Source organism: Alosa alosa, chromosome 2 (genome assembly GCF_017589495.1).
Source record: "Alosa alosa isolate M-15738 ecotype Scorff River chromosome 2, AALO_Geno_1.1, whole genome shotgun sequence".
In the NCBI taxonomy this organism is placed as follows: domain Eukaryota; kingdom Metazoa; phylum Chordata; class Actinopteri; order Clupeiformes; family Clupeidae; genus Alosa; species Alosa alosa.
Genome location: NC_063190.1, coordinates 11,645,046 through 11,717,134, shown reverse-complemented (window position 1 = coordinate 11,717,134; position 72,089 = coordinate 11,645,046). Strand labels below are relative to the sequence as shown.

The 72,089-nt window shown below is 42.6% G+C and overlaps 3 protein-coding genes across 5 annotated transcripts in view; 1 reads left to right on the top strand and 2 right to left on the bottom strand.

The window, feature by feature from the left end:
• The window catches only part of esama (endothelial cell adhesion molecule a), a 47,020-nt gene extending 21,957 nt beyond the window's left edge, over nucleotides 1-25,063 (bottom strand). The window contains exon 1 of the mRNA XM_048238023.1: nucleotides 24,533-25,063. Within this exon, the coding sequence (XP_048093980.1) occupies nucleotides 24,533-24,593 (61 nt within the window). The 5' untranslated portion in view covers nucleotides 24,594-25,063. The remainder of the gene's footprint in view (nucleotides 1-24,532) is intronic.
• Nucleotides 25,064-29,936: 4,873 nt separating this feature from the next.
• Nucleotides 29,937-38,564, bottom strand: LOC125291433 (myb/SANT-like DNA-binding domain-containing protein 2). 3 transcript variants are annotated; one of them, XM_048238189.1, is made up of 6 exons: nucleotides 38,486-38,564; nucleotides 37,829-37,916; nucleotides 37,275-37,409; nucleotides 33,161-33,416; nucleotides 31,703-31,766; nucleotides 29,937-30,910 (listed from the first exon to the last, which is right to left on the bottom strand). In XM_048238189.1, exons 1-6 carry the CDS (start codon nucleotides 38,524-38,526, stop codon nucleotides 30,022-30,024), a joined length of 1,473 nt encoding a protein of 490 aa, XP_048094146.1. In that variant the 5' UTR covers nucleotides 38,527-38,564; the 3' UTR covers nucleotides 29,937-30,021. The 3 variants fall into 3 exon arrangements, with proteins under 3 accessions (XP_048094146.1, XP_048094144.1, XP_048094145.1); XM_048238187.1 differs by lacking the exon at nucleotides 38,486-38,564 and adding an exon at nucleotides 38,007-38,469; XM_048238188.1 differs by lacking the exons at nucleotides 37,275-37,409; nucleotides 37,829-37,916; nucleotides 38,486-38,564 and adding an exon at nucleotides 34,204-34,687.
• A 345-nt stretch (nucleotides 38,565-38,909) lies between these two features.
• ltn1 (listerin E3 ubiquitin protein ligase 1) lies at nucleotides 38,910-58,212 on the top strand. The gene is made up of 30 exons (XM_048237230.1): nucleotides 38,910-39,072; nucleotides 39,558-39,764; nucleotides 39,873-39,971; nucleotides 40,602-40,832; nucleotides 40,927-40,979; nucleotides 41,150-41,330; nucleotides 41,682-41,855; nucleotides 42,423-42,613; nucleotides 42,957-43,104; nucleotides 43,476-44,324; nucleotides 44,491-44,532; nucleotides 44,736-44,940; nucleotides 45,147-45,386; nucleotides 46,199-46,352; nucleotides 46,632-46,782; nucleotides 46,999-47,218; nucleotides 47,710-47,860; nucleotides 48,747-48,851; nucleotides 49,071-49,201; nucleotides 49,821-49,956; nucleotides 50,315-50,459; nucleotides 50,964-51,177; nucleotides 51,660-51,897; nucleotides 52,675-52,755; nucleotides 53,421-53,607; nucleotides 54,669-54,840; nucleotides 55,056-55,276; nucleotides 55,939-56,133; nucleotides 56,814-56,981; nucleotides 57,329-58,212. Exons 1-30 carry the CDS (start codon nucleotides 39,031-39,033, stop codon nucleotides 57,389-57,391), a joined length of 5,394 nt encoding a protein of 1,797 aa, XP_048093187.1. The 5' UTR covers nucleotides 38,910-39,030; the 3' UTR covers nucleotides 57,392-58,212.
• Nucleotides 58,213-72,089: the final 13,877 nt, after the last annotated feature.

Genomic DNA, 72,089 nt, shown 5'->3' with positions numbered 1-72,089 from the left:
AGGGTTTTGTGATTGACGTGAATATATATTTAATATAAATTTAATATAAATGGAGTGAAGGCCATTTAAGAGTGTGGTATATTTATAAAAATGTACTAGATACTGACATACAGTAGCTATTGTTTTTATGTCAGCATGTTAAAAATACAATTTACAATCACTGGCAACAAAATAATGTCTCAATGAATAACAACAATAAGCTTAAGGTTATTCTACCCTTAGAATTTATATTTAAATTGAATATTATTAAACTATATTAAAACACACTTAAAATACACTTTATTTATGCCCCCCAAGTTGGTTGACAATCAAATTCACAATCAAATGTATCAGCATTCAACTAGACTTACTACAAGCAGTAATTAGGAATTTCTCAAAGACTGCCAAACAAGTGAGTAAATTCAGGACAGTGTGTATAAGAAACACATCTATGTAGTTGTGTTTCATTATCACACAAGCTACAAGCTTGTCAGTTTGTTGAAAGTATTGGTCTGAGGAAAGACACTCTTAGAAACACAAATATTTTAAGCACATACCACCATCCATATCAGTATTTACTCACCAAGCAATGAGTCGGCATGGACAAACTAAGGGCTTGCCATACAAAACATTACAGAAAATGAATGACACACTGACATTAAGTAACCGTCAACCATAAATGGTATGATACATCATTTAAATGATGGTCAAAGTGCAAAGTCTAACTAAAGCTTTATAAGTTATTAAATAATTTAATAACTAGGCAAAACCTATTTGCTAATTTAACACAATACATTTTAATACCAAGATCCTAAGAGCAAAGACCAAGTGAGTGCTCCCACAGGCTGCATGATGGCTTAATTTAGCTGATAGTTCACTTAAATCAGCACAGCAACTCATAAGGGGAAACACAAACTGCACAAAGCATCCTTGATCAAAAGACACTATGGGATAAGACAGATATCTGAATAATTAGGAATTTGAGTGATATGCAGTATTAATGGCAGCCCTCTGTTTGACCCATGCCAAACTGTTATGAAGTCATCCTCATTCAGCTGCTGACTTTGCAGGCATCTCTCATTCTGTGTGTGTGTGTGTGTGTGTGTGTGTGTGTGTGTGTGTGTGTGTGTGTGTGTGTGTGTGTGCAGCCTGAAAGTAGGCCATAAGCAAACAAAACGACTCAGGCACACTGACAGAAACTATGTCAAAGAGCAGTCCGGACAACAACAGGTCATCCATCGGTCCTGTTATGAGGGAGGTTACGGGAGTCTCTTTATCACTGAGGTCTGGGTGGACTTCCCTGGACTTAACTACGGGAAGGAAGCCGAACGAGCACTTCCTAGAGACTCATCACAGGGGGCGATTACAGACTTTGGGAAACACTGCGTCAAACTCTCCACAAAAGTATGACTCACGCAGAACTGCAAAAGAGCTGACTTTTTGACAAGCTACCCAAAATCCCCTCCTAAACTCTGCATGCCGCACTCCTTCCGAGCTGTCAGACGAGGGATGACCCAGAGTGAGACAGGGACAGGGCAGCTGTTCAGGCAGAGCTGGGGCTCCGATCCCCGCCCTTCTGATATCTGATGGCGTACTTGAGTTGGGCTCTGAGGCCCTCGTCAGCTCTGAGTCCGTAAATGAGGCCATTGTGCGCACACCTGATACAGGGAGGCCATTATCGCCGCTGAAAGCCTCCGTTCAGGCAGCAGTATTAACTGACAAGCATGGCCAGCGTCCATATCACTTCGCTTTCTCCCAGAATCCCATGGGACAATAAACAATGACATACACCTCTCCCCCACCTGCCTGTTACCACACTCACAGAGAGAGAGAGAAAAAGAGAGAGAGAGAGAGAGAGAGAGAGAGAAGCAGCCATCTTTTTTCTTCAACTCGCCCTGGTGATCAAATTGCAGGAAGGATGGGTGTGGGACTAAACGCTAGGTCAGATTTCCTTTTAAGTTCTTACAAGATTCTTTAAGTATTTACAAATACAACATTCCTTTCCTGTGCCGTGAAAACGAAATGCATGTAGCTTTTTTCCAATAATTTATATCACATTAATGTAACTGAGGTACAGTCTGCATACAGACAACAAATCCACAGAATCACTCAATTTGTTTCCCATATTTCAGCACATTCAGCAGCACACATAGAGAAGATGACTTCGTTTTGGGGTTTTCAGTTTTCCAGTTTTCCACACACTGGAGTGGAACGGCTTCACAGAGGGAAAGAGAGAGAGAGATAGACAGAGAGAGAGAGAGAGAGAGGACGTGGTCGGCTGCTGTTGTGGTGGATGAGCGTAGAGTGCAATTGCTTTGCAGTGACGGTGGTGGTGGTGGTGGTGGTGGTGGCAGTGGTAGCGGAATGCAGCGCTTATCTGCAAGTGCCAGGCAGCCAGGAGGGAAGTGGAGTGTCACACAGAGGAAAGGGCTGGATACAGACCCTTCCTGAAGATAGACAGCCCCAGAGATCTGCTGCAGGATTTAACCATTTCAGTCCCCATCTAGCCTCTCCCACCCCCACGCCAAAAGCAGGGGTTTAGCGGGAAACAAAGACATTGTGAAGACTGCCTAGCCTTCAAGGCAGCAGACGTAATCGTTTGTGTTCACTTGTGTTTCACTGATATAGAAGTATTGGGGAATTTCATAGGAAACGTGTGGCTCTTTAGAATGGAACAGAACAGGCCAAGAAATTGAATTAGAGGAGTGAAAGTGCAACAATTTTAACCCAACAGACAGAGGGAAGTGTGAAGTCAAACAAAGGTGATCACAGCCACTGGATGTGAAATCATATATTTGGAAAACCCTTTGTTTTGACAAGTGACAAAAAGGCACACATTACACTGACTGCCAGACATCTGTGTTTTTTTTTAAACCGAGTTAATGGACGTGTGGAGTTATCCTCAAAAACTGTATAAACCCCAAAACTCAAAAAGTGTGGCAAAATGTTGAAAGTTAATGCTTGTAACATTAACATTTTAACTGGGCTAGAGTAGGTCGGACTCAGAGACTGGTAAAAGGTCTTAATGTACAAGGCTAAATCCCTGATTAATTTGAGAGTGCCCTGATAAAGCATCAGTGACTGGGCCACCTCAGATGTTTCATCATAAGCCAGGGCTGGGCCAGAACCGAGCTGTTCTCAAGGGTGTGGCTGTAGAGCCAGCAGCCGCTCTCGCTCTCTCTGGTGACCAGGAAATCCTGGTGTGTTGAGAAAACGGAGAGCCCAGAAACCGTGTGCTTTAGAAGTAGCAGTGGCGTCTGGCTAAGGAAAGAACATTTGTCAGCACGTGCCTGCGTGACGTACTGGGTTTATTTGCTGCTGTGCCCAGCGGCGTCTTGTCTGGCTGGTTTCTTGTGTGCTGTTCCGCTAGTTTTATCTCAAGGGCTTATCGGCAGCAGTTTTTCCAATTGATTTGAAGATTGATCTGCACACTAAGGAGACTTCTTGCCCGAGAATTAATCAGCTGGAGGGGAAACATTAAAATGAATCTATGTGATTCTAAAGCTAATTTGATGCTAATGGACTCTATTACCGATATGAGTAACAGTAGAAACTAGAATCTGAAGCTGAATCTTCAAAAAATGTGTTTGTGCAGTCTAATGAATATTTTATCGTATTTGCTACCGGCTCATCATGCCTTAATGGCATCCCCAATGAAGCCTATGTGGAAACACAGTGAACTGAAAACATTAATTCTGCTGACTTAGAACATACTGTTCAATGGACTTCCAAAATTACAATCCACTGATTGCATCTGAGAATTGAATTGAAATCGGATTGCTTGTGTGTCACCGCATGGCAAGAGAAGTGGGACATGTCACACACACCTGGTGAAGTCATTTCACAAAGACAAATGACCATAGTTAGTCAAGTATTTGAAGTTATCTTGGATTTGCATTAAGAATGGCAGACAATGATGCAATGATGCAAAAAAGAGGTGAATCACCAGACTTACTTAACCCAACAGTAAAGCCAAGTTGCACTATGGTGCAATAGTATGGATAATATTTGGCTGCCCTCCTCGAATACAACTCTGAGCAACATATAGAGTTTTAACAGAGTAAGCATTAGTGCTGTTTGAGTGTATCCCTCTCTGGGTCAAGTCTACAGTTTTTCCATATAAATACCTCAAGCTAGATAATACTGTTTGCCACATTACAAATCGTTCTCTGCCCAAGAGTAAATCTATAAGCATGACAATGACTTATATTAATCCTTGTGTCATGCAAGGTTCCCAGATCTCAATCCGACACAGCACTGTTTGAATGGTTAAAAACAATCGGTTGATGTAGAATTAAAATGACCTGGAATCTGAGGTGACTGTTTGGATCACCTGTGATTCTATGGCAAAACAATCTGTATTACATAAAAAATCCAAGTTGATGTAGTCTATTGTTTCAAGGGCATCACTCAGTTTTCCATACAGCTTTTCGGTAATGGAAATCGATTATTTTTACCCTGTTGACTGATTCTCTTTACCTGACATAAGAGGCATTTTGTCTAATTGCTGGAGTCATTTGTAAAAGTAGCCTCGGGCAATGATAGTGGATGCAATCACATGAAAAAGGAAAGTGAAAAAGCAAGTAAGTGAACTAGCAAACACACACAGACACAGACACAGACACACAGAGAGAGAGAGAGAGAGAGAGAGAGAGACATCATGTAAGCCCTTACAAACAAAAAAAAAGCCACACACACACACACACACACACACAAACAAACAGTCTGCTCAAGCACTCTGCCATCCCCTCAGCTGCATAATCCTGACACTCTGCTTTGGTAGCGGGAGATGTGTGTGTCTCGTGTGTGAGCCAGCATGCAACCCGGCAACCGAGGGCTGTCACTTTGCTTGTGAAATAATGCATGTACCCCTCCACCCAGTTCCTAATTTCCCTAAGTGGACAAACATTTGGGGCCACTTCACCACTACCACAAGCCCACAGGGCTAGCATCTGTGTGTGTGTGTGTGTGTGTGCATATGTACAGTATGTGTGTGTGTGTGTGTGTGTGTGTGTGTGTGTTTGTATATGTGTGTGTGTGTATGTGTGTGTGTGTGTGTGTGCATGAGTGTGTGTTTGTGTGTGTGTGTGTGTGTGTGTGTGTGTGTGTGTGTGTGTGTGTGTGTGTGTGTGTGTGTGTGTGTGTGTGTGAGTGTGTGTGTGTGTGTGTGTGTGAATAAATGGGCATCACCGGCGGTAGGCGTATTCCCCATTTCAGTGTTGTCAGACTGAAGCGTTTCTGCACTCTTGAAACAGAACCGTTCGACTAAAAGCCACGGCTCTGAAATATGTAGCCGGGTTTTAGGTTAGATGCACTGCTGTGCTAAACTGGAGACGAGAGGTAGTGCATTTTTTAATAGCCCACTACAGCACTGTTGCAGCCTGTTTATGTGATGGTGGTTTTGATTATCTGAATATGGTACCACCCTGGGTCCAGCGCCGGATTATTTTTCTGTTATCTTTACGATGTGTTGTTTTTTGAGATATCAGTCATTTCAAGTACCACTATGAACACATTATCAGCTGATAGGGTAACTACATAATGTCCATTTCACAGTAGGTGGTTTGGCCTCCACACAATGCAAGCTCTTCATAGCCTTTGGGGGTGTACATACACAAATGCTCCAAGCCATTGGCAAAACAGTAAGACTGCCATAAGGCCATACATCACATCACAGTACACAATATATTATCATTAAACTCGCATCCTTGTAATTTGTCTATCTCATTCTGCTTCTCTCAGCTATTGCTTTTACAGTAAGAAAATTAACCATTATTGAATATATAGGCTAACACTTCTTATTATGAATGACACCAAAAAAGAGCACAACCATCAAGCCTCCCAAATCAACCCTGTTCTTATTTATTTCTGTTACCACTTTGGCATCACAGTAAAACAAGTCACCAAAGCATCCAAGAATAACAGCTACTGCAAAGAAATATTTGCTGTGGTGAGAAAACATCCTGAGTCAATGGAAAGTCTTCCACCAATCTGGCCTCTTCACAACAGCAGTTCTTCCTTGATTATCACTCTGTATGAAATTATAGTGGATGCAGAAGGGGTACTCTTGAGTAATAACATGCTGCTGGTGGTTGGTAGATTAGGCTGGGGTGTGATTATTTTGTGTTCAAATTATAGCAACTGTAAAAATGTGCAAAATACGCCTTATTGTGCTGACTACGCCACACAGTTCAGACAAACCAACCTACAGCCCCAACACCCCCCAGTGCAGTCGGAAAATGCAGTTCGGTGGATGAAAAAGGCATTTATGTCAAGTCTCCTGTTTGAATGGTGAGATCAAGCCAATGTAATGTTGTAAGATTGAAGACTATTTGAGAGTCTATACAACTTACAATCTTGATCACAACAGTGATGACCCTTAGGAATAAACAAAGCAGATAAACTCTCTACCCTTCCTCTCGTACACGTATAAGCCATGCAGCATTTTGCCTTTGTCTCTCATATCCAATTTCTCTTGAGTCACCCGTGATGTAAGCTCCCAACTTGTAGCAGCGACGTGAGGGGCTTTGATCAGTCGATGAGTAATTATGATTAGTGGTATCCTCCTTTTCTTCTCCTCCGCCGTGTCCCACTGTGCAACCCCTCGAGCTCCCTGTGGGAGTGCTGCTCACGTCTTAATCTCAAACACATCCATAAACAAACCACACAGCACGCTCCACGCTTGGCCCCCGAAACAACCTTTCAAAACCCCACGACGACTCTCAACACCAAATCCTCTAATTTCTCCAAAGCCAGCGTGCATTATGACAAACATTTAGATCAGGATCACCCAAAGCCCTGTCAGCCCCATGGAGTATAGACAGGAGGTAATGAGCAAGATTGCATTATTTTCCTGCATGTGGTGGGTGCACACAGTGGAATGTCCTCAGGATGGTGCCCCATGTGCTCGCCATGGGAAAAGACTACAACTCCACTCAGCTATCTTCATAAGGTCCTAATCAATCCACCCACTTGAAGAAGAAACAAATACTGTATGAGGATAATTGTGAGATATTAGCCCATATTGAGATGAAATTAGAAAGCAAGCAATCATTCCTCTCACTGCTTTCAGGTATTAATAAATCATGCTTCAGATTTCTCCCTCTGTCTGTCTCTCTCACGCTTTCTCCCTTGTATTCCTGCTCTTTCACACAAATCATACTCCAGCTCTCTCTCTCTATCTCTCTCTCTCTCTGTTGCTGTCTTTCTTCTCTCTTTCTTCTCTACCTGTCTGTCCAATTCTGTCTTCCTAGTCCCTCTCTCTGCCTCTTTCCCTCTTTCTTACACAATCTATCTCTCTGTCTCTCTGTCTCTGTAGAGGTGTTGAAGCGGCCTAAGCGGTCTGAGATTTACCCTAATGCAGTCAGTCACCAGGAATAGAAGGACACACTCAGGGGACAGGTGGACACTGTGTCTCATCATAAGTACTGGGCTCACATCCTCAGGGCCAACTCCACCCTTACAACACACAAACACACAAACACACACACACACACACTGCTCGCTCATGTTACCTCATGTCAGCCTTTACACACTACACCACATCTCGGCTCTCATGTACATACACACATGCTCATGTTTAATCCAGTTTGTCAGGATTCATGTGAGAAGAAGCTTCTAGTATGCAAGGCATATGCAGTCAGTCATATGCACATACAAAATCATATAAATATATATAGACATACATACATACATACATACAGACATACATACATACATACATACATACATACATACATATACATACATACATACATACATACATACATACATATACATACATACATACATACATACATACATACATACATACATAAGTACGCTGGTGATTCCTCAGGCTGGAGGTGAGCACGTTTGAAATGATTTATCCTGTGATTACACCCAGCTGGCTGTCATTATTGTGAGGGGGGATGAGGCAGCAGATCCATCTGACCTCTGATCTTTGTCTTTGATGTAGCCAATCAGCTGTCGGCCTATCTCACAGGCTCACACAGGTGGCAGCTCTGTGGGGGTAGTGTATTTCTGCACAGTAGTCTAGTCTGAGCCACATCCATCACAGCAGTAGAGGGGGTTGTCTGTCATCACTCTGAAATTAGTCATATTAGTCTGACCGTCACCGCGCACCCCTCTACCACAAGGCCAGGCCACTCCGACCGGCCTCCCTTTGTCCGTTTTTCAGATTAGCTCCCGCAAGCTAATTTTCTGGATACTTTGCGATGGCTGAATAATCCCACCTAATCCTCGCCAGCTCGATTAAACAGAAACACAAAATGTCTCCGGCTCATTATCTCCTATCATCTCTGGCACAGACACCTCTCCTCCGGATCGTCCTCTCTCCTCTCTTCTTTTCCTTTCTCCTCTCCTCCCTATCCCCCTCTCTCCTCTCCTGATGGGTTTTAGTCTCAGATAGTTTTCACATCACTGAGGCTGACCTTGAAAATGTTGAAGTGTCTTTTCCATGCTCTCCTACTAACTGCCCATATGGATTATGTTCATTCATCAAACTGCTCGTATCGTACATACTGTATATGATCATTTCTATTCTTATCACCCAAGACAGATTCACCAAATGGTGAGCAGAACATCTAATTAATCACATACTTCATGAGATAATTAGAAAGAATTCACTTGAAAACAGCACATCTGTAACGACCATGACCACTAACCGCCACTACATCATTTGCATTCTTCTACAGCCCTCCACACCTGTTGGTAAGTCCCGTCTGAACAGACATCTGTCAGTGAAATAGTGCAGCTCAAATGGAAAAGGGGGCTGCCTCCATCCCGTCAGGTACTCAATAATGCATCACTTAGTAATTAGGATCTAAATTATCAATAGCGCGGGAGGAGGTGGTGAGGTCCTGACAGGGCAGGCTATTTTTAATACGATGTAAAGGAGATGGGCTAGCTGCCTTCGTTTCCATGCAATATGCTCTTTGGGTTGCTAGTAAAAAATGAATGGCTTTTGACAGGCACAGTTGCATGAGGGACAGCAGCTGTCTCGAATCAGGACATATGGACTAATGAAGCACTTCACTGGGTGTCTTTTTAAATTGTTATGCTATTTTCTAAAAGATTCTTCCTATCAAATGTTTCCTACTGATGGAACATATTTCAAAGGTGGAGTTCGAAACTTTCAATGACAAAATGAAAAGAACAAAGAAATTGCAGGGCTGGCGATCAGGAACTTTTCAAGAATCTAAGATGAGACATTAGATAATGTTTACAGTATGTTTATGGTATTTGGCAGACACTTTTCTCCAAAGTGACTCACAGCATATGAACACTACATCAGGTGATTAGAAAGTGCCATTAGCTTTCTCCAGTAAACAAAGTACCAGAGCTTTTTTGATCCTTCCACCCAGTCCTTGCACAGGGATGTCTGTGGGAGCTGGAATTACGAGGCCTGACAACATCTGACTCCTGTGGCCTATTCTCCTGAAAGATTCAACCACAGCACTCCCTCTTGTCACCCCACATAAACTCTCAGACACGACCCCCACACATCAGTGATACATACACGCTTCTCAACCCTGGGATCCAGTCAAGAAGATGCTTCACAGTTCTAGATCATGAACTAATTAAGACCCTCACAGTGAGACGAGCTGAGCATCAACTTCACTGGCATAATGTATGTGATGAGTATAGTGAAGCACAAAACCACAACTCTGGTCAGCTGGGAGAACAGAGGAATGGAAAGAGAGTAGTCACTACAAAGTGCATTAAAATAAGCAACCACACGCTGGCAGGCATGTTTAAAGAAATCAATCACTGAAACGAAACAAACTAGTCACTAATTAAGCTTGAGAAACCCTTTTAACATGTCAATACGCATTAAAGAGCCCATCATGGCCAATCCCCTCCTCGTTAATGGAAACACCAGTGAGATTGAGCAGAAGGTCTTGAATCGGTCATGTGAATCGATGAAGAGCAAAAAGCCGATCTGACGCGCCCCACTCAGGGGCCTCTCTGGTGCGGTCCCATCACCTCAGCTAAATTAGCCTGATTGGTGAATAACAGGAAGTGATTTTTTGCATGATTACATCATGATAACATCTTTGCAGCAGTTCTCTTGATAATTCTTAGCTAAAAAAATAAAAATAAAAATGGCAAAATGTTGTTACACAAGTGGTTTCATGCTTGCCAGGTTTTGACAGCTATTTGTTCTCCCTGAGTTACCAAACTACTGCTGAATATGACATCACACTGATCGGACGAATTGGTTGGTCGACTGAGGGCCAGATTTGGGCCAGATCACGCACAGTCTCCATAGCTGTCAGAGAGGGACAGAGTCCTATTGGTTGACACGTTGAGGAGCATTAGCATTCCCTCCTGTAAAAACATTAAAGTCATGCTAAGCCAGATGCTTCAAATCCACAGCTAATCCCCATAGATCCTGTTTAGCATTGACTTTGAAACTTCTACCTCTTCAAAGACATCCTGGGTTGTTACTTAAGCTTCCCCCATACAATGTCCCAGTCCTTACCACTACCCAAATATCACCAGGAAACACAAATACACCCCTAAACAATTACATTTTGAGTACAAAGATGTGGATTCGGTATTCTCATTTATCAGAATAGATAAACAGGTAGATCATGTTCACTGTCATGGCAATTTCATCTCATGAATCCAGGTGAAGAGTGTTTGCAGCCAAATACAGATAAACGGCTGTTACAGGGTTTTAGTACTTTGAACTCATAGTGCTTACAGTCAACAGACCAAAAAGTGCATGTCATTGGCAAGTTTCATGGAAATTGCATTTACACTGTAATCTAATAAACAAAAGGACATAATCATTTCAGAACAACCTTCCCACTTGAGGTTTGAAATAGAATGGTTGTAGCAATTTTCTTGAAACGGTGACAGCCAGCACTCGAAAGGATAAAACTAAATTCCAATCTGTTGACAGCTATGAAGAAAACATGCTGATAACATCGAGAGTCAATCTCACTTTGAATCCCATCTCTTATTACATGCCACGTGAACTTGTGCATTTTCTGCTGAGATACTACAGGGAAATCTGACAGACCTCCACTCTGCTGTGGAAAAACCATCATTAAGTCATAGACCTCAACACAAGTGATGCATGACTCCACCAGTACCCTGCATTAGACCCCATAATTAGAGGGAGACTGGGAGGCAGAGGTAGGATTACTGATGTATGGAGAAGCAGTGAACGCAAAACACACACACACAAACACACACACACACACACACACACACACAAAACATACACACAGTGATTCACCAGTATAACAGTATCCATCAACACACACAATGACAGTGTGTGAGTATATCATTAGTTGTGTGTGTGTGTGTGTGTGTGTGTGTTTGTGTGTATTCAGGGAAATGTATGGGTGTACCATTAATTCCCTGTGCTTGTGTGTGTTCATTCATGACAGTGAAGATACCATTAATTCTGTATGTGTGTGTGTGTGTGTGTTTGTGTGTGTGCATCCATCAGCAATCACAACAGTAGGAGCTGTCGTGTAGGGGTCTGTTCTTTGGCTGTGAGTTGGTTATTCTGCTTGTGAATGGATGACCAAAAGGGGCTGATGAGTTGGCAGCATAATGGCAGCTCTACAGACGCTCGAGCAGGACCCGAAACTTGCCATATCAACACACACACACACACACACACACATACACACACACACACACACACACACACACACACACACACACACACACACACACACACAGACACACACACAGACACACACACACACACACACACACACACACACACACACACACACACACACACACTTTACTGAAAGCATATCCAGCCGTGAGCCTGAGCCAGAGCCTGAGCCTGAGACAGTGTAGTGTGGCATAGAGTGGGAGTCTCTGTCAGCACATTCTCTGAAGAATATGTGTGTGTGTGTGTGTGTGTGGAGAATGTGTGTATGTTTCAAAAGAGAGAGAAAAAGACAGACAGAACATGAACAAAGGAGTATGAATCTCAAAGAAGTAAGGAATGATGGAGAGAGATGAAGAAGGTGGTGGAATGTAAGGAGGTGAGGATGATCTCACTGGTGGAGATGTAAGGAGGATGATATGGGTTAGAGAGAGGGAGAGAGTTCTCCACAGAGCTCAACTATATTGACTGAGACTGAGCCTAACCAAGTCCTGTGTGTGTGTGTGTGTGTGTGTGTGTGTGAGCTTGAAGGCACGTGTCTACTAGTGTGGACATAATTACATTATTTTCCACCAGATCGCCTGTGCTCCAACACAGTGAAAAGGTAATACATTGGGTACATTGCAGCATTAGCTTTTTTTCCCTCCGTCTACGGCTTTGTCTATAACGGGTGTGTGGTAAATGGTATTAAGACTGATTTTTCTTTTTTCTTATCTTAAGATTACTATAGCTGTCACAAACCAGGTCAGGAGATTTCCATCCTTATGTGGCGTCTTTTAGGGTCATGCCCTCTACAGTCTGTGAGAATGGGTAGATGAAGGATTCTCAGTTCTGATTGGCCATATGGGATTCCAAGGGATTTCTTTAAAATTCTTCAAGCATTTCTTCTCTTGGCAGACAGATCCTTTAGAGCTGGCATCAGGTCTATTTCAAAACTACACTCGAATGTAAGTCAGGTAACCTTGAAATTGAGCTACATAAGAAAATACATGATGACATGATGATTTATTTATTTCTCCGTATGTCCATAACGACACCATACAGTATAAGGCGCCAGTCAAAAAATAAACATGAATTTATGAAAGAACTTACATTTTCTACAAATAAAAACATTGGCACAGGTCCCATACTATGCCAAATCATACATGAACTAAACATTTATGGGATTCTAAGGGATTACTTTACCATTCTCTAGGGCTGACATCAGGTCGATGTCAAAACCACCCTCAGACTTACCACTTATTTTACCCTTGAGAAAATGGCACCATACATATTATTATCTCTTATTATGGCACCATACTGTACATATTATTAACCTATTATTGAAGGTTAACTTATAATAGAACTTAGGGTAAAAACAATGCACTGGTACCCAGCCCAGTCATTGCTAACTCACACATAAACTCAAGAAAAACCCCTCCAAACAATCCCAAGTGTTTAGCTCAGACCTGAAGACCATCTGCGTGAGTTGTGTCAGACAGAGCAAACCCTGAACCTGTCATCTCAGTCCAAGCCGCTGACCTCTGCTAAGATGAGACACTCACCGAATACAAAGCCGACACTCACTGCTGACAGCTCCCAGTATGCACAGGGAACAGGGGTGACAGCAGAAACGTGCCGTGAACCATAAGACAGCACTCAGAGATCGGACACAAGCCACCGGACAAGACTGCCTGTCATAACACTGTACTGTCTGGTAGAACATTTATACTTAATATCAAGACTGAGTCCAGGTATATCCCTCAAGTACAAAGGGGATATGTAGAAACATTTAAGAAAGAGAAACCTATTTAAGGACAAAAAACATCCTACAAGCCTTGACCCTAGTGAATACTCCATGCCATGTCTTAAATGGTTCACTAATACATAAATATTGATAAAAAAAATTATTGCCAACATTGATGACTAACCTAATACCAGCAATGAAGGTATGACATCATTTATGTTAGTGGTGAATACAAGATTCCATGTTTCCAATGGTTCAACGATAAACAAGTATTAATGAAATAAAAATGATTGTCAAAACACTACAAGCCTTATGGGGAGGTGAATGACGACCTAGATAATCCAGGAGAGATTATCCCTAAGTGTATACAGTGTGCTTGTGTAGTGATGGTCTACTGTAAACAAAATTATGGCCATATGAGAGGGAGGACTGGGGGGGGGTGGTGGGGTGGTGTGGGGCTGCATGGACAGTGGTGGAGTACGCGCGCATGCGTCTTTAAGGCTGTCGTACACAGCAGGAGTGTTGGGAAAGTCGCCCACTGCTTTTCTCATGACCCCCTTGGTCAGCTCGGAGCGAGCTCCTCTGGGGACAGAGGGAGAGAGAGAGAGAGAGGAAGAGAGGACGAGAAAGAGATAGTTGGAGAGAGAGAGGAAGATAGATAGTGGAAGAGAGAGAGAGAGAGAGAGAGAGAGAGAGAGAGAGAGAGAGAGAGATGGAAATGCTGAGGAGTCAGAGTCACAGATGAGTGAGAGTGATGTATCAGATGCCTGCATGTGGGCTCCCTTGGAGCAAGTGACTCTGGGACACATGCCTGCTCGGCTCTGCTCTTCTGATGGAGCTGATTAGCCTAGCAACTCTTCTGATAGAGCTGATTAGCCTAGCAACTCTTCTGATGGAGCTGATTAGCCTAGCAACTCTTCTGATGGAGCCAATCTGGACCTAATGTGATGCCAATCTGGACCTGATGAGGTACCAATCTGGACCTGATGAGGTGTGGATCTGCCTGTTAAGGGTCAGATCTGGACCAGACCAAAAATACAGGCATGCAGTTCAGAGGGTGGCCAGAGGCCGGGTACACCTGCTGCCTAAGACCATTTGAGTCCAGTTAGTGATGAGCAATAGTGACATTCGTGACCTCATGTGCACCATATATTCAGATCTTGCCAGGAGGGACTTTGAGTCATTTTGCACCATGTCTGACAATTCAAAATACCCGGCCAACACCTGAGAACAGAGCTGTGCTTCCTGCTCTCATCTCTAGAGATCTCCACATTCAAGAATACATTTTTGTCGACTGAATTCTTATTACTATTCCCTTGTGGATCTTTAAAAATGCATTTCCAATTGGTCTGCTCTGATTTATAGTTATATTTAGACATTGAAGATAATGACAGTTATTCTATTTGTGACATTATGACAATGTGACATTCAAACTGTTGAAAAGTCTTTTTAAAGGATGTAGGATTGAGATGAGGACAATAGCGGGAAAACAACCCAACGAGCAGAAGCAGGCTAAAAAAGGAAATGGGGCCTGCACTGGGGCAGTAGGGAGGAAGCGTGAGCCGCATTTCTGAGACCAACACAGTACTTCCTGAGCGGGTCTTCCACTGGCCAGTTTTTACAACCATGATATCATTCCCAAAGTGATGATTTGAAAATCCATAAGTATGTTGCACAGAACTGTCCTCTGCTTGCTGTTCAAGAGTTCTCTGAACGCAGAGTGAGTAACCTTTTCTCAGACTCTGCCTGACATATAAACAATGAATGAACAGAGATGTCCTTTTTCAAATTGCATGCCAAGGACGGAGATTAATTTGGGGGCGAGTTTGCCGATAAGGAGTCTTCGCCACTTTGGTCATGAACAACACATGCGATAACAGGGATAGACCTGTCTGTCCTTATCAGCCTCTCCCAGACCATAAACCTATCGTCTCCACCGGCGTCGCCCAGCACTCACACAACTTAGTCTTCTGCTTGGAAATGAGAAATGCCCTTTCAAAAACACTGCGCTGAAATATTCAAGGCAATTTCCATAACACAAAGAAAGCACACCTATGAATAACTTCACTATTATTTTGAACTACAATGTAAACACATTACGCCGCCGGTGCACACTTTCTATTTAATGTGATATCCTGCCGAGTCACTTTATTCATACTAGCATTTCACTTTTCTTTACAAAAATTTAAATGAGAGCACAATTTAGTAAAATGAGTGCACAATTTAGTCAAACGTGCACACTATTTAGTAAATTGTGCGCATGATTTACTAAACTGAGAGCACAATTTAGTAAAATGAGTGCACTATTTATAGTACGGTGTCTTGTGTAATCCCACTGGATTTTCTTTTAAAAACTGATTTTCTTTGCATATTTTGCTAGTATAGAGTCTAAGGAACAAGATGTAACAAGATTTTTTTTTTGTCCTCAAATTTTCACGATCCATATTCACACTTAGATGATCATTTAATCAATGCATAATTAAGACTGGGACTACTATCACTCGGGGGTCAAATGTGAGAAAACACTGGTAAAGAGGGTATTTTGCCTAATTTTTGGGTGCTGATTCTGAATATCATATTTACTTAGTTGATATTTTAGTTTTAAACCTGCTAATTAACATTTGCGGCCTAAAACTGGCCTCCATAGGCAACATAGAGCGGGTGAATAGGGTAAACAATGTAACTCCTTGATATTATTATGAAAGAGAGAGATAGACTTCTCCGCATAGCCTCTTCACCCCCTCCATGTTTGGATACTGTCTGTCCACTAGCCACTTTTTACCACTGTCTTTCTGCCTCACTGTTTGCGTGCTATATTAGCACATATGCATAACCCTTCCCTCCATGCCACAGCCGAATTGTGGCCACACGTATACCTTTTCTTATTATATATATATATATAGAGAGAGAGATATAGTTTTTTCTATAGTTTTTTTTTTATATTACCTTATTTTATGCTGGTCTCCAGACTTTATTCTTGCACTATTGCACTATTGGACTCATTTGCACCATCACCATGATACTCACTCACACAGAGCACCTTACCTTACCTTACTATGCACAGAGAATCACAGGCTCAGTCCCTGCCTCAGTCATTGCAAGCACCTCTTGATTATCACCCACTATGTGGATACTGTTAGAATTGATTTAGATTAAGTGTTATTTAGTATAATTTGTATTTTAGTACATTCTTTATCTTCTACTGTCATTATTGCTTAGTTGTGTTTTTTATATTTTATACTTTTAATTATTTTTTTCTGCTGTTAGTGAATGTGTGTGTGATGTCTGTATGCTACTGAGACCTTGAATTTCCCCTGGGGATCAATAAAGTATCTATCTATCTATCTATCTAATAATGCAATAATTTGCATACATTTCAATTACAAAAAAAGAGACATCTGAATATTGGATAGTTAACATTGAATGTAGTCAGGTTCAGGTTTGTCTTCAGAACTTTTTCTGGATTCAGAGCCTTAAAAGAACAGCTTGTTCAAGCACCAGTCCGAGGTTATGCCGATTTCAGTCGTCCCTTTATCTTAGAGACGGATGCAAGCCATGCAGGATTGGGGGCAGTGCTGTGACAGGAGAAGGATAAGTTACGGCGACCAACAGCCTTTGCTAGCTGGGGCTTGCGGCAAAGTGAGAAGAACATGTCAAATTATTGTGCCATGAAACTCAAACTTCGATGCCCTTTCTAGGCTTCCCACAAGCCCCACTAACACTGTCCGATCTGTGTCACACGGCCTGGACATCCCCCTGCCGATTGCCATAGCCAACATGTATACTCGAGTGCACCTATCCAAGACTCTTGGATTACAGAATCTTGTATGGTGGACACCACCCCTGGTCGAACCAAAAGAGACCTGAAAGTCCTGCAAGGGACTGATCCCTGTATTTCCAGATACCTGTGGTTTTTGTGACAGGGACGACCACCTACCCGTTAAAGCAACACCAAAGAACTTTTCCTCTGTCGCACGCACGCAATTTGTTTATCCAACGGCTTTGTAAATAACGATGTTCATAGACAAGGTAGAATATGTTGCATGATTTTATGAAAGTATGCTACGATGTATTGCGACATCATGCAAGTCAAATTTGTAGTTTCTTATGTCTCATTCCATCGAACTACAGATCCACTACCCGATCTGGCAAACTTACATAGTGCGGTTATAGCCGATAGAGGACCGCAAACGAATGCAGAAGTGCCGTTCACCCTGTTACGAGTTGATGAACCACGGAAATAATTTTGGAAACATTATTTTAAGGTACAAAAAACTCTTTGGTGTTGCTTTAAGACAAGTGGAGTGAACCAAGGGAAGTCCAGCAGCTGATAAAGCAGTGGTCTCAGATACAAGAAGTGGATGGGACATTGTACTGAGCGATCCAGGTTCCTCCTTCCAGGGATCCAGTGCTGCAGCTTTTACTGCCCAAGGTGTTGCGAGTCGAAGTGCTCACTAGCCTACACAACAACCATGGCCATCTGGGGGTGGACAGGACCACAGATTTTATATGCCAGAGTGTGAGCACTGTGTGGTTGCTAAAGCAAGTCAACCCGAACCAGAACCTTCTTGGGAAATCTGTTAGCCACTAAGCCTTTGTAGATAATCTCCATTGACTTTACTCTCTTGGATTGGGCTTGCACAGGACAAGAGAATGTTGTGGTAGTCATAAATGTTTTCTCAAAGTTGACCCAGGCCTTTCCCACCTCTGATCAGAGAGCTTCCACCGTAGCTAAGATTCTAACTGAGAGATGGTTCTATGTGTATGGCGTGCCACGGAGAATCCACTCTGATCAGGGGCGCAGCTTTGAGGGGGAGCTGTTGAAGCACCTGTGTGACATCTACAGCATAACAAAGAGTAGAACCACCACTTATCATCCAGAGGAGAATGGTCAATGTGAATGTTTCAACAGGACACTTCATGACTTGCTCAGGACCTTACCCCCTGAAAAGAAGCGTAAATGGCCCCAGTTGCTCCCTCAGCTCCTGTTCACCTATAATACCACCATGTACCAGTCCACACAGCACTCTCCATACGAGCTGATGTTCGGTCAGAAGCCACAGTTACTTGGAAACACTGGAGGTGACCACTGGAACAGTCCACCGACTGATTGGGTGGTGTAACATCAAGAGTACCTGACTTCTGTCTATGCTAGTGCTAGGAGACACTTAGAAGAGGCTGCGGCATATAATAGGCATGGTGGTCCTGACACTGTACCCATATTACGCAGCCTCTTCTAAGTGTCTCCTAGCACTAGCATAGACAGAAGTCAGGTACTCTTGATGTTACAACACCTGGCACTCTAGTCTTTTTCTAGTGGGCAGTGGTAGTGTAGTGGTTAAGGAGCTGAGCTAGCGTGCAGTAGCCTGAAAGTTGTCGGTTCAATTCCCGGCTTCCACTGTTATGCCCTTGAGCAAGGCACTTAACCCCAAGTTGCTCCGGGGACAATGTGATCCCTTGTAATATAGCTGATATACAGTATGTAAGTGACTTTGGTCAAGAAGTGTCTGCTAAATGTAATGTACATGTACACTCTTTTGCAAGAACCATTTTCACGGTCGCCACAAAATCCAGGATACGTGGGTGTCCACCAAGTATGAAATTGTGGAGTGTCTGGATGGAATTGGCACACACTATAAGATCAGGCTGTATGGGGAGGAGGGCCCCCTTAAGACCATGCATCCATGCATCGCTCCGAGCTTAAACCTGTTCCCACCAGTCAAGATTCATCCAGCCCACCAGCACTGGCTGCTCCACAGCCTCATGGGGATATCGGGAGGGAGCCAGGCCTCAGTAGCCCTGTAGTTGGAGACTCATTGAGGGTAGTCATAGTCCACACCAGGACTAGTGCTTAGCATCACAGTGACCAAGATGGTGTTAACTTTAGCCTTGACCAACTGTCCCAGGCTCATTTGGAGGGCGTACCAGATTAAAGAGAGCAAATGCACATGGTTTAGTGTCTGACCAATGTTTTCCCTTGAGTTATTTGTTTGTTGTATTAGTTCAGGCTGTGAGAGGGCCATCCGTGGTTTGTCTGTTTGTTTGTTTGTTTGCAACTTATATCCATGGTTTGTCTGTTTGTTTGTACCTTATATTCTTTTGTTTGTTAATTTTGCCTACTGCTACTTAACTACCCATGCCTATGACACCTAGTGGTGTACTGTGTTGCCTGTACTATTATAGATTATTTCCAAGACAAATTTCTCTTAAGGTAGACAATAGAATGACATGGCAGGTCAAGGAAAGCATCAAGAAAAGCAAAGATTAAGAAATCGTTTTTGACATAGGCAACATGGGAGGAGGTGTTTTTACACTTTTCAGACACTCAAAGTTTGAAAACTATGGATATTGTTTTAGAACCAACAACCTTTCTACATTATCTGTGGGTTTTGTGTGCAAAAAGTGGAATTAATTGTCAAAAAATTAGAAGAAAATGTGAAAATCACTTTTCGGACTAGATATAATCGCTTATTTGAAAAAATACAGATAAAAACACACAAAGATGGATCGTGAAAATTTGAAGACAAAAAAAAATCTTGTTCCTTAGACTCTATATTAGCAAAATAGGCAAAAAAAAAAACAATTTTTACAGAAAAATCTAGCAAGAGCCCATTTTCCAAACACAGCGTACTGTACTATTAGTAAAACGTGCACCCGATTTAGTAAAAAGAGCACACAATTTAGCAAAATGAGCGCACGTTTTCTGGATATACAGAAAGAAATATCTTGCAATGACCCCTCTAGGGCTCCATACATCAGTACCACAAAGTATCCCATCTGTGGCATTGCTTCAACTATGTTGTCCATTTTGTAAGAACAAAAGTATAAAATAAAAACATTTGTATGCCTATATAAATATGTACAAAGGTAGGAATTAGTGTCCCCGATACAACACAGACACAAACACACATGCACGCACGCACACACACACACACACACAAAGTAAAAACTGAGTCATAGAGTTGTGTACAAACAACTTAAATAAACAAAAACTATGCCATGTGAATCATTGCCCAGAAGGACTGAACAAGTGTGGTGTGTGTCTGAGTGTGTGTGCACCCACGCACACAAAGAGAGAGAGAGAGAGAGAGAGAGAGAGAGAGAGAGAGAGAAAGAGTGAGAGTACAAATATTTAACATGGTCAAGCCAATACAACCCTGCTAGCACAGGTGGGACAGACGAGGCAGTGCACAGAAATACCACACAACCCCCCTTCTCAGACACACTCGCACAGTAATCCACTCAAGCCGTTGATGACTGACACACACATCTGACTGTGTTTTAGTACACACAGTACCACACGTGAGCTTTAATATGCAGAGAAGAGGCATTCTTGCAGGTACGATGAACAGGCCATCTTTTAATAAGGGACACCATGCTCCGACACAAGCCTTAATTGGGAGAACTGGGAGTTTAAACATAACACATGTGTACTAATTATATATAGAAACAGCATGAGCTTATGAATTATAAATATGCTAATTATGACCTAAGCCGTGTTTAAACAGAAACATGATAACCTATACATGATAACCTAACTGTGCATCTCATTGATGTGTTGTGGAGACAGCTAGTCCTCCATGGCAGGTTGTCTTCATTCAATGACTGCTTGAGAGGGGGACTGCAGTTAACATCAGCTAGGTACTTTTACTGGTCTTAGAATATGTCACTACTTTCCTTAGTTCTTCAGTAAAGAAGGTAGGTTGTTAATGTTAACAATAGCTGTTCTCACTGTTGTAACCATTCAAACCTCTTTTTTCCATTTTTGGCTTGCCTTCTGACTTTAGTACATCTCCTAAGACCTATACATTCAAACATGGCTTTTTTAAGTTTCTATCAGGTCAATTAGTAGCTTGTCATTACAAATAATTAGGCCAAGGAAGCACTACAGTGCGCACTATGTGCGTCCAAATCTGTTGTGATCTTCGTGTTGGTGTTGAGCAAGGCACCCCGCATTGTAGCAACTGGTCTCTGTTAGTCACTTAGGATAGAAGCGTAGGATGTGAAGGAACACATATTTGTACCGAAGTGATTAGGTATGGGATGTTAAGTTCAATACAGATGTGTACCAAATCTTAGTCTTAAACAGTAATCAACAGATGTCTATTTTTACGTGCAGATCATCTTTCAAATTCAAAGGCGGACCATGTATCAGTTGAATTTATTAACGTCAAAAATCATTTCACACCTTTTCAAAATACTACTCCTGCATATGTATGTATTGAGCATCAGCAATATTGTCAGTGAATGTTACGCTAGCGGTACTTACAGGCTGTATCGAAAATATACTGAAAATTAACTGACTCGAACCCGCAAACAACAGCACCACGGATCGGAAGTTGAGCATGCTAGCAATCGGGCTAAAAGCCCAGGCTCCTAGCTTTCTTCCCAGCACTACTCTTAAGGCGTCGGGAGGGAGGCTTACCAACGAACATACTGCGCACAGCTACGGACCAGCTAGCCACCGTTACACATGCCCCTGAAGCAACGTGTTGATTGGATGAGGATTTTTTTTTATTATTATTATTCAAATTTACAGAGCCAGGTCTATGCATGCAGGAGAACACACACAGAACAGCCAGAGTACCATCAGGAGAGATTCATGAATTTGATAAAAAAAAACTGTGGTCTCTGTGTCTGTGGCTCTCACAAAGCACATGGTGACACTACTCACTGTCAAGTCTCACAGAAGACAGACTTGTGTTACACATGATGTGGAAACAACCAGAAATTGAACTGAACTGAACTTTGCAAAGCCAATCCCAGGCCTCTTAATTTACACTGAGGGTGTCCCGCAGGCGGGACAAATTGCAGTGCCCCCACCTCCCCCCAACATTCTAAATCAATTATATGCACCATATTGCTATGTAGCATAGTAATATTATATACACCATTTGAAAACTTGAACTCTTGGGAATCCATATATGGGAACATTTTTCATGTACAATCTGTATAGTGCTTTACATTGTCAATTGTCAAATTGCATTGTGCAATTTCAAGCAAAAACTCAAAATAGGGGTACCTAGGGGGTAAGTGTAAAGATTTAATAATGTAGCACAAAGTAAGGTACGGTGATTCAATGGTGGTCTTGTCAAGACTGATGTTAAACGTGTGGGTGCTTAGTCTTGTCAGTAATGATTTAGCATCCACTGGTCTACCAAACCGTCAACAAGTAGTCTGCTCATGAGTGCGCTCATGATGAAGTGACACATTTGGCCCCAGGAGACTATCCTGCTCCCATGCATCAACACCCATAAATCAACTATATACATAGTTTAGGAAACCAGGAAACCATGTGAAACCAGCCCATATTATGCTGTATTAGTGGCTATTTACTGACCACATCGCTGGACTGTTCCTGTGTCAGGCAGATGAGGCAGTTGTGAGATGAGAAAAGGAATTATGACATGGCTGCTACTCTGGTTCACATCCCAAGAACATTGCTGCTTTGCACATCGATAACTTTGCCTAACCTCCTTACCTGGCCTGGTTTGGTCATAAGTGCTCTGCCTGTTCTTAACTGCTTCTATTTGGCTTGGTCTAGATGGCATCACCCATAACTGCCTTTGCCTAATCGCTTTGTCTGTTTATAACAGTTACTCCCCTCATTTCTTTATTTGCCTACTAGCTATCTCTGCTAGATGCTAACCGTTATTCGTCCATTTTAGTGTGGTGACCTTAACTGAATGTATGTGATGTATGTTAATTCAGTTTGCATTTCTTGTGTGATACTCTTGTTTCTGTCATGAGAGACAGAGAGAGAGTTGCATCGTTCTTCCCTGATTAAATGTGGTCAGTTTGGTAACTTACTTAACCTGTATTATGCATAATTGATATTATGAATATGGTCATTTCTCATATTTTTGATCGACTGAAGATTCCTCTGGCCATCTAAAGCTTTTTTTCTGGGTGGGCAGTGTCCACCCTGGCCCAACCAGACACCCCCATACCTCTCTTCCTTAACTAGCCAGCCTCTCAGCCTTAAGCCTTGGCTCTGACCATTACCCCTGTCCTTCCCTCATTTATATGTGAACTGGTGATTGATCACTCTCTGTATTCTTACTATTTGGTATTACAGCTCTTGGGTGGGGGATGGATGGAATCACATTCCCTGCTTCTTAATGAACCTGAATGCATTTTGGGTTGTCTGTACTGGTTTGAGGTAAATATTTCCCTGGGAGAAATTCCCAGGATGGTGTAGTCAGATCTTTCACAGATTGATGCCCTATCCCTTGTCACAAAGTGGCATAGTTGGCAGGATATAGCCTACTCCTATTTTCCGAAAGGAGAGATGTGTGTTCGCCCAGTGCGTTTGTCCTGTAGCCTATCTGTTCTGCAGCTGTAAAGTTTTCCTTCATTAAAATCTATTTGTAGTTATGGAAGAGGAATGCCAAGAATTGAGGGATCTAGTCACACTTAAAAGCAGATAATGAGAGACTGCGGGACCACTCCACCATACCTGGCCACACACTGTGCCCTCTACCTCTTTGGCGGCAGCCTAAGATTCCAGGAGGACTGTTTTGGAAATACAGAGCTCATGGGGGCTAGTGTAGTTCACACAGAACTACTGGAAAACTTGCTGATTAAAATGAAGGGGTTTACAAGTGGTTTGTAAGAATGTTATTGAACTCTGTCACTCATTACTGGTGTGTGAGGTTGTGTTTTTTTCTGAATCCTTTCAACATATGACCGAAAACGATGTGCGCGCGAGTATTTGCTAATCACAAAACAATTGCAGTGGAATGGCTTTAGCCTACGCTCCCGACCAAATCGATTTTTAAACCTAAAACTTTTATATTGTTCAGAACAGTGTCCCATTTCACCTGAGTATTGCAATAGGAATGGTTTAGTTTTTTTCTTTTGACCTCAAGAGTATTTTTTAAAAGAGGGGGAAATGCGAAAAAAGAACAGGTGTTTCAACTTTAAATCCCCATGTTAAAGCCGCTGTAACTAATCTTGTACAAGACAATTGTAACATTTGCATTGCCTTTGGAGAAAAGTCATTTTGCAGTAACAGTACCTCAAAGTACTGTTTACCTCTTTTATGTAAGCTAAAGGATTGGAACTGAACGACAGACTCACATGAACCATCACATATTAAACCATATAGCCGATAAATAACCAAGCCATCGTGCACACGTAAAACAAGTAAATGTTATGTTCAACGACTGAGGTGGACATACCTGAGAGAAAACACAGAAAGGACAATGAGATCAAGGTGCCAAGTTTCCTGGAAGTCTCCATCGCACGGTTGGCGTCAAGAGTGCGGTGCACTCGCTTCACACAGCCTTATTACTGAAAGCGGTCGTCTGAAGTATTCCCTGTTATCACCGGAGACCAATTTGCCTTGGGCGAAGCAGTTTAGATCTTTCAAGTATTTCCTACAATCACGACAGCGAAAGACATACGATGAGGTTGTCAGCATGGGTCTAAGCCGTGAAGTCCGAGTGCAAAATCATCTGGAACAGTTATCATCCAGTTCTCAAACACCCATAAGCATAAACGTGAGTTAAATGAACAGACTCAAAGAAAACTGACTGCTCATTCAAACAGATGCATTCCCATCCGTTTCCTTCACAGTGTCCAACAGCCTACCACTGAGCTTCCCTTAGGAACAGCTCGTTGCCTCAGTCAAAATGTAAAAATGGCAAAGATGTTATTATGAGCCATATCCGTATACAGAGAGCGCACTGTCTCCGGAGTGTCTCCGAAGCTCGGAGGTTCACCTGTGCCTGTTGGGATACGCCCCCTGTTCTTCGACGTGTCAGTGAGCAGGGTTTCTGTAGTGAAACAATTCCCCCTCTCAACCCTAGAAGTAGGCTACGTTGTTATTCCACAATCAATATAATCAAGTAAATGGCCATCCTGGACAATTAGAAATAGGACCTGGCTGTCAAAAAAGCTGATTATGATTCTGTGATTCTGCTGTACTGTCTGCAATAGGCTAATAGGAAATCCATTTTATCACCTTCTGTCTCATCATCAAACTTAAAACCAAAACCAACTTTCATTGCAACAGTTTTTACTATAACATAATCAGTGGATTGATGGCCTTTCACTGTTAAGGTCTGGCATTCCAAAGGGCTTTTACCAGACATTTTGAGTGTAGACTAAGTAGGCCTACAGTTGCAACAGATGCACAGATAAGACACCTTAAATGTAGCCTCACTGTGAGGTAGCTGTCCAGCATTATGGGTGAGTGAGTCTCAGCTGTCCCAAGGTGCTGCTTCGGGTATCATGTGAATTTGGAAAAAATGCTCCTTGTATTTAATGAGTTAATTGTGTTAACTGCTTATAATTGATCACTTAGACAAACAAGACATATGAAAAATGTTTTCAGTAGTTTTTATGTGATAATGCAAAAAGCATTCAACAACTGTTGCCTACCAATGGCCTACTAACTGTTCTCGGACTACTCTATATTGTTTTGTTTTTGTCTTGCTCAAAACTGGGTGGAAAGTTACAGACAGTGGATTCCCATAACATTAATTCTGCATACATTTGATTGATTCTTTTTTGTTTTTCACTGTCAGTCAGACAGACCACCCTAGAGCTGTGGATGGGTCAGGTAGGGAGGGTAGTTTCACCAGGCTTTGCATTTGCATGGGTAAGCCCTCATATTTCATTGCATGTCTTCTATGGTTAATGCAAGGGAACAGGCAGGGGCGCCTGGTCGTAGGCTAGAGTGCTCCAGGACACACAGCGACTCAAGCGGGGCCCAGGTTGGTGATACTGGACAGGACAGCCCCCCCAGAGCTGAACACCTACCCGCTTCTGTCTCCCCAGTGCTGGCCGGGTTACCATGGCAATGTGGTTGAAGGAAATGCGGCAGGACTGCTCGATTATAAGAGGTGCATAGGGCTTACGTCTGTGATTACACCCTTGGCTCTTGTATTAGTGTGCATTTGCACAACACAATCTTGGATTACGCCAACACTGAATCCATAACAGCACAGATCACGCTAGGCTCTGTCTTCGAAAGAGCTTTGTAGAATTTAGAAACTGGGGAAAAAAGAGCTGTTATCTATGGAAGCCTTTGAGCTCCACTGCTCAGAAATATCCTGCTGAGCACAGGTAGACCTAAATTGTATTTCCTCAGCAAATGTGAAATTAAGTCAAAAACCTCACCTGGTCTTCTATTGCATAAAAGCACAACACTACTGTTAACTACTTTAATAAATCCCAAACCATGGACCTTCACAACATTGAAAACAGAAGTCTATGACCAGAATGCCATTAGTTTTAGGCTACCCTATATCACAATCTTTATGACTGTTTTTAAAAATGGTAACAAAATAAATAGGCCCTACATGAAGTCCTCCTGAACAGTTAGTCATTACTGAAAGAGCTTTAAGCTGCAGAGGACTGAGCCTGAAACTTGCCTGGGCCAACACAGAGGCACTCACCTCATATGTCACAGTTAGTAAGAAATTAGACGCGAGATCTAAATAATTTATCTCTCTCGGTGGATGTTCAAAATAACACGAGGCACGATCAGCAGTTCTTGCTTTCTGGTCAGAGGGTTGATTTCTCCACCTAAACCTGCATGTAAACATTTTTTTTAGAGCCAAGATAACATTAAGAGTACTGCTCAAAAAAATTAAGGGAACACTTAGGTTTTCCACAATTGTTAAAACACATTTTTTGAAACCTTCCACCCTTTTCTCCATTCTCAAACTACATTCACAGAATGTCTGACAGTTCTTGCAAAATAAAACACTTGCCTCAAAAGTTTTACTTGTGCTCAGAACCAAACAGTGTCAGAGTACCGATCCAGTGTATGATTGAAGTGTTCCCTTAATTTTTTTGAGCAGTAGCCAATACTTGTTTTTAAGCATAATAATGATCAATAATAAATACAATTATATAAAATCATAAAACTGTCTGAAAAACAATAGGCTATTATTGAGTTTAGGCCTATAGCATATAAAGAACTGGGAATGAGGCTTTGCGATAATACTTTTGTATTGTATGTTGAAAGCCTACCAAATTGCCATTATATTATTAAAATCAAACAGTTGAAGATTTCTCATCTACAATGTATCATACTGTGTGGAACCCAATACTGTGTAGCCTACAGTTCTGTAAAAAAATCAAGAGACCACTGCACATTTTTCTGATGTTATCCTATGATGGTCATATTCAAATTTGCAGTGGTCTCTTAATTTTGAATATGACCGTCAACTCATTCGAATGTCACTCAGCAAACGTAGGATGATATCAGAAATCATGTGCCGTGGTCTCTTGATTTTCCAGCTTTCCAGAGCTGTATATATATTTAACAATATTCAATGTTTTCGTTTAAGCAGTATAAAAAATGACCATTAACAATCAAAATGTATAAAAAAGGAATAAGCATTTTAACCTTACTCTGACCTCATAGCTCTCTAGCGACATCTGCTGGTTAACCACATCGTCCACAATGTAATTCACAACAGAAAATTTGGTGTCAAGTCTATACTTTCTTTTTGCTCAATTAACAATTGCATGTGCCTCTTTTTTTGTCATTGGCATTATACAGATGTTTTCAGATCTACAGAAACTACAGTAAATTCACCTTTTCTGTATTGTAGCATTTTGTTTTTGTTCTGTTGACAGTGTTTTTTGTTAAAGGTCACATATTTTCCCCCTTTTCCCACAATGTTCAATAGTTTCTTGAGGTCTTAATGAAATATAATTCGTACTTTGGTCAAAATACCAAAAGGAAGAACCACAACACATTAGCCACCCTGTCTGAGGAGCCCTGTTCAGAGCGCCCCATTTGTGTGCCTGTTCCTTTACAAACCGGAACATATTGCATAATGGCGTCCTTAATTTGGTAACAGGTCCCGCGATTGTGGGATAAAAGCAAACTTTCACACATTGTTCTTCAGTCAGGAGTAGATTTGGTCCACACAGGTAAAACTGACGAAGCTTCCTTTTGGAGGTCATTAAGAGATGAGTTCTGAATAGCTCATTCACGTCTCACGAATTGATATTTCCAGACCAAGGCAGCCCATAAAGAAACGACTGGGTTTTGTTATTTTGGTGTTTTTGCATTGATAGTCCGTATATGTAAAAACACTGAAAAAGTAAAATGTTCATAATATGTAACCTTAAATGTGTCAACTACTTTTTGTGTTTAAACGGACCATCAGGTGCTATTATGTCTTAGTTACAGGTCCACTCGAAGGCACTCTATTGATTTGTCATTCTGTGTCTGGTCATAAACACTTTTTGGACCCCTTTGGACAGCCTAAAGGCAAAGTGACATTGACAGATCTGGTCTTTCCTTCACCTTGGTTTAACCGCAACAGTACTCCACATGCTTAGACAAATTACCTCCATAGTGGCAAAATCCTAAATTGTTGGTGCATATTCATTCGTAGTGAGAAATAAGAACATTTATTTGACATGTTGAAACAATACTGACAAGTTTGTTGTACCCGTTCAGAATACTTATATCAAGGGCAACCCGTGTCATCATGTCAGATAAACTTTCACTGCCCCATTTATTTAAGGACCGCCCAGTATCCTCCCCAACCCCCACCCCTCCAAAAAAAGAAAAATTGTAAACGTACAGGACTGTGACCTGGGAACAATACACAAAGACACTGTCTGTTAACAAATATCAAAACATTTTTTGTGTGTATACCGTACACACACCTAACAAACATACACTCACATGTTCACATTCTCTGTCACTCACACACACTTCAATATTCATGACAACGCAAATGTAAAAAATGTATGTCATGTTTTGGAAATGCTGGAATGCTTACACTGAACAACATTAATATATAGTCTTAAATATATATTCAATAGAATTCCTTTTTATATTTAATGTATATTAATTTATACTCTCTCCATGTCTTCAGTGGTGAATAGGTGTTTCTCTCTGTCTTAAAGGAAAAGAAAACAAAGGCAAACTGTGTTTCCCTCTAGCCACACTAACAGGGAAGCTACACCAGGCGCGTAACTGAAGCGTTCCATTCGCAACGTGTAAAATCCATTTTAGACGAATATTCTATTTTTTTTCGAACGTACACGCCGCTATCACGTCTGGTGTAGCTACTTACATTGATTAAAGTGGAAGCTAATTGTTGCAGCAATCGCAACACGAACGGAACGCTTCAATTACGTGCCTGGTGTAGCTTAGCCCTAACAGAAAAAAGGCAAAGTGTTCGATCAGCATAGGCCACAATTAAAATGAACAAAAACAAATGAAAACAAAAGAAAATAATAAATAAACCAAAATAAAACAAATATACAAGGAAAGAGAGAGGACACCAGCTCTGTGGAAATTACATTTCATACTTCTTGCCCTTGTCAAGTACATCCTTGAGTCAGTTGAAAAAAAATATACCTACAGTACTGCACAAAAGTTTTAGGTCCAATGAAATGTATCTATAAAGGCATTTCTGACCACTGGGTGTTTTTCTTTCGTAAGCTTCTTTACAAATGCATGTAACAAATAAAAATGCATGTAACAATAAAAACAAGCACAAACATTAAACAATAAACAGTTACTAGAAGTTTAATTGTTGAATGTTTGTGAGTGGTATATATATATATATATATATATATATATATATATATATATACTGCATTATGAGGGAAAAAAAACACTCAATGGCCAGATGGCACTCTTTAAACACAACGTTCATGTGTCCCGTAGAATGTGTTTCTTAAGTTACAATGTCTCTTTTTTGTTATACTTTAAGGGGTAGCCGACAGCTATCTCCAAACATTCCACCAAAGAGCCTGCAGAGAGAAAGTCCAACTCCACCTCAATGAATTTGATGTAGATGCCGGAGCTGGGCGACCCCTCTGGCTTGGAGGTGCCGCTGGAGTTGGCCTGTAGGAAGCGGTTGATGGCAGAGGGTTCTCCCCTGCTGTGGTGCTTCCCGGCAGTCTGAAAGTGCTGAAAGAGGCACTGCTGGAGGGTCTTCTCCTCCGCAATGCCGAGGTAGCAGTACGTGATTTTGGACTCGGTCCTTTCCTCGGGCTCCTCCGACTGAGACTGACTCATCTCGTCTGTGGCCCCCCGACTCTCCTGAGACAGGGACATGCCGTCACTGCCATCTCCCATGCCAGAAGACGCCAGCTGGCCAACGACCTCCTCGTAGCCGATGGCGTAGAGTCCGTAGGTTTTGGGGATGCCCCCTGGCAGTAAGTACTGGGAGCCATTGCTGCAGCCAGCCGCCCTGGACTGTGCAATGGGGATCCAGTCCACCTCCATGTGCAGCTCCAGGCAACGAGCCTCACTGATGGTGATGTCCAGGAACTTGTAGTAGACGTTCTTCCAGTTCATCTTCTGCACCTTGGTCATGACGACGCGGCCCTCGGCCTTCTCGGGGTTGAAGTACTCACGCAGGCGTTTGCCCAGCGGCACCTGCGAGCTGATCTCGGCGTAGTGGTAGCGGATGTCCTCGCGCCAGCGCGTGTTGTAGCCCACGCCGAAGATGGCCAGCTTGTTGGACAGGTGCAGCCGTGAGAAGTCCGTCCACGTCTGGAAATGCTCCCACTTGATGTCCACCGACTCCAGGATGCGCACCACATTCTGCATCACCTCCTGACGCCTGCCAAAGCCAGGGAGAGAAGAGATGTCAGAGACCCCCCAACGAGACCTCCATCTCTCATACAATCTGATTCTGGTGTCTCGCCATTTCATCTTCTTGAAGATCCCAAAACTATTACTAGAAAACTAAGGAGGCGTCTGTTTTTTAACATGGGATGATGACAGATGTAGTTCATCAAATATAGAGCAGTAGGATATAGTAGGCTGTATCACAATTTTCATTGTCAACATTACCATAATCACCACGCCACCAGAGGATTGTTATTTCTCAGGGGGAATCACTTCTCTATAGCACCCCTTACTGGTCAAATCCAATATTGGATAACTGGATTCATGGATTCAGTTTTAAATGAAACTGCTCTGTCTGTTCCATGAGTGGTCAAAACTGGTTGCTCTGTAGTTTGTTTGTGTATTTAAATACATCTGTCAAGTTGCTAATACTACTGTAGGTCTGTTTATTAATCTGGCCTGATTTTATTTTCTTTGATTTTCTGTATTTATTTGCCATCAGATTTATTCCTGTGTGGCATTTTATCTTTAGCAACATTTGGCAACAACACGTGCATGCACAACACACCCCACTATGTGCTAGTTATTATTTATTTATCATCATCATGTGCAATGGGGTCAAACATCACTTCTGCATGAAATACTGTTTTCACACTTTCTCTAGGAAATAACAATGTCATCACATATACAAAGACAACAGATAAACAGATAACAGATAATGAATAACAAACTTAAAAAAAAATGATGGTGGGAGACAAATGACTCCAGTGTATGTGATACTCACTGCATCTGTACCGTAGGCTCTGGCCGTGGCTGTAACACTCTGGTCTTTGGCACTGGGACTTCCTCTGGAAAAGCAAATAATGGTTTTCAACTCTCCTCTGGAGCACATTTGGTGGCAGCAACAATGGATGCACTGCCTCTTTCCACTGCTCCACTTCTGACATTACGAAAGTTCCTATCACTGATACATGTGTGTGTTCTTGATGGCAGTAATAACTCCATCCACAGTTGGCCATTATTTAAAATATTACCACACACTGGACCTTATGACACTAATATGTTATAACAAATATGTTATCTTTCCATTACCTAAACATTTACATGGTTAAAATAAACATCTAACAAACTGCAGACTTATTTTGCATGACAAGTGTAAAATGTTATGCATACAACTACATGGATTTATTAATTGAGCTTTACCAGTAAGCAAAATAAAACAATGGTAAGTCAGTGCTTGTCATGCAAGTCGAACCTGCACTGACTGAAGCAGCAATAGTCTACATTAAAACACACCATCAGAAAAGATCATAAAAAAATAACCTTGGGTGTCAGGGAACTGAGTTAAAATAACATTCTTTCCTGAAACATATGGATGTGGACGACTGACACACGCTGTTTCTGGAGTAAACCAGCATAAGGTGAAGCATGAGCCCTGTGTGAATGATTAAACAGATGTCATCTGAGATGGCTTGTCATTTTTGAGTTACGGAGGCAAGCACCTATGATTTGTGCACATCAAACCTGATTCATTACAGAAGTAACCTATTCTATAGCTTACTAACATTCCATTTTTTAACATTCCACAGAGCTTTCTGTGGGCCCAGTCTAAGATGCAATATTACTAAAACATACTGGCACAGGCAAACATCAGAAATACAAAATAATATGAGCTCTGAATAAGCTCATAATTCCATGGTTCTTGTTACTGAAACGTTAGAAAACTTTGCATTTGCAGCTCATGATTTCTTAATATTGCATATTTTCATGATTACCATGTTACATTCCCTCATAAAAAGGAATTTAAACATTTTTGTTAAGCCTCACACTCCCACAAGCAGTAATCTCTGATTAATGTACGCCATTTTGTCCTCTAACCAATATGCCTATCCTTCCTCATTCCACTGTGTTATGTCTAAATGTCTAAAGAGCTGATAATCACCACCATTACCACAAGGCAGTCCTAACAATAGGGCTTCCTGTTTTAAATCAAGGCCCAGAATAGCCAGACAAATACAAACATATTGGTAATATTGAAGTATAATAACATATTATTCACCAATCTTCTTTACTGAATAATTAAATAAATACTAATGCATTGATGGAATTATAGCAGCATAAGAAGAGGGAACCTACATTTAGAGAACTATGAAGACTCTACAAAAAAAAAAAAAAAACTCTACTCTCTAAAAGCAAAGACCATCCAACAGCTGTAGGCTTAATGTTAAACCCCCCTCCTTACCTGCCTCCACCTCTCCCTCCTGGAAGGCGGAGGACAGCTCCTGGTTGCACCAGTCTTCCTGAGAGTAGTCCTCCATGGTGCTGCCATCCGACTCCATCTCCTGGTACAGGCCGCTGCTGTTGATGAGCACCGGCTGGCACGTCTGGGAGTCCCAGCCACCCTGACCAAACACTTTCTCCAGCTGCTCGATGGAGTAGCTACTCTTCCTCTTCCCAATGCCATGCTCCTTCACCCGGCTGTAGCAGCGACGCAACGTCTGCTCAGGCACAAACAGTTGTCTTATTAAATTAAATTACTTGCTTTATTTAGGTAATTTGTTTTAAATGCCCAATTTACAAAAAGCGTGGATGAGAGACTACAAAGGATTAAAAATTAAGGTGTTTCTCTTTTCCCATCCATAAAATACAAAAACTTGAATTAAGGAATATGAGGTACAATTTGATGTTTGACAAAAAGAATTTTGGTTTGCGCCTTTGATCAGGTGGAGATATTTTAAGGTCCTACAACTTGCTAGGCCTAAACGTTTTCATATTCGCGACCAGCTGCCTTAATTGCACCTCTGCTTTGATCTGAAGAGAATTACAAGAAGACATAAACCAGAAAACACAAGCAGAGATATTCTCACTCATCTCAAGATGTCAGTCTGTACTAAATTTGCACCACACTTTATCAGATAAAATATGATGGCCAATAGACTCTTCCACAGGTGTCTCAGATGAGCATGGTACATCAATCCAGAACAACAGGCTAAATCACCTCTGAATCACCCATCACGGTGGTCTGATATCAGAAAGTTCCAAATCTGATGATGTTGTGAATAGGGCCTAGGCTACTGCACAAAACGGAGACCACCTCTGGCAGTACTTAAGACCACTGTAGGCTAGTCTTCCTATCCTATGACCGATACATTTGCTTTAATATCACTTTTCACGTGGGGTAACAGTTAGGCTACATATCTTAACTTGAAATAATGGTAGGCTACAGTAAATAGACAATGCTGCAGAACTGCTATTCAAGCAGACTCGTATAATCGTCAAGTTTACCTTCATCCTCTCTCTACATTGCGAGGGAGTCCTTTCGTAGCCGAGCTCTGACAGAGCTCTTGATACCCGTTCGTACATTGCTGGTCCTGGTGCTTTGCCAGAGAAAACAGTCCCTGCAACTTCAAGCTGTTGCATCCGTGCCTCCGTTAACCGTTCATTCCCCCATACAGCGATGAGGGCATTTGTTTCCGAAGGGGTCCAGGACATACCCCGGCAGGCGGTGAAGCTGTTTGAGGCAGAGGCCGATCCACTCCGGCCTGCACCCCCCGAAATCGTGCTGCCAACATTGAGAGGGGAAAATCTGTTCGGCGTGGAGGGGTTGGAATGGTATTGATTGCCGTCACTCAAGTCTTCCGATTCTGGAGATGGAACTTCAGTTTTGGGGATCTTTAATGGTATCGTTACTTCGGGAGACTGATCTGCGTTACTGGGCGCCGCCATCTTGCCTCTGTTGCTAGGGGGAGGGGATGGGAACTGACGTTTGTGCGCTGCGCGTCAAGTGCATTTTGGGATATTTTGTTATTGTGACAGGTGATCTTAAACATATTATGCAGACCATTTCAAAGCGAATGATTTAAGTTTTTGTTTACGATGTACAAAATATTGTCAAAGACAATGTATTTAGGCTCCAGCATAGTAGCAGGTTTTTTTTTTGCCTGTGTGTGTGTGTGCTGTGTTTGTCCTAAGGCTGTGTATTGGCAAGAATCTGGCGATACTATACATATCAGTGATATGATATCACGATAGATGGGTTATGATTCAATATATTACTATATTTCAATACTGTGCGAAAGGCGATATATTGCGATTTTCAAAGTCTAAGTTTAGAAAAACTTCTAAGAAAAATATAAAGAAGATGTATCATATGCATGAAAGGTATAAGGTATATTTGCTTTAGACAAACAATTCAGGACACTACACAGCACAGTTCTGCCTATGTCAATAACAAAATAAAGTGATTGCTATTAATAAAAAAAAATATCGATATTATGTTTTTGAAAATTGATACAGTATTGCCAAAAATATTGCGATATTCAACAATATTTTCTTACATCCCTGGTATGTACCCTCCTTTTGTCTTTTGGTCATAATACCAAAGAGCAAGCATTAGATGATCAGGAACTTTACAAAATATGACCACCGCCGCAAAAATAAATCACGCTTGTCAATTTGTCTCCATCTCCATCCCAATTACAAAGTGGCCCCCGGGAACTAAACAAAATTTTCCTGTAAAAGTCTAATGGGGCTACATGCCCACCAACTGTCATGTGCCCTAGTGTTTCGGTGTCCCAGGAATCGTTGATCAAATATTCAGGAAGTTGTGAATAAAAAAAAAAATTGACAATCCCTATATGACCGCTACGCTAACAAGCTACGCAAGCGGCGGTCATAATAAGTATAAGTATAAGTATAAGTATAAGTATATATACTCTTTTGATCCCGTGAGGGAAATTTGGTCTCTGCATTTATCCCAATCCGTGAATTAGTGAAACACACTCAGCACACAGTGAACACACAGTGAGGTGAAGCACACATTAATCCCGGCGCAGTGAGCTGCCTGCAACAACAGCGGCGCTCGGGGAGCAGTGAGGGGTTAGGTGCCTTGCTCAAGGACACTTCAGTCGTGCCTACTGGTCGGGGTTCGAACCGGCAACCCTCCAGTTACAAGTCCGAAGCGCTAAAGGCCACGGCTGCCCCCAAGGCTAGTGTTAGAAGAAGAAATAAGACAACTGATAAGTCAATATAGGTTTATTGACTTATTGGCTGATCCTTAAACATCTTAACTTGCTCAGTGTCTCCTCCGATTTCCTCATCAAGTTCTGAAAGACCTCCTCAGCCACCCTCAGAGAAAAATAATGTTGTTCATCCTAGAGTTTTTCAAAACATAGAACAATTATTACCCCTTTTCCTTTCTATATAATATTATAAGATAGTAGCAATAGAGATAAAATCATATCCAGTGTTCTTTCTCTCTTTTTAAAATTGTATAAACCATACTTACTTCTAAACGTTCCTGAATGTTTTGATTTCACTTCTTATTCTTTTGCAGTCCACACTGCCTTAAGACTTGCTTAATGATTTTGTCCTTGCATCTGTTAGATCCTGTCTGACTTTGAGCTGCCTGCAATTCTGGCTTTGGATAAACCTTCTGAAGGGTTTCCCATGTAAGATTAAAGACATGCTAAAAGTAAAACAATCAGAGAAAATGGAAATATTGACTCATTTTCACACATTTGTGACGTATGTTTTCACACATTTGTGAAGTATGGTCACCGCTAGGTAAGTTGCTTTTTTTAAAGGCTCCTCACAGACAGTTGCCTAACCTTGAGGTAGTCATATTTATATCTGGTCTTGAGATACTGTCCATGGATTTCCAAATAATATTCAGAGGGGCTGGGGGCTGGCAGTTTGGCTAGATCATTTGGGCTCTGTCCAAGTGCACAGGCCTTCCAGATCTCCAGAACAGCAGAGACAACCATCTTTCCTTTTTCATACGGATGGGGAGGAGAATCCATGCTGGCTTTGCATCTCTTCTTTTTTCCCTTTCGCAGTGGCTTTTGGCTATAGGCTGTTTGTTGGAGGTTAAAGCCTTTCCCTGCCTCTCCTCTCTAGCATCCCCCTGATCATGCTCTTGTTTCATGGAGCTCTTCATGAGGGTGGGTTTAATTGCATCACTGTCCTGAGACTGCTGTTGGAGTCTCACATGAGGTTTTTCAACAACAGGCTTTTTGGTCTTGTCAGCATTTAGCTATGGTGGAAAACATGTTTAATCAAAAAATCTTTATCTAAACTGCTATAAAGGTTCCCATTCATTAGTTGAGATCCTTAAGACTTAAGTGAAGTCAGTGCTTCTTCTTGATCTTTTTTTTTCACCATGGCACTGGTTATTATAACCTGGAACTATTTTAATTGTGCAAAATCGTACAGGCAGCAACAGTGCTGATTTACTGATATATCAGGCTAGGTTTCCCACCAACAGATAACAAATCTGACAAAAGCTGAAACTATACCTGAGAGGTCATTGTTTGAAATAACAGTAGTAAAATATGAATAACTAAATCTAATCGAACCTCAGCAGTTGAGTTTTTGACAATAAAGGGGTTGGGAGATCTGTTGGTGTCCTCGCCTCCAGTCTTCCACTGAAGAATAATCTTCCTTTTGTTCCTGGACATCTGAAGACCCCCTAAACACATCTCAATGTCATCCTAAAACAAACAAACAGACAAACAAAAAACATATATAGGACCCTAATTTAAATGACAGGCAAAGTGCACAGTCACTCAATGAGCAAGTGTCTCGTCACTCTCGTGCATAAACTAAATGTGAGGACTGAGTTGCTCCTCTGTTGTTTGTGCATTGCAGGCTCTTGTTCCTAAATTAAGAGGCTAATAGATTTTGCCTAGTTAAATTAACTTTAGTTATACTTTAGAGTTTGCACTTTGCCCCCCATTTAAATCAGGGCCCTTAGAAATATCCAAGTTACAAATGTCACTTAATTATCATGGCCTGGTCATTTGTAACTTAAAAACATTTGCTAGTACACTAACTGGATTGAACATTATAGTTATCACATGCGGCAAAGTCACATAATGAGGGGAAAAAAGGTTAAGGATGTGATTGTCACCTGCTCCCACTTGCATTTGTCCTTTAGTTCATCAGCCTCCTTTTGGACGAGTGACGCTTTATGTCTCTCTCCACTCAGTTCATATTGTCTATAAAGCCAGAAAAGGCCAACAGTGGTTAATCTAAGGAATAATGAGTGCTCTTTAGTGGATTTAATAGTAATGCAAGAGAACACCAACTTTTTCAGGCCAGCCAGCTCTTTGAGTTTGGCCTGGGTCTCTACTGACAGAGTTTTTGCTCTTTCACGGAGGTTGCTTTCACAGAGCTCATCATACATATCATGTGTGTGCATAATGTACTGCATTATGGAATTTGTAGACATATTGGTCTCTGCAGAAGAGGAACCTGCTTTACCCTGGAGAATCAATTGAGTTATTTTTGTGGCAATAAATTTGAATATTATTAGGCCAACTGTGACAATCATAAATGATCAAAATATATAAAAAAAAAGAGTTTATGTTTCCTTTTTCCTCTGCACACAGATATGGTCTCTCACCTTGTGTGCCATCAGAATGTGTGGTAGACTATGCTTAAAATAGAGATACATGATGAATACATAACAGGTGTTGAAAAAGTAGCCACATTAGGATTATTTACTTTTACACAGTTCTCTTGTCTTACAAGAACCAATCATTGCAAGGTTTATCATAATACATACCTGCCCATCCTAGACTGTAAAACTGTCAACTGGAATGCCATATTTCATTCTGAATAAGTCATAATCATTGATGTTCTTAGAACATCATCATAATAATACTCAACAGAGCCATTCTATGGACCCTTTCAAGAGAGTTCCATTATCAGCATCATAGTTGGCCTCACAAGACTTCCTTTTTAACATCCCATATGTTATCTTAATGCAGAGGAAGTAGATTGGGGCCCAAATAGAATGTTCAAGCATTATTTTTGTTTTTATTGTTGAAAGGGTCTATACAGAGAGACATAGGGTAGTTGTTCTAAAGCAAAATATTCTAATGACAATTTCCATACAGTACAATTTATTATAGCCTAATAATAAAAAAGACTTTTGCCGAGTCGTGATTATGTAATGTTGGTACGTATCAACTTCCGGTTCAACGTACTTCCGTGTCGAGTGTCAATGACGCGCTCTTTAAAATAGTCCATGCGACTTTATGGACAAGTTACCTTCATCTAAACACAGATTTCCTATAAGTTTTATTCGCGCAGATTACAAAGGGAACAATGGGAGGGAAGAATAAACAGAGGACGAAAGGAAACGTTCGGGTAAGATCTGTGCATATATGTTGCCTCAAGGGACTGCTCGGTTGTATAATAACAAACTCAGCTAAGCTAACGTTAGTAACGGTAACGTTAGCAGTGTATTGGCTCACCAGCAGTTGCTAGCTCGGCAGGTAGTTAAATAACTTGTTTGGTCTTTCAGTTTCCCCCAGTTAGTCTATCTAATAGTGACACCCTATAATGTCTTGTCATGTTACATGTGAAAAAAAAATCATAACCAGTTTGGCAAAGCAAGGCTTCCCTATGGGATCCTCAGACTCTTCTTTTTCACAGCTCCACCACTTTAAACTTAATTTATCCAACTTTGGTCATCGCTGACGTCACTTATTGAGGCTGTTGTATGCTGTGTTTGGAATTGATTTATTGTGGGGAGCGTGGGAAAGATAGTAATTAGGGCTTGTCACCTAACACAGTCATCGACATGATTCCCTGACCCACTGCAATTACTGAACATTTTCCTCCCCTTGCAGCCGTCCAGTAGTGGCCGCGCCGCTGAACTCCTGGCGCGGGAGGGTGGGGTAGTTCCAGGATTTGTCGGTTTCGGAGTCTCTACATCAAACGACCCTGGTTATGTTCCAGCTGTCCATGGTGCTGAGGACATAGACAGCCTTGTTGATGCAGACTTCCGCTTGGTTTTACGGAAGCTGTCAAAAAGAGATGTTGTCACAAAGTTAAAGGTAAGCACAGACTTGCACAGACGAGTGTTGATTATTAAGTACTTCAAAGCACAACTGCTTTGTAACATCTTTAATACCTTCTTAACCACAGCTATCTGTTCTTTTCAGGCTGTACAGGAATTTGGCGCAATGTGTCAAGAAAGAGAACCAGATGTAGTCAAAGGAGTGCTTCCGTACTGGCCACGAATATACTGCAAGATATCAGTGGTAAGGGGTCCAGCCTTCTCCTGCAGTCACACCGCCAGATGCTCTGAGGCAGTCAGGGGCAGGCGTGGCCTACTGGTTAGCACTTCGGACTTGTAACCGGACGGTTGCCAGTTCGAACCTCGACCAGTAGGAACGGCTGAAGTGCCCTTGAGCAAGGCAACTAACCCCTCACTGCTCCCCGAGCGCCGCTGTTGATGCAGGCAGCTCACTGCGCCGGGATTAGTGTGTGCTTCACCTCACTGTGTGTTCACCGTGTGCTGTTTGTGTTTCACTAATTCACGGATTGGGATAAATGCAGAGACCAAATTTCCCTCACAGGATCAAAAGAGTATATATACTTATACTTATACTTATACTTATTAGGTTGTCAGCATGCTCTGGGTTGTTAAAAAAACGGCAAGCAATGTTAACGTTACGTTACCTTCACCGGGACGTGTATGTTAACGTAGACTGTCCGTGGAAGATTTTTGTAAGTTAGTCAACAAACAACAAACATAGTCAACAAACGTATGACGTTAAAGATTAATTGATCTGAACTCGACCGACATAAGTTAACATTAATGTTAACTTTACCATGAACATCCACCACAAAGTGGACTGGTTTCCTGTTAAGTTATCTTTCACCCCCAGGACCATGACCGACGTGTACGTGAGGCCACACAGCAGGCGTTTGAGCAGCTCATTCTCAAAGTGAAGAGGAACCTCGCCCCATATCTGAAGAGCATCATGGGTCACTGGCTGATCGCCCAGTGTGACACATACACCCCGGCTTCCTCGGCGGCCAGTGTAGCATTCCAGGCAGCATTCCCTCTCAACAAACAGCCCGAGGCCCTCAGCTTCTGCAAGGACGAAGTTCTCTCTGTAAGTCCGCACTCTTTTACTTCTGATGAGCAGTAAAAACACTTCTGAAGTGTTTCCTCTAACACTTGGTCATTTATTCTGTTTTTATGCATAGGTACTTCAGGAAAACCTGTTGAAAGAAACGGCAGACACTTTAAGTGATCCTCAGTAAGTTGTTTACTGTCTACATTCTTGCTCTCAATCAAGTCACTGATGCAATATAGCATAAACCAATACATGTTTTGATAATGTTGCAACCAATGCATCATCATCCCCTCATTGGTTTGAGGAACAGTTGACGGGTAGGGTCCATTTAACCGTTCTGGGGGTTTGCTCAGGAACGTGCCGGAGGAGGAGCGGGAGGCCAAGTACATGCGCCTGCTGACCAGCTCGCTGCTGGCGCTGAAGAGGCTCCTCACACACCTGTCCCAGGCAGACCGTGACGCCCTTGGTGAGCGGCTCACGCAGCTCCTGGCCCAGGGGAAGTTCTGGAAGTACAGCAAACACAAGACCCCTCAGGTGAGCATCTGAGTATATGAACTGAAAGCAGGCTACACACACACACACACACACACACACACACACACACACACACACACACACACACACACACACACAGGCACTCTTCTAACTGAAGAGTGATGCTTTGTTCAGTGTTAAAAAAGGAAGAAGGAAATGCACTTTTTCTTAAATAGTCAGTCAGTCTACATGTCATAGGTATGTTGATGGTACAACTGTGATTGTTATTGGATTGCCATAACACACCAAGACATTGTGAACATGATTGAACAAGGCTTGTATACATTCTTCTCTTTATAGTAGAACTAAGTAAGCTTTGGTGTGTGTCTGTGTGTGTGTGTGTGTGTCTAGGTCCGAGGGGCATTCTTTGAGGTGGTGGCGTGTCTGTGTGAGCTGGTGCCCCAGCTGGTCCAGACTGAGAGCCCGCGCGTCTGCTCCTCTGTGCTCCTGAGCATCGACGACACTGACCCGGTGGTGTTGCCTGCTCTCTGGGCCGCCGTGCTGCATGTGGTGTCAGGCATCACGGTAAGTCTGTCTGTCTGTCTGTCTGTGGAGTGAGCCTGGACTTATGCTAACACAGGAGGCCCTGATTTGAAAACTGGACCAAACATGGACCAAATGTTATTCTCACTGCTGATTAAACATTTATTTGCATAATAGTGAGAATAATGTTTGTACAGAGAAAGTCTGGCACTCAAGGCTCCTCTCAGAGGAATGTTTCCAGACTATAGCCCAAATGCAAACTCAGCTGTTGCCTTTGCTTGTGCCAGACTGCAGTGCTGTGGTATTATTTGTGGCTTCTCCCTGGCTGTGTGTCAGGCCAGTGCTGGGAAACAGTATTGTTGCTGCATCAGACTAGAGTTCTGTAGCCTGGTGTTACCATCCTACGTACTTCCGGCCAAAATTTGACGAAGAGAAACGTAGTCACAGGCGGTAAGGACCAGGCTAATAGTTCTGTGGATGTGCCGGAATTTCAGGCTTGGACCAGGCCGCGTAAGACACACAAAAAAAAGATTGTCATATTGGCTTCAAAATGTTTGGAATTCAAGTCCAAAAAATGCTGTGCTTTAAGCCCTGCTCTGGCTGTTACAGGACTGCTGGAGCCATGTGAACGCCAGGAAAGGGGTGCTGCCCAAGCTGTGGGCCCTGCTGAAGGAGGGGGGCAAAGGCCTGGCCACGGCCCTGCACCCCAACCTGCTGCCCTTCATCAGCAAGCTGCCCGAGGAGATCACCACCCCCGCCCTGGACTTCTACACCACCCTCTTCACAAACATCATCCTTGGGTAGGCATGGGCGGCCCGACTAGTCAATGACCATCATTCTGCTGTGTGAGCTGATGTAAAAGTGTCAGCTATACAAAGGGACTTTCTTTGGGAAGATATTCATCTCCTTATTCTAAATCCCACAATTAAATTGGACAAGGAAAAAGGTAACAAGACCTAAGTCGAAGGATACATTTCCCAAAGAACTCCTATCTGTCAACAGTAGTTTATGAACAAAACTAAAGCAAATTTATGATGGTTGTTTTTTGCATTTAAGTATGTGTTGCATCATTTTGTGCATGGGTAGGGAACCATATTCCAGTGTGCCTGTGTGATTGTAACCCTACATCTGTGTCTGTCTCAGTCTCTCCAGCGAGCGAGCCATGTCCAGCCCCTCGGAGAGCGCGGCCATCATTGTGGCCACCGTGGAGTGCCTGCGCTACTGCCTGGTGCAGCATGCTGGGGAGGATCAGGAGCAGAAAAGTGTCCAGAGCATGGTCATTGCTGACCAGGTCAGAGCACACTCATCACACGACCTTAAACACCACAGACACAGCAAAAAACAATTGCTTTCTCATTACTTGATTACTTGACATTCAGCATGCTTCTAATATGGGTTGATGCTGGTTGATTATTATGTTGGAATTATCATATGGATGGATGATAAGGAAAAGGTAGAAATTAGGTCTCCTTCCTTCCTTCCTTTCTTTCTTTCTTTCTTTTTTTTTTCTTTTTTTTCGTTCTTTCTTTCTTTGTGTCTCCCTCTCTCTCTCTGTCACTCACACACACACACACACACAGACACACACAAACACACACAAACACACAGACAGACCGACCCAGTTAGAGCTTGCTTTGACAGTTGCCTGTGTTCTGTGTGCAGCTGCTGCCACTGATGGACAGGGCCCTGGAGACTACGTCCCTTCAGACTGGCCCTCTGTTTCCTCTGGCAGCTGACATGCTGCTCTCCTGGGAGAAGAGGGCTACGCCCGCGTGCACCACGGATGACCCGCCAGCAGGCACGGAGGCCACCTTCCAGCGGGCACTGTTGGACTATTGGGAGGGCCTGGGGCGTCTGTGCCTGCGGCACGTGGACAGCGAGGAGCCTGACCGGAACGCACTGGAGGGCATCGCCGCCCTGCTCCGGGTCACCCAGAACCCCGAGTCCGGCTCCTGGAGGCAGGGCAAGCGGAAGAAGAAGTCTGTCAAGATCTCCTTCTCCAGCCTGGATGCCAGGGAGCCCGGTGAGGGAGGAGAGGTAGGCGAGGATGGGGTCCCCCAGGAGGCTCGGGCCCAGGAGCCCCAGCCAAAGGAGACTGCAGCTGGGCAGGAGTCGTCCGGGTCACCTCCGCAGAGGACCAGCGGGCACCTGGTGGAGCTGGTGTGCCAGCTGGCGGAGGTGAACATGGTGCACGTGACGGAGCGCGGCTCGGAGCGCCACCTCCACTTCCTGTCTATGCTGCTGGGCGCCTTCCCCACGCGGCAGGTCTTCCAGGTGCTGCTGCAGCCAGATGAGACGGCGGGGAAGGAGGCGGAGGGGAAGGGCCTGGGCCTGGGGGATGCGGAGCTGGCCCGCAACCCTGCTGTGCGGTTCCTCCTCCTGAGGGTGGTGGACTGGCTGAGGCAGGAGGGCAGGAAGGACACAGACTTCCTAGTGGACATGGTGTTCAGTGCCCTGCACTGCTGCAGCTCCAGAGAGGAGAAGACGCGCATCCTCAACCACATCACCACGGTATGGACCAGGCCTACACCAGGAACTGTATAAAACCCATGGAAATGTATTTTCTCGCAAAAGAATTGTTGACAGTCATGGGCGTGTCTTGGGTTTTACTGTATTCATATGATTTTGGTGTTATTCCTCTGACTCTGATTTCCTGCATTCCTCTTTGTGTTTACAGATGAACCTGGAGTGGGGAGTCATCCTACAAATCATACAGAAGGTGGGCTTACAATTAAATCATGCTCTTATTCATCCTGCATAAAATGTGTTTTGGAAAACTTGTGCTTTTGAGTAGAGTCTCGTCACCTGATAGATTAAATGGATAAAAAATTAAAACATCTGCCCCTTCCTTCTTTATCTTTCTCACTCTCTTTCTCTCTTTCTCTCTCTCTCTCTCCCTCTCGCTCTGTTTCCCATGTTCAGGCCTCTGCTGATGCTGTGTGTATTGAGGAGTACCGTGGCTGGCTGAAGGGCTCTGTGCTGGGCGAGTGTCTGGTGGGTCTGGCTGCAGTGCTGTGTGCGAGGGGTCTGCGTGGATCCTCCTCCTCCTCCTCCTCCTCCTCCTCCTCCTCACACACACACAGCTGGGCACTCATCAGCCTGGTGCTGTCTCACCAGCACAACAACGGTAGGTGCCAGAGCTGATCCAGATGTCATCCAGATGTTGTTTTGCTATCGCATTTTTCTGATTTTCTCACGCTGTTTGTTATCCTTCCAAGTACCTTCATTATGGAATTGCTCTTGACATTTAAGCTGAAGTCTTAGTGATGAAGTATAAGTATAATGAAGTACAAGTATGTTTTTGTATTGATTGGTTTGCTGGTTTATCTACAGAGACCCTCATAGGGAAGGAGTATGTTGAGAAGATCATCGATAAACTTCATGCCACGCTGTCCGAGGCCAAGGGCATGTCGGACGCGGGCAACATGGAGCCGCTGGTGTCGTTCATCTCGGACGTGGCGGCCAACTTCTTCTCGTCGGTGAAGGGCTGTCTCCTGCTGGCCTCGGCTGAGGAGCTCCTGCTCACCGTCTTCCAGCTGTGTGCCCAGGACCAGAGCATCACCTGTCTCTCAGGTAGGCACCGTGCTATGCAGAGCTTGGATTAACATGAACAAATGCACGAGCACTGTTCATTTCATTATCCACATTTACATCTGTCTGTTTAGCACAGATATATGTTATTTATTAACTCTTTACCCTGAAAATATTTTTTTTAAATATTATTATTATTGTGACCGCTGCGCTAGCGAAGCGGCCGGTGTGCACGAAACTTGGGCATGTAGACCAACAAGGATGACATGGAACCATTAATCGTTTTGATTGTCGCGGCCCCGCCGCACATGGCCCCCCGAAAGGAGGGTAGGCCGGACGCAGTTTTCTGTCAATATCTCGGGAACCGTAGGGCCTAGGATGACCAAATTATTTTTGTATGTTGGTCTCGGCACCTAGTTAAAAATTAAAAGGCAAAAACGAGACATTGTAATCGCAGCTAACTGGTTCAAAACTGCACGGAATTTGAAGTGTAGGATCCTTATGACACCCTCTGAATGCATTCCAAGTTTCGTGGAATTCCCTTCGTGGGGGGCCATATCAGCTACACACACCCACACACACAGGTACGCACACACACAGGCACACACACTCACACAAACGCACACACTCATTTCCATACACAAAAATAGGGGATGGAGACAAATTGAAAAGCGTGATTTACTGTATTTTTGTGGAGAGAATGTGCAGGACTGGGTGTCGACCTTCATCTAGTTAGAGTTCATTTTTATATTATTAGGATTGGTGATTATATTATATTATATTATATTATATTATTAAAACAAACAGCTCATTGTGGATATGTCTAATTCTCTTTGTTGATTTGTGATCCTCAGACACCCTTCTCCAGAAGCTGAAGCATGCTTGCTTTGCTGGCGTTGGCTCCCTGGTGAACCTGCAGGAGTCGAAGGTGGTGGAGGGCTCCTTTCTACAGAGTGTGGCCCTGTGGGTGAAGACCCAACTCATCAGCTCCTCACTGGGGGTCAAAAGGTCAGGATTTGGCCTCTGTCAGCAGCTGTGGAATGTCCAGTCCTATCAGAGTTTAAACCCTTTGGACTGTTCTCCACGGCTACATCATGGGTGTCAAGCAAAGCATACAACAGAAAATATGATCTATCTATGATCCAACATTAAACACTTCATGACCTCATGACTTCACCACCCAACCTGTTTCACATACGGTTCTTATTCTAACTACCGGAATAAGTAGAGACCTCTCTAGAACCCCTCAGGTCCCTTAAGGCATTGTGTGTTCTCTCTGTTCCCCAGTCTCCAGGTTCTGGTGCAGGCGGTCCAGAGCCTGGTGCAGCACCTGTGTTCGGTCCAGCAGAGTGGACGCCAGCTCCTGTCCCAGTTCATCCACTGCCTGAGCCTCTCTGAGGAGGAGTGGAGGAAGACCAGGCAGGCCCTGCCTCCACAGGTGTGTAGCCTTGCCCTGCGCCCTTACCTGTTTCACTTTCTGACACCAGCTTGTAGCCAGACTCGACATAACTGTACTAGCTTGTAAAGTTTTATGAAGATACATTTACACGTAGATATGAAGATACATGTTAATGAATGAGCTGCTGTTGATGAAACCCAAACACAGCCTTTTCCCATATATCGGTTCCCATGTGATCCTATTTGCCTCCCTCAGTGGGTGAAGAGTCCCCTCCTCTCTGGGAGGCTGCGGGCGTCATGTGCCTACCCCTGTATGGACGCCTGGAAGTTCCGCACATCCGCCCGCCTCCCCGCACACCTTTGTGCCTCCGCCCTGCTGGGACAGGTCATCTGCACGGCAGCCGAGGCCACCAGTGGAGAGGGCGACGCCCAGGACCCCGCCAGCGCTCTGGAACTGCCGGCGCTCAAACACACGGGTGAGCCATGGAATCACTGCCCACAGATAGAGCAGCATTCCCATCCTGCTTATGGTTCTGGTCTCTTAGCAGATGACTTAGAACATAGAATAATAGTATAATTAAAAAACAACCAGAACAGAAATAAATATTAATAACTATTTGATTGGTGCACTTTAAAAAAGATGAGTTTAGCCTTTAGCTGTGAAGCTGTACTGCTTAATCTCCAAATTTATTTCTTCTAAATCGGTTGGTGGTATTCAGTGCATTGCTTCTCTTAATAATGCCATTGAATTCTGAGTAGCTGTGTGCTCATGTATTCATTTGTATTATTTCCCTCTCCCACTCATAGGGAGCTAATAGGGACCTTTGGACAGATGCATAATAATTTTGCAATGATCTGAGTTTACTTGACGCGAGTTGAGATGAGACAAGTTGTCTCTCTCGGCTGCACGTTGAATTTGTCCATTTCTCAGAAACCGCATCTCTGTCTTGCTGTGTCTTGTCACCAGTTGCCGAAATCCTGTATGCTTTCCAGTGGTGTTCCGAGATGGAATACTCTCCTTCCGTTGTTTCTGACTTCCACAAAATGCTCCAAGAGTGGGACCTCATCACTAGAGTACACAAAATTAGCCCTCATCTATTACAGACACTGTTCACAAGGTAAACTCATTACTATTTGTTCATTTGCTTAAGTTTTGTAAGTGACTGTTGGCCAGTTCTCTATCATTTCCTTCCTATCAGAATTTGAGTCTAGTAATACGCCATTTGGATTTGATGATGGGGCGTGTTGCAGACTAAATTACCCCGCCCACAAATTTTGAGGATGCCAAATGCCTTAATCACCGTTTTCTGTTTGTCTTTTTAAAAGTTATTGCGCTGTCAATATCTTGTCGTGTAAGACGCAATAGATCTAAACGGGATAGATCTACACATCTTGCTTCTCCAGTTGCAGTGATTTTGTCATAAACAAAACCAACTCAAGTGCGCTCAGGTGACGTGGATGACTGCCTCACTGTTGCTCATATGTCCTTCATCATATAAAGCCCACCCAAACGATTTCATTGGCCTGAATGCATCTTAACCAGATAGACTTCTTAATGAGTGACAACAAACCAGATTTCCTGTCCTCAAATTTTGTGGATGGGGTAAATTCACGCTGACTTCCAGATTAATCATTTCGCTTATGCCTCTTGATATCAAGAAACCCATCTCCCTTTGGGATATGTGCAGAGCTCTAATGCACACATTTTGATATACTGTGTAATTCATGATTTTCAGTCAGCCCTGGCTGTTGTAGCAGAGGCTTGAGAAGGCATTTTGGAGGGGCATACCCCATAGGGAAACACCTCAATTAAATTCTTGAAATAGAATCCAATTTCAATCCCAAATCTATCATCCCAAAACGCTAGTTTAAAATATCTCATTCATGTCATTACTACATGTCTTTTATACAGAAAGATGTATTAGAGTATGTCAGTGACCCAAAACCCTTCTCCTCTCCTCTCCTCTCCTCTCCTCTCCTCTCCTCTCCTCTCCTTTCCTTCAGGTCTCTGACTGAGGGTTCCCTGTGGGCTTTGACGCTCTGTAGCTACATTCAGACTGGAGATGTGACTCCTGCTGACATCCAGAGCCTCTATGGGAATGTGGAGAGGTAAATGGGCACTCATTACAAATGAATACAAGCATAAATAGATTAATTAAACAAAGTCTGAGCATTTGGGTGTTTGATTTGTTTGATAAGCATCATTACAGCTAATTACATTGGATTAGACTCTTGTTCTAAATATGCTGAATATGTCTTGTTTATCTTGCATTCTTGCACAAGAATCATTATTGTACACTTGATCGTGCATGCTTTGTGTTTTTGCAGCTTTTTCCCTCTCACAGAGAAGAGTGTAAACACGCTGCAGGTGTTGTGTCCATCCCTGTCCAGGGATGAGAGAGAGTCTCTGACCGCTCTGTCCATCGCTGAACTGCTCAATTGGCAGGACGGCAACCACAGTAAGCACTTCCTTATTTTAGAGCTTACTGATGCGAACAATAGGTACTGTTATGCAACTGAAAATTATGAAATAAAATTATGGAATCTAATTTGACTTCTAATAAAGGCAAATTATGGGGCAGCTGTGGCCTACTGATAAGGGGTTGGGCTTGTAACTGAAGGGTCTGGGCGGGGGAAGTGGTTGAGCACTGCTCCCTCATGCCCACATCCATGGCTGAAGTGCCCTTGAGCAAAGCACCTAACCCCTCACTGCTCCCCGAGCGCCGCTGTAGCAAGGCAGCTCACTGCTCCGGGTTAGTGTGTGCTTCACCTCACTGTGTGTTCACTGTGTGCTGTGTATGTTTCACTAATTAACGGATGGGATAAATGCAGAGACCAAATTCCTTGTAGACACAAGGATAGTTGGCCGAGAAACCTGATTTACATTTAAATATTATTTTACATTTACTTTTGAATATTACTGGAGCAGTACTGGTAGAGTTATGTGCTAACAATGCCAAAATCCTGGGTCTGAACTCAAGAGGGAGCGCACATACTAATGGCCAATATCCTGTCCAATTAGAATAATAACAACATCTGTTAAGTGATGAAACATTAATGTTGTTCCGGTTCCTCCAGATGTGTCGGCGAGTATCGCAGTCCTGCACTGCTGCCTGGGGGCGGACACCCCTGTAGAGAATGAGGTGCTGCAGGCTGCCCTGGCCACCATGATGGAGTGGCGCAACAGTAAAGAGGACTGGTTCCTCTTCAGCAGGTCAGAGCAGTGCTATGGCTGTTTACAATGCCCGCTTGTATGAGCGTCTGGAAGAGGCATTATGGGGATTCGACTTGATGTAGCTGAGATTCTAATACATTTTCAACCATGATGTATGCACAATTCCGGTTTGAAAACGCATTAGAAGCTCAGAAATAATCACATTATGCAGTCAGCTTAAGATGGCTGCAGGCGGCTACACCAAGTCGAATCCCCCTATTGTCATCTCAACTGATGCATACATATGTGCACTCTTTCTTTCTTTTCATTCTGCGTTCATTGCAATCTAATCTTATGTTGTGAATGTTAATGTTAGTATAAAATTCTATTGATCTAACAAGTCTGACTTTTCTCTTAGTGACCTGGGAAAAGTGTCTGCTGAAGATCTGTCTTTGACGGTGGAAATGATGCGTTTCCTGTCCTGGCAGATGAGTCATTCCCCCACCATCCTCCGGGAGGCGCAGTGGGACTTCCTGCTCTGTTCAGTGCTCGCCTGGTTAGAGGTACGCAGTCATCTTAGGTCACGGCAACGAGATATCTGTGTGTGTGTGTGTGTGTGTGTGTGTGTGTGTGTGTGTGTGTGTGTGTGTGTGTGTGTGTGTGTGTGGCCTTGCAGATTCAGACTGTTTGGACAGAGTGTATGTTTTGAAGTGGCCCTCATTAATTATGTATGAGTGCAGAACCTAATGTCATAACTTGATAGAAAGGGACATAAGGATTATGATCACATCTAGGTAAGACTAACATCTGTTGTCAGTAATTTTCCTAAACATGTTAAATTTGCTTGTGATATGAACAACTACTCAACTAATAATACACAACATGACTGTGTATCTTGTTTCTGCTGTCTAAATGGACAACAAAGTAACTGGAATCATCTCATTGACTGTTAGTCCCTCCTACAGTATACTTGAAAAATTGTGTGTCTGTCTGAAATGTTGATATTGTATTTGGAGAACATAGAGAAAGTCGATGGTCATTGCCTTGCTCAATGTGTCCCCCCTCAGACAGCCAGTGAGAACACTGCCGTGTTCTGGAACCCCTGGGTCCAGCTGTTTGTATGCGAGACGTGTGAGCTGATTGTACGACTCACTGCGTTCCTCACAGCACCCCCTCCTGGTGTGGTGGAGCAGCTGCCTCCGGAGCTGTGTACTGAGTGGCAGGAGTTCTTCTCCGAGGGCATCAACAGCCTGCTCCTGCCCCTGCTTGTCAAAATTCCAGGTGAGGCTATAGCACCTTTTACTCTGGCCCCCAGCAAAGCCAACAGAGCCTTTAAGACATATACTACCATGTGGTTTTGAAGAGTAACTTGCTTAGTGATGAAAAACACTGATATATAGCACTTGGCTTAGGGTTTTGAGTTGGTGTTGTGAGTTATAAAAGTGTGTTTAAGAGGTGTGCTTCACTGGTTTTAATGATGCAGTAATTATTTACGAAGAGTTATGTGATAGAGTCTTACCTAAGCCTGTTATTTAGGCAAAAGGTTTTGTCCAAGTTGCATGTTTTGTTTAAGCTACATGTTTTAGTATCTTTCTGTTTTTATAGATTATTCTTAAACATGGGAAGCAGTGAAGTGATTCATTTGTCTGTTTCTCTGCACTTCTCCCGGTAACTTTCTTTAGAAACCATCAGTAAAGAAAACTATTAGTAACACCATCCTGTTTGTCTGCTGTGTCCTGCCTGTCCTCTCTGCTGTCCTGCAGAGGTGTTCCGGGAGCCGGACGACCCGCTGTTCCCGCTGGCGGCGGTGCGTGCGGTGGGGGAGGCGCTCACCCACATCCCCGTCCAGCAGCTGTTGGAGAATAAGCTGCCGGCGCGGCTGGTGGCCGGCCAGCGCAGCAACCTGCCCGACGTCCAGCAGACGCTCCTCAACACGCTCACGCCACTGCTCCTCTTCAAGGCCCGCCCGCTGCAGCTCAGCGTCTACCACATGCTCAACAAGTGAGAAGCACACAGAAGGCGTTTTTTTTTCCACCGACAGCGAACCCGTTCTTGAACCGGTTCCCTTCAGAATTCTTTGAAACCTTGGTGCTATCTAGTGAACCAGCCCGCATTTCCACCAGTTTTGAACCGAACCAAGGGTGCGTCATCAACAATGGGTGTTGCATGCAAATCAAAAGTTAATGAGATACATAAACGGGAGAATAATATAAACAGTTGTCCCGTAAAAACAGCTCAAATTAGCTGTTTGAAATGCTAGTCAACGTCAACAGTGTAATGCTAGTTGATTAGTTTTGTTTACTCATGGTCTTCTCCCATCTGAACGGTAAAATGACACGTGCACTTCGGTTCGCTGGAAAAAACAATTGTTTTCTGGTTCAAGCTCTGAACCAAAGTGGCACGTTCTGAACCGTGTTTTGTTTGGTCGAAATGCTCCGACCGGTTCAAATGTTGGTTCGGGAACAGGAACGGAGCCGGTTTTCTGTCGGTGGACATCTTTGGCAAAAAGCACTTTTCCCATCAACATTTTTTTTACTCTTAGAAAAAATGATTCTCATTCACTTACATGGAGAAGAACTATTACTTGACTCACTCACTCTCTCTCTCTCTCTCTCTCTCTCTCTCTCACACACACACACACACGCTCTTTCTTTCTCTCACTCACTCACTCACTCTCTCTCTTTCGCACTCACTCACTCACAAACACACATACATACACCCACGTAAACATATGTGTGCACATGTAGTGAAGTGACTTCTTAAATCTCCTCCTTCCAGAGTGATGCCCCAGCTTCCTGAGAGTGACACTGAAAGTGACAACAGCAAGTCAGAAGAGGACGATGGGGAGGAGCCAAGCCTGTAAGTGTGCTACTCAATATAGACCTCTGAAGTTTGCCTACAAAAAAGAACCAAAACGGCAAAATCTTTGCCCATATAAGGAGGTTCGGTTGTTAATTGAAGCTAACTACCTATGGCAAGTTGCATTGCAATCTAAGTGGGCCACCTTCACGTACCGGAGATCACAGTATCCACTCGAAGGCAAAGGACAAAAGTGTGTTCAGGAAAATGTCTGCATTTCAGACTTTTTCATCCCCGCTAGAGTTTAACAGGTGCGATAATTCAAAATCCCCATGTTATTTTCCCATAGCAAAAATCGCCAGATACCGGATGTCAAAGATGGCAGCTTTTTTTGTAAGCGAACTTCAGAGGTCTATAAACTGCCCATAGAGCAGCTGACTATGAAACACACCTGATTCAGAGACACACCTGTTCAGGGCTCTGCCTGTTCCAGTTTCTATCAAGGTGTATTTGTACCATTCCAAAAATCATTGTACCAAAGAAGCTATGAACATAGTCATGCAACACTAGTGCAATATATGGTCCAAAAATTAATTTTAATATTTGATGCTAAATGAGATGGGCACATTAAGTTATGTAGTCTTGCTGCGCTAAGAATATGGGTTTCCCTCTGTGTGTGTGTGTGTGTGTGTGTGTGTGTGTGTGTGTGTGTGTGTGTGTGATAGGTCACCCCCAGCCGCTCTGATGAGCATCCTGACGGCCACAGAGGAGCTGCTGGAGAACATTCTGGCTGGTGTGCAGGTGGGCGAGTTTGCCGTGGTGCAGCCGCTCAGCGTGGAGCACTGCTGCATTCTGGGATACCTGCTGGCCTGGAAGCTCCTCCTGACCTTCTTCAAGGCCTCTCCCTCGAATGTAAGACTTTTTATGCTGCAAAACCTTGCTAACTCTACCATCGGTTGGCAATGGAAAAAAGATTCCTTGCATGCAAACCTTTTTGGTGATGTAGTTCACCATGCCTTACTGTGAAGGTTTTTCTTAAATTTGTACTCTTACATTTTAATGGGGTGTTTCATTACGGATCACAGAATTACAGTATATACTGCATAGCCTGGATGCCTAGTAGGAATGGTAATTGCTTTTAGCCATCCTTTACATGACCATATATCATTTAAATGAATTTGAAGTTGATGCCAACAGTAGTTAACTTGCTCTTAAAACTGCTGCGTAGTGATGGTATTAAAGGAACAGTATATTTTATAATAAATAATAATAATAATAATAAATATTTAATACATTTAATAAAATAGCAACAGTGATGATAATAATGATTATGACTTGTTTTATCACACAGTGGTCTCTAAGCAGGGTTCCAACAGCCATGGAAATTCCATTTTCCAGGCCTGGAAAATTCATTGAATTCAGTAAATTCATTGAAAGTTTTGGAATAGTCATGGTTCAGGTGCCCCAGTACTGAACTGCTGTGCCCCAGTAAAATCTCAAGTTTAGGTTCAACTAGTCCCTGTATTTATCAGTGAAAATGTATTTAGATAACGGGAAAAGAAATGTTGTCAAACTCTCATTTCATCCAATATTGTCACCTCTTGCATAATTGGCCCCAACATGTGGTACATTTGTACTTGTAGGTCGTGAAAAGTCATGGAAATTTCTTTCAAGGTCATTGAAAAGTCATGGAAATTTCTTTCAAGGTCATTAAAAAGTCATGGAAAGGTTTTGAAATGTTGTCAGTGAAAATGGGTGGGAACCCTGTCTAAGCTCATGGCTGATCTGAGTGGTGTCTTTTATCACAACTGTGTGCTCAGCACTTCCAGAGCCTGGACAAGAGCCATTGTTTGGCGTTGTTATTGTTTAAAAAAGTTTGTTTAGATCCAGTGACACGGCCGTCATGGAAACGGAACGTCACAATTCGGTACTCTTTTGTTACCGCTGATTGGGAGTGCATTCTGGATCCACAGTTGCGTGTCCAGTACTCCCAGTACCTGAAGAAGAGCCGCTCACTGCATCAGCTGCTGCTTCACCTGTTCCGTCTCATGCCTGAGAACCCGGTTCTCCCTGGACAAGGAACCGAGGCCAGCAGCAAAGAGTACAAGACCTTCTTCACTGAGCCGATATCCCTCTCAGTGAGCAGTAAGTTCTGTTGCTGAACGTGCTTGTGATATTTGTAATTATATTGTGAAGTGTAGAGCATTTTCCACTCCTCACTGATGTTATACACACAAACACACATTAATGTCTGGGCAGACACTGGATACATGTTTTTGAATAGAAATAATAATGCTTCAAAAACATTTGCTACAAGCAACACCTTGAAATGCCTTGTGTGTGTGTCTTGCGTGTCTCAGAGGTGGACTCCATGCAGTGGGAGGTGCCCCACCTGGCATGCTCGGTGTACTACGGTGCGCTGAAGGACCTGCCTGCCATGGTGCGCCTGTGGTGGAACAGCCAGGAGAAGCGCGTGGTCAGCACCGTTGACCGGTTCACCAGCCGTTACGTGAGCAGTGTGCTCTCAGCGCAGGAGATCGCCTCCGTGCACGCTAGCACACAGACTTTCGACAGCATGACGGTAAGTCATGCCCCTTTAAATCTCTCTCTCTCTCTCTCTCTCTCTCTCTCTCTCTCTCTTTCTCTTTCTTTCTTTCTCTTTCTTTCTTTCTCTCTCTTTCTCTCTCTCTCTCTTTCTCTTTCTTTCTCTTTCTTTCTTTCTTTCTCTTTCTTTCTTTCTTTCTTTCTTTCTTTCTTTCTTTCTTTCTTTCTTTCTCTCTCTCTCTCTCTCTCTCTCTCTCTCTCTCTCTCTCTCTCTCTCTCTCTTCTCTTCTCTTCTCAGCAGGGACTACTCAGCTCATGTCACTGCTTCATGTATTAGGGAGTCGGGCTATCAGTGTATCAGAGTGTGTGCGAGTACATTGTATAAAAGCGATGCTATTACCTTTATTTAGGTGCGCTATTATCTAGATTAGTATTGAGTGGACTATTGAGTTGATTCTTAGCTTACAAATTCATAATCGATTCTATCATTATTTGGATTATGTCTGATTCTTTTAGCTTTCTTGTCAGTCCAAATAAAAGTGTGCGTGTGTGGTGTGTGTGTGTGTGTGTGTGTGCGTATGTGTGCGTGACAGAGAGAGAGAGATTTTGTATATCCTAAGGCTGACCTGATTTTTGCCTTTGTAGTAGTGAGCCAGAAACCTGTGATCTGACTCTGTTCTTCCTGTCCTGCTTACCCAGGTGAAGGCCCGCACCACCACCCGGGAGGTGATCGCCACCTACTCGGTGGACGACATCTTCATCGAGCTGGTCATCCAGCTGCCCCAGAACTACCCGCTGGGCTCCATCTCTGTGGAGAGCGGCCGCCGTGTCGGGGTCGCCGTGCAACAGTGGAGGAACTGGATGCTCCAGCTCAGCACCTACCTAACGCACCAGGTGAGATGCCCATACACCTTTATCCTCCTATACCTACCTAACGCACCAGGTGAGATGCTTACACACCTGTATCCTCCTATACCTACCTAACGCACCAGGTGAGATGCCCATACACTTTTATCCTCCTATACCTGCCTAACGCACCAGGTGAGATGCTTACACACCTGTATCCTCCTATACCTACCTAACGCACCAGGTGAGATGCCCATACACTTTTATCCTCCTATACCTGCCTAACGCACCAGGTGAGATGCTTACACACCTGTATCCTCCTATACCTACCTAACGCACCAGGTGAGATGCCCATACACTTTTATTATCCTATACCTGCCTAACGCACCAGGTGAGATGCCCATGCACTTTTATCCTCCTATACCTACCTAATGCACCAGGTGTGATGCTTACACACCTGTATGCATCTTTCTTAAACCTCGTCTCCATGCACAGGCATCAGACACTTATGCAAGAAAAGAATGGTTACAGTTAGGGTTAGGTGTCGGGTTTTGTCAAGGTGATGTTCATTAATTGGTCAACAACAGTTTTTAGTTGAATGTCAAAAAACATATGCATAGTCCGTAGGTGGACTATCCAAGTCAAGTGTTATTAAAACAGTATGCCGAAAACATCAATCATGGTAATCATTCACTGACGTGATGATCTTTTCTCTCCGGCGTGTGTAGAACGGGAGCATCATGGAGGGCCTGGCGCTGTGGAAGAACAACGTGGACAAGCGCTTCGAGGGTGTGGAGGACTGCATGATCTGCTTCTCCGTTATCCACGGCTCCAACTACTCACTGCCAAAGAAAGCCTGCCGCACCTGCAAGAAGAAGTTCCACTCTGCCTGCCTGGTGAGTCATGCACAGTGGTGCACTGCTGATGCTGGCAAATATGTGTGTTTTATTTGTGTCTGTGTGTGTGGATGAGTGGAAATATGTGTTTAAGTTGGCAGACAACTTTATCTAAACACATAAAAACAGTGAGAAATTAAGCACTATGCACTATTATTATTACTGTGTGTGTGTGTGTGTGTGTTTACACTTTGAGTTCTTGATAGAATTCGTTGGTTACCAAATGTACTTGAAAAGCAGTTTGCATTGCAGTGCATCTGTGCACTTCTGCCGGCAGCAAGTCTTCATTCATGCTTCATGTTCATAAATGTGTTCTCATATTTTCTCCACTTCTCTCTGTTTTACAGTATAAATGGTTCACCTCAAGCAACAAATCCACATGCCCACTGTGCCGAGAGACCTTCTTCTAGTCCTTGTGCCTGCTGTACCAAGAGACCTTCCTCTAGTCCTTGCGCCAGCTGTACCAAGAGACCCTCTGTTCCTAGTGTCAGCTGTGCCAAGAGATCTTTGTCTAGTCCTTGTCGTGGTGAAGACCCTTAAGGAACTGTATACCTTTGAACAGAGATGGACAAGGAGAGAAGAAAGAATTGACTTGAAGAACCACAGAACATTGACCCTCACAGGTCTTCATAAGGTCCCCCGTCTATTTTCCCCTCTTCAGGATGAACCAGGGATCATGTCTGGCTCTGTTCCTTGTCAGCTAAGCAGAACTGCACAGAACACCATGTCAACTTGTTCAGACGTCGTCATGGCAACAGTTTTGCGTTCCTGAGCAATTCTGAGAATAATGCTGACTTGAACAAAGTAAATGAAAAAAAAAATTTGAAAAGGTTTTGTTTCATAGCCAGGATGCTGAATGGACAAATGAGGTGTGTGTATAGTTGCGTAACGGGTTCTCGTTTTTAATTCAATCATGGATCCAAATAAAAGTGATTATCATCATAATGCAAACTTGCTTTATCTCAAAGATGTATAGTACCACTCACTTCCATGGCTCACTGTTCAGTTTTACTATAGAGACATGTCAGAAACTCTTAGTTGAAACTCTTGCAGTCTCACCTAGTTTTTTGTACCAGAGGCAATTTCCTAAAAACCTAGAATTCCTAGAGAGCAACAAGCTTATGGAAGACCATGGGGTCAGATCCAAGTTTTTACCATTTAATGTTTTATTGTTATTTTTTTGTTGTTAATTGTTTCTGGACACATGGCATTATTAAATGGAAACATGCTATCTGTTTAGTAGTGTCTCTCTCTCTCTCTCTCTCTCTCTCTCTCTCTCTCTCTCTCTCTCTCTCTCTTTTTAATGTATTTATATATATCTTCCTTCCTCTCTTCTGGGCTTATTTTCCTTTCTGTGGGATTACTGCCAGATGTGCTCAAGAGACTGGATGAGATTTATTTACTAATATATTTACTGTGCTCTCAGGCTTGGACTCAATGTAGCATCCAAGCAGAGGAGGTGGGATTCGCAGAGATTAAACGTTCTCTTAGAGATTTGGCCCTCTTATCTGTGATGGAAATCAATACTAGTTAAGACCACAATGAGCCACAAGTGCACTGAATTGTCAGCAGAGGGGTGATCCATCTCACAGAAGAAATGTATCCATAACCTGCCACCAATACTATCATCCTCTCACTTAATGCGGCAGATAGTCGACAGAAAAAAAAAAAAGAAAGTGGTGGCTGTCAAGGATGAGCTGAGCTGACTTTAGCAGGAGGGGTGTAGGAGGGGACTCATAACGCTGTTTTATGCTCTTCTCCAAACTGCCTGTACACTGTAGTCAGGAAAAAAACAAAAACTTTCTCCTGGAACTTTTTCCCCCCCACCTCTCTCCCCATCACGGGCACTTTCAGGTTTATTTACGACTCAAAATGTCAGTATTAATTAATGGGTTCACAAAAACTGTCCTCATTCTTACTAACGTCCTAATTAGATTGCTGTGATTAGAGCCAAATGCTCATGTTTATCGGGTCTGGTCTGTCTCCTTTCTGTTTGAATAATTGATTTGCCTAATGGCCTCTTTGCAATCATTAGAGATGCTTGTTTTGGAATCATTATAAAAATGAATACATTATCTCAGTGCTTTGGCGCAATCATTGAGAGACTCTGTAATACCCGCTGATTGATCTTTCATCCATGCTATACACCGGCCCTTTAAGCTAACGAGGATTTTAACCTTTAGTGACTAAATTCAACTGATGTAAAGAGCAATTTGCACCTTGGGGAATATGACAAATTATGCATCTCTGACACTAGATGGCAGCATTATTTCTTAGAAATTACTACATTTTGTAGGGGTGCGTGCGTGTGTGTTTGCGAGTTTGAGGTTAAAAATGGTTCATTGCGTTAACGAATCAAACTCTGATGCTGTTTTAATTCCTTCTCCAAAGGACTTGCCACACTATAAATTAGGCCTTCATAATGACCTGCTCGTAGGGAGGGAGAAACTCTTCCTGGAGATTTGGAACTATGCCATACCATCATGTGAGCAAGTCTTTTATATCATTATATCAGATCAGAAAATGAACACACTGACAAGAAAAATGTTCCACTGCGCTATCAAATAGTACTGAATTTTCTAGACCCTTCATTGTGGTCTGACAATGATGAATAGCACAGCTTTCATGAAACTAACATCCCTCCTCATCAGGCCATGGCATTATCATCAAACATGACCACATCCCATGTGTAAATTCTGCATTTCCAAACACTGTTCATCAAGCTACTGTCACATAATGTTGTACTGGTATTTAAAATGAGCTTTTACTGACTATGGTTTGGTCTGGACAGTTGATATTCACTTCTGTTGAACATCTGCAGTCATTGTTTACTGATTGAGTTTGATAGATTTGTAATGTACTCCAAGTCATTAGCTGAGCACACACTGGCACTCACTCATTCACTTGAGCAGTAGACTCAAACCTCATTAAGAAATGTCTTCTCTTCCAAAATATTGTGAATCTTAGCCATGTTCTCTTTTTCCTCTGTTTATACATTTAAATATAAACATAACATGGAAAAACTAGAAAGAGTTTCAGTTCTTGAGTTCTAGTTAGAAAATGAGTCAATGCATTACTGAGAACTATAGGTAGTCATGATTTTGGTTATATACAATTTCTTTGTGAGCATGGAAAAATATGATCTTTCGTTTCAGTCCACAAAACAGGGGACAAGAAGTTGTAAATGTTATTTTTTTTTATTTATAATGATAGACTGATGCCTTAACAAACATAACTTCAAATATATTTATATCTATTGTGTGTGTGTGTGTGTGCATCTCCGTGTTGACAGATACACACTGAGAGACAGTGGAAGCAGTGAGAATGTAGAGGATGGTGTGCATGTGTGAGTGAGCGGATGAGGCTTCATGGCCAATTGAGTGCACGCGCTGCTGTGGAGACTTGGCGTGGGTCTAGTTAATATTCCGTCTATTTTGACCCATTTGAGGTGCGCTGTCACTGGCGGAGTCGCTTGGCACGCATAGCTCCGGGCTCTTCTGCTGCCCTGCTCCGCTCTGCTCTCGAAATAGCAGACTTGTCAGTCCCATTCCAGAGGCACAATGAAACCAGGACAAGTCTTCCTCCTCCTCTTCTCTCTCTCTCTCTACCTAGCCTTTCTTTCCCTGTCTGTTTCTCTCTCTTTATCTCTCTCTCCCTCCTCTCTGTCTCTCCTTTTTTTCTCTTTCCCTCTCCTTCCCTCTCTCTTTCCTCTTTTTTCGCTCCTCCTCCATCTTTTTTTTCTTCTATTATCACCGTTAATGGAACCAATTTACTTGACCACCATCTTAGCGGAACCTTTCCAGAGGCTTCGGCTAGCAGCTCTCATTTTGTCCATTAAAATTCCGCTTGTGGCATTTTTCCCCCTCCCAACAGAAATTCTCGTTTGACTCCGGCTGGTCACCTGTGTCCTCTGTGCCTCCTCTCCTTCCCTCTGTTTGGAGTATGATTGGGCAGTAGAAAATAAGCATGTCTGAAGGAGCTGCCCGGCACAATTTGATGGAGATGATTAGGTGGTTTGCACTCTGCCACATCTGCGTGAGTTGCCCTCAGGCCAACACTGAGAGAATTTTAAACTTCAAGTCATATGGAGTATTATAGATTGAATATTGTGTTCCAACCACAATTGAATTTTGTGCATAGAAACTAACTAACTGAATGTTGTGTGTAGAGTTAATTTCTGTGAAGACCTAGGGATTTACAGAATAAATGTGCAAACAACAGTGATGAATGTGTGTGATCCAATATAGGCATTGCTCACATTCCATGTGTCTTGCTCCAAGCAAACAAAGCAACGCAAAGAGCCGCTATAGATATACTCTCAAAGTTGCTTTTGTTGCAAAAAGGCAATTGCAAAACAAATCCCATATTTAAAAATGCGTAATGAATTGACTTGAAGTGTTTTTTTTTTTTTAAGGTTACATTTTACAGCATTAAGCAAATCCTAATTGCCAATTACTTAGACACGTAATCCAAAATAATCCAAAAATCCTAAATGAGCTTTAAAAGACTTCATTTGATGGCGCTTTGGAGCATGAAGCTCATTTAAGTGTTAGTATCATCTCGATAAGGGACTTTTAACAACTTTCTTGTTTCCTGTTTAGACTGTGCCTTACAGGTATTGAAGCAAGTCACTGCAAAATGAAATGTTTGTTATGTGTCATACATTTCTGTAATGCTGAGCTCAAAGGTAGGTTGATTTATCTTTTATGTGCATCTATCTTCAAGGGTAAAGCCACTGAAAGAGAAAAAAAATCTCATAAGGTCTGCCACTTTATGACTTCAAAGCAGATGTCTCTTTTTGCATTCTAACAAGGTCACAACTGTCAACAAGCGTTCTGTTGGGCCAAGATGAACTGTGGCTGAGAGAAACACAATTTCTCATCGCCGGTTTGAAATTCTGGAGAAAGAGCGAGCGAGAGAGAGAGCAGGTGAATTCAGAGTCCTGTTGCAGACTTAATATTGTGGTGGTGATGGTGGGGGGAGAGAGAGGGCTGGGAGGGTGCAGGAAGACCTGTCAAGGAACAATTTCACAGATAAATGTCTGTCCTGCAACAGCCTTCAGAAGTGTGCTCTGTTCATTTCTCTGTGTTTATTTCTTCTAGGAACTTTGGCCGAACGAGTCGCCCAGTTGTCTTCAGGTGCTGTGAATGAGCTCGGACAATAGCCATCCCAGAGGTGTCTCAGGGAGAAGCACACCTTATCTTATGTAGGCACAAATCACAAGTGGACCTGGAGGTTTTGGTTTTCACCTATGAATAAGTAGCCACTAAAAAACTATTGCACATCCTCTAATTCCCTCTCATCCCCTCTTCTTCTTCCTCCTCTTGTTCTTCTTCTTCATCTTCTTTCTTTCTCCCCTTCTTTTTCTTGCTCTTCTATATTCATTATCTTCTCCTTCCTTGTCTTCCTCAACTACTTTATTCCCTATTTCTTCATCAGCTTTCTCTTATAATCTAAAATTACATAGGATTTAGCTCCTTTGGGGTCTTACACCTTGATAATTATACCAAAAAGCCATCAAGGACAAAAGGTATCAGAAGCATCACACGAGGGGCTAAGGTGACCCAGAAATACTCTGCAGGAGACAATGTTGGCTCCAGGCTCCGGTCACAGAATCTGGGCAGTTTTTTTCTTTTTTTTTTCAGTCGATGCCCAGATACACCTTTCTCCGCAGGACATAATTACTGTTAACAGAGAGTCATTATATTACAGGAAAAACAGACTCACCTGCAGGTGGATGAAATAAAGGACTAATTGAAAAACAGTAATTAAAACGGCAGGAAGCTGGGCTCGGAGGCCCGGAGGCGTAAAAGCCCTGTGGAGAACGCGGTTCAACCGGAGGTTACCAGCTCAGTCTCGCTCGCCTCCTCTCCACTGGCCTGTGTCATGAGACATCTTTGTCACTTGTTGCTCCTCTAAGACAAGAAGAGCTGGACGTTTACAGTCCCTTTCTGTCTAAAATTCTAATTTCTTGGATGATAATTGTCTAGCTTCTACCGTTGCCTAAAGCAAGCTGAGGGTTAAGGAACAATGCAATAGCCAAAGCAAATCTACTCTTCACAAAAATGTAAGATCGATGCCAAGTTGTCTTGGTACCGAAACAACAAAATATTGGATTATGGTGGATAACATCACAGAGGCAAATTTTCATGTAGTCTAAGTGACAAGTATAACCAAACAACTGACAGGCAATGAATTTTAGGTTTTCTTTGACAACATAGACATGAAAATGTTGAAAGAAAAAAAATGGGATGGGGACATTGTGTTATTAGTAACTTTTGGTAAGGCGCAATAAGTTTCAACAAGCATAACAGTTCTTTCTCATTTCAACAACCAAACAACCATCTTAGCAGAAAACTAGGCCACGTCTGCCAACTTTCAACATCTCATGTCTTTTCAAATCTGTCACCTCCACTACATCAGACACCAAGTCCAGTCTGACTGTTCTGCAAAGGGGTGTCCGTCAACCCGACACTCACTTCACTCTCAGCCTGCCCAGAGTACAGAGTAGAGCGAGTAAAACTGGGCCACTCCTACTAGGTGTTATGTGCAACATTCTCTCTCTCTCTCTCTCTCTCTCTCTCTCTCTCTCTCTCTCTCTCTCACTCACACACACACACACACACATGCACACACTCTTCTTTTCAGATCGGCCCTGTCGCTCTGCAGGAGGCCCTGTCAAACTGCCCGCTCCTATTGAAAATAGAAACTTCAGCCTTTTTTTTTCTTTTCCATCATGCCATTTCAGGGTCCACCATCTGCAATGCTAGATTGAAAGCAGACAGTGAATCAGTGCACTTTGTGACACTTACCTGTTCTATGAAGAAAGTTGAGAAAGATGTTAACTTTTGGTTTGAATGTTTGTAAAATTGTACAAAAACACATTGTATGAATACAATTACACCAAGAAAGCTGTCCTTAATAAGAAATATGCTATACAAGACAAGATCATCCTGGGTTTTCCCTAGCGGTTTCATGTGTCATACTTTGGGATCATTTTTATATGTCTCTCATTGGATGTTAAGTATACCTTACATATATAGTGAAATCTGGTTATCATCCTCTGACTCTGACCCATGTCATCTGAAACCCCTCTGTAAGAATGTTTTGATTTAGGAGTGCTGTGTCATCGAACTGATGGTGACCATCAGGATGAGGGGTTGTAAACATTTCTTATCTCTGTTAAAAAAAAAGATGGTTAGATGATCACTGGTGGGTGACAACTTGTGATTTTCCGTGGGTGTGTGTTAAGGGTATAAGACGCAGGGTATACAAGTTGTCTTGGAGTAATTTTGACCACATAAATGTGTCAGAAGTGGGATTACCTATCTCTGAGGCACAGTGAGGATGACCAAAGGCGCAGGAACCCAACCATGTCGACTGGATGGAGATCTCTTTGTGATCTTGGGAGAAGGCCGTCATCAGCAACAAACACTGCTCTGCGGCACCCAGCCTGGCCAGAGGGAATCCTCAGGGGCGGTCTTAAAGGATAATTCCGGTGTGATTTTGACCTAAAGTGTGTTGAAACATGAGACCGAGTGTGAACGTATGTCTCATAGCTCACCTCGGCTTGTCCCCTGCACTCAGAAATCTGGCGCTAGTTAGCCAATGCTACCAACACAGTGTTTCGTTGTGGTGCCTCGGGCATCGGCCTAGACATGCAAATAAATAACTGTTTTACACCATTTACGAGGCTCAAAGTAGCTCCATACTTCATAGACTTCCGAAGGCCTTGACATTTAAAACGAGACATAGAGATCTTTGAAAAAGCACTGGTAGTTTATTTACAAGATGATTTATACAGACATTACCTTAAGGAATTTTACCGTTCGACGCCATCTTGAATTTAGTCACGATAAATTGAAATGACGAAAGTACAAACAAACAGTATGATAAGGGATCAGATTCCAAAAGAATTCCGTAAAATGAATGGATTCCAGTTGCTGCTACTGGAAGCAACTGAATCCATGCAGAATTATTTTGGAATCTGATCCCTTATCATACCTGTTCGATCGTACTCGTCGAATTCAGTGGAATTGCATGGATTCCAGTTTCTTTCGGTAGCAGTAACTGGAATCCATGCATTTCCACGGAATTATTTTTGGAATCTGATCCCTTATCATACCTGTTCATTCTTACTTTCGTCATTTCGACTTATCGTGACTAAATTCAAGATGGCTGCAAACGCTAAACTTACATTGAAGATACTGTCTGTATAAATGCGCCTTGTAAGTAAACTACCAGTGCTTTTTCAAAGTTCTCAATGTCTCCTTTTAAATGTCAGGGCCCTCGAAGTCTACCAATGAAGTGTGGAGATACATTGAGCCTCGTAAATGGTGTAAAACAGTGATTTATTTGCATGGCTAGCCCGATGCGAAGCACCACCATTGAAAAAGCTGTTGGTAGCATCGGCTAACTAGCCCAGATTTTTGGAGTGCAGGGATAAGCCGAGATGGGCTATGAGACATACGTTCACACTTTCGGTATCATGTTTCAACACACTTTAGGTCAATATCACACCGGAATTCTCCTTTAACAAGCACATTGAACAAAGGAAAGTAGGCTAGGCTACGACTTCATTCACAAAGTAGATAGTTTGAAATCGAGCATACAAGTAAAAAAAAGTAGAAAAACCTATAACATTTGTTTAGGCTATGCAGCATGTTGTCAATGCAGGACAGACTGTCGGCTGGAGTAAAAAAAACCCAATTCTCTCGGTCTGTCCGAGTGACATTTAAGCCTATAGCCTAAATATAGCCATTGCCGGTTAAATTGTGTAGGCTACCCTATGGTGAAGTTAAAATCAGATGTCAAGCTTTGCAAAGCAGATGCAGCAGTTGGGAATAGGTTAGAAATGACTGCATTTCAGCCACCTGATGCTCGTTCTGGTGTAGGCTATGACAAGATAGTATACAGAAATGTAAAGTGTACCAATTAATACTGTATATAAGTATTAAAACAATTATATTTCAAGAAGTTGCATATAATATGAGTAGGAGAAAAGCAAACAGGCGTAAAGGGGAATTAAAGGGCCATCACCGGGGTTTTTTAGGTGGTGGTGGGCGGGGGTCGGGTTCTCTGTTGGGCTATCGTAACTATTAGTTTGTGTAGTGCTACAGTGCTTGTGTGTTCTCTGCTTTCCATCTTCATTTTGGAGTAAAGAAGTGTATGCAGGGTTTAAAGGGGAAGGTTTTTTGTCTCCTCTCAAACCATTACTTTCCCGTAGATTAGCTTTACTTGCCTATCCACCATTCAGTCGGTAGGCTACATTTTTTTTCGTTCTCTTTTAAAGATCGGATGGGGGGCCCCCATACATACCTTCGCCTTGGGTTCCCAATTTGCTAAATCCGCCACTGGGAATCCATCTGTGTCTCGGATACGGTAATGACTGGATTTGGTGGTCACAGACAAGTTGGTGGTGAGTCCCTGATTTTACACTCTTTTTAAAGTTGGTAAAAAGGGAAGGCCTTTCCTACCAATGAGGGGGGTAGTGGTTAAGTGCACACTTCCTGCCAGGGATAGTGGTAGTGGCCTTGCTGCCACTGCGTAGGTAGCAGTTGAGTGCACGTATTTCTTGCCAGGGATAGTGGTAGTGGCTTTGCTGCCTATGTGTAGGTAGTTGTTGAGTGCACTGTTTTTGATTATGTGCATTGGTGAAATAGGCCTGAGAACATTGGGTATCTGATAAGATTGTCATCACATTTTGTTTGATTTACTCTTGATTTACTCTGATTTATGCATAAGAATATTGGGAAAATAAAAATATCAAGGAGACACTGATATGGGGAGCAGTAAGAGTAAAGCTATTAACTTTCCTAGAGGAGTAGGGAATCCAGAGTGTTTGAGTGTCTGAATGTATAGATGGGAAATTAGGTATGGAATAGGTGAGCTGAAGGGCAACTTCATTCATCTGGAGAGCTAAGCATAGCAAAAGCAAAATGAATGTAGGGCTATGGTAGAGAAGGTAAAAGAAAGTAGGTTAAAGAACAGTGGGAAAGATAGACCTATGCAGATGACAGAGAGGCAAAGGCTACACAGAGGACATCATGGACTATGTGAGGAACCATAGCCCATTGCTTGCTGTGCAACGTTGTGATCTCTTTTCATATATTTATACGTTTTTCTACATCTTCCTGCTAGACGTTTTCCAACTGTTAGGGTAACGGTTTTAAAGCTGATGCCATTGCCGTCTTGTGCCGACCTTTACGGAGAGCCTGTGCCATGGAAGAGCCAGCCAACGTTCAGAGTTCAGCCACCAGGATGCTGAACTGTATATCTCTTCCCCATAGCTAATCAACCTCAAACCTCAGACCCTCACCCAAACACAACAACATACCCCCTCCCCACACACATACACACCATTCCATCATTCTCCTTTTCATCACCCCCACACACACACACACACACACACATACACACACAAAATACACATTCTTAATTACTGCTTTTAATTTACTCTTTTAACATTGGGTGTACTTTGGAGTTGGTAAGACTGTTTTTAGTGGCAGGCTAACACATACCGATGACTTGCGCTAGCCTAGCACCTGCGAACTCTGCAATTAGAAGGACTGGATGAAACGTGTTGAAAATGGTCGATAAATATCACACTTGTTGGAAATGAGGTCCTATGTCCAAAATCCTGAACCACCCTTTAAGAATTTCATATAATTAATTGTATAAGTACATGACAATACAACTACTTGAACTTGAACTTTGGAGTTGGTAAGACTGTTTTAGTGGCAGGCTAACACATACCGATGACTTGCGCTAGCCTAGCACCTGCGAACTCTGCAATTAGAAGGACTGGATGAAACGTGTTGAAAATGGTCTCCACTGATAAATATCACACTTGCTAACTTGGAAATGAGGTCCTATGTCCAAAATCCTGAACCACCCCTTTAAGAATTTCATATAATTAATTGTATAAGTACATGACAATACAACTACTTGAACTTGAACTTTGGAGTTGGTAAGACTGTTTTTAGTGGCAGGCTAACACATACCGATGACTTGCGCTAGCCTAGCACCTGCGAACTCTGCAATTAGAAGGACTGGATGAAATGTGTTGAAAATGGTCTCCACTGATAAATATCACACTTGCTAACTTGGAAATGAGGTCCTATGTCCAAAATCCTGAACCACCCCTTTAAGAATTTCATATAATTCATTGTATAAGTACATGACAATACAACTACTTGAACTTGAACTTGATCTAGTTGCTTGGACTACAGCAGCTCTAAAGGAACTGAACAATACACTGAAAACTATGAAAACTAGGCCTATATAAGGCTTGAAGGAAGAACATGGATGTGGCTGTGGGGCTAACCAGAGGAGAAGGCCAGTTAGCACGTCACTGTGACAAGGAAAATCAGAAACAGTATTGAGAGCACCCTCCACAGCAGTGCTCTGAAACTACTGTCTGGTCTCAGCATGACAAAGTTGAATAGGACTGAAAGTCTGAACAGGGGACCCCGTGGTAACACTTCTGATGTACCACTTGAACTGTTTTCCTCAACTCGCTCTGAATGCAACAGCACAGCCTACTCAGCTAACTCTCTTTCTGTTAAGGGTAAGGCTATTTGCACCCCTGGTACAATTAGCAGTGTATGCTATTCATACCTTGGTGCAATTAGAAGTGAATTCTATTCATACCCCCGTCTGGTACAAATATCAATGTATGCTATTCGTACCCCGGTGCACACAGCAATGTGTTCTATTAATACCCCGTCTGGTACAAAAATCAGTGTATGCTATTTGCACCCCTGTGCATTTACTCTGGCATATTGATCACACAATGTAATAATAAAAAAAAAACGTTCAACATGTTTTTGTTGTTACGTCAGAGGGTGTGAATAGCTCAGCTGTGTAATAGACTCTAAATAAGGTACTGTATGCTGTTTGCATCCATGTATAGTTAGAAGTGGATGCTATTTGTACCCTGGTGTATAGTAATTAATGCTATTTACACCCTGGTGCATGAACTAGCTAATTGTTGCAATCAAAACTTCCGTTTGAGAACCGATTTCTTGTTAAAATTGTGGGCCAGACGTTGGTACACATGCGCACTCACTCTGCCAAAACGCATCATGCGCGATTCGAACCCTGGTCTCCCATATACTAAACTGTGTCAAGGACCACTGCAGATCACTGCATCTACTTCCACATCTGGATGTGTGTTTGCAGGTGAAGTTATTGTTTATAGGCCTGAGGGTCATATTCACAAAATTTCTGTTAACTAACAAACTGGCGGTTGTATGTGTTCACTGAGCGAAGATTATGAAAATAAAACACAACTTTTCAATCTAAAACTTAATTTGAACATAATTATATTAGTGCCGAAACCTTTCAGAATTCTTCACACTCTGCTGACGAAAAAACGAATGTCCGCCATGTTTTTTGTGCACGTGAGCAACGTCTTTTTGTTGTTATGTCACAAGGTGTGAATAGCTTAGCTGTGTGGCCAAGGCTATACATACCAGGGGTGTAAATAGACACTCCGTTCTGTTAATGGGAATATTTTTTCTTTTTGAATGATACAGGAGCAGATATTAGTATGAAAGAAAAGACGGATAGTTGTAAGTTTATGACAATGAAAAGTGCATGGTACAGGAGTATCAGATCAGTTCATATCAGAGAGAGTTTTTAACCCATGGGTAGTTAAATGTAAAGAGCATATAGTAAAACTGCATTCCTCCACAGCAGGGTTTGCTCCGCAAATTTACTGGACTGGGACTTCATGTGTAAATTATATCTTATAATTTCACTCACATGGGAAAGGGTAAATAAAGCTGCAGTCTGATACCAGTTGTCTTGGGGTAATTTTGACCACAATACTCTTGAGGACTCACTCAGATTTGGGTTGTATTCAGTACAGCTATATGTATACAGTACCTCTTCATTCGATTTAATTTAATTCAATTCAATTCAATTCAATTCAATTCAATTCAATTCATTGCATATTTCATTCTTTTTCAGTCTATTCAATTCAATTCAGTTTAATTAAATTTAGATGTATTCCCATTTTCACCTCTAATGCAAAACAGTGAATTAAATGTAAATCAAATGAGACTGGGGGAACATTTTGGTACCCTGGAAAGCCAGAGTTCTCGCGAGAGCTAAATTTAAATTTGCTCAGCGAGTGACTCTGGCGATGAGTAATGATGCTCATTACCTATGCCCATGAAACCGAGCTGCACCAATCACATCGGTGTATCTGATATAGGCGGGACAGAGGCGAGCTAAACAGATGAAGACAGCGGTGTGATGTGTGTGTATGCGTGTGTGTATGCGTGTGTGTGTGTGTGTGCATGCGTAACTGTTTGGGCTCTTGTGAAAAATGCCCATGTTGGAAACATACACATACAGGTACTTCTCATTTCACACACATCAAATTGAAGAGATTGTGTAATCAGGGTTTTTAATAAAGTAATATTCTTCTTTAATAAGAGAAGTTTAACAAGATTCAGTGTGAAAGATTAAGTAGTAGTGAGGCAACAGTAAACAGACATGGGCAGTATTTCAATTATATGTATTTAAAATACGTATTTAATTACTTTAGCGTATTTTGTAATTTGGATTTTGCAGGATTGGAAAAACTCAAATGTGGTTTGTAACAAAATTGCATTTTTGAGGGATTGCATTTGAGTATTTCAACTACTTAAATACTTCTCAAATAAGCCAAAATGTCATCACTCAATTAAATACTACCCGCTATAACCATGACAATAGGCAATGCTTATCATAAAGCCAAAGGCCAGAATCTTGGTGAATCTGGTTTTAAGAATAGGCTGGGTGCCTGGAGATATCCTCTGGGCAATTCCCTATATTCAACTGTAAAGTTGACCTAAACATTTCATTACCTTTTTGGAAGAAAGGCATGAAATGTTTACCCATTTTCCATCTTTCTTACTGTGGTATGCCACATTGTGATTTACTCCTAAAATGTCTGCCAAAAAACGCCTATAGAATCCTATGGCATTCTAAACTAAATAACCTTATTTCCTCTAGTTTTTTCTGAAAACAAACTGTCAACGTGTCAAACTTGTCAACGTCTACCAACATTTAAAATCTAAGCCTCTGTAGCACCTAGAAACATGAAATAAAAAGCATGCTGTGCTACGCAGCATCCAGCGGGAAATTCAATGTTGCGCTATGCAGCATCCGGCGGGAGATAGAATGTTGCGTCATGCAGCATCCAGTGCGTGTTAGATCCAACTTTCTTCTATTATTATCCCCTCTGAACATGTGTAAAGTTGAAAAAAATGAAAAGTCAATATGGGAGCCAAAATGATCAACTTTATCACCCTTCTGTAAGGACAACATGGGGTGTAAACCGAATTTGTTTGTGTATGTCAATTTTTGTCACCCTGTAGACAACTTAAAGACCCTTAGAACCCCTTGGAACATGACAGGAAGTTGAAAGAAATTAAAAAAGTAACTAGGAGCTTGAATTGTCAGGTGTGTTAAGTGCTACAAGACTAAAATTTGAAAACGATACAGATAAGATACTGAGGAAGAATATTAGGACCACGGCCTTTGACCCCATGACCTTGAGTACCTAATAGCTGATGTTCATTCTCACTGCAGGACAGTATTAAAACTTGGATTTGACATGAGGTTTAGGGGAGACCGGGGCTGGTTGGTTACTGTAAGGAGTAACATCCGCTGTGGTGTCCTGATATGCAGAAATAACGGAGGAGACGGAGACAAAGACCTCCCGGCAGTGGAATTCTCTCCCAAATTAATTCATTCCGTGTATTGGGACACCTTATAGGTTGTTATTCTGTTTATCCCCCATGTTGCCAGTAGGCATGCATTTATAGCACAACAAGGGAAATGTAGTTCAGTTTAAAAAGAGGCCGACCTGTTCAATTTGTTGTACTACTTTAATTGGTTACATAAAAATGATGGTGGGTAGTTTGCTTTGTTACAGTTGATTCCACTGTTGCGAAGCCTGCTTGTCAGTTCAATCATTGTTTACATTGATATGGGATGGTGATTACATTTTTTTACCAGATCTACTTCATAGGTGCCCCAATGTACAGAATTTATAGCCCCCTGCCAGCCAATCAAAAATAGTATTTGTCTCTTGGTGATACATTTTCAATA

What these genes read in the sequence shown, in the direction of transcription:
- LOC125291433 (XM_048238187.1), bottom strand. Translation starts at nt 38,251, where the DNA reads ATGATTGTCACAGTTGGCCTAATAATATTCAAATTTATTGCCACAAAA. An exon ending in TCAAAAACTCAACTGCTGAG is followed by an intron (nt 33,417 to 37,274) that starts GTTCGATTAGAT and finishes GTGCCTGAGCAG; the next exon opens with ACGTTGCGTCGCTGCTACAG. An exon ending in GGAGGGAGAGGTGGAGGCAG is followed by an intron (nt 31,767 to 33,160) that starts GTAAGGAGGGGG and finishes TTGCTTTTCCAG; the next exon opens with AGGAAGTCCCAGTGCCAAAG.
- ltn1 (XM_048237230.1), top strand. Translation starts at nt 39,031, where the DNA reads ATGGGAGGGAAGAATAAACAGAGGACGAAAGGAAACGTTCGG. An exon ending in ATGTTGTCACAAAGTTAAAG is followed by an intron (nt 39,765 to 39,872) that starts GTAAGCACAGAC and finishes TGTTCTTTTCAG; the next exon opens with GCTGTACAGGAATTTGGCGC. An exon ending in TATACTGCAAGATATCAGTG is followed by an intron (nt 39,972 to 40,601) that starts GTAAGGGGTCCA and finishes TTTCACCCCCAG; the next exon opens with GACCATGACCGACGTGTACG.